The 72,089-nt window shown below is 45.3% G+C and overlaps 2 protein-coding genes across 3 annotated transcripts; one reads left to right on the top strand and one right to left on the bottom strand.

Annotated features, from left to right (window-relative positions):
- The first annotated feature begins 40,328 nt into the window (after positions 1–40,328).
- LOC125514220 (protein Brevis radix-like 2) lies at positions 40,329–46,566 on the top strand. 2 transcript variants are annotated; one of them, XM_048679508.2, is made up of 7 exons: positions 40,330–40,700; positions 41,131–41,271; positions 42,743–42,927; positions 44,894–45,339; positions 45,434–45,572; positions 45,667–46,085; positions 46,190–46,566. In XM_048679508.2, the coding sequence occupies exons 3-7, from the start codon at positions 42,823–42,825 to the stop codon at positions 46,266–46,268; spliced, it is 1,188 nt and encodes a 395-aa protein (XP_048535465.1). In that variant the 5' UTR covers positions 40,330–40,700; positions 41,131–41,271; positions 42,743–42,822; the 3' UTR covers positions 46,269–46,566. The 2 variants fall into 2 exon arrangements, with proteins under 2 accessions (XP_087384532.1, XP_048535465.1); XM_087528406.1 differs by lacking the exon at positions 41,131–41,271 and having other exon boundaries at positions 40,329–40,700.
- Positions 46,567–49,572: 3,006 nt separating this feature from the next.
- Positions 49,573–55,590, bottom strand: LOC125514218 (cyclin-dependent kinase F-4). The gene is made up of 17 exons (XM_048679507.2): positions 55,146–55,590; positions 53,769–54,013; positions 53,061–53,476; positions 52,886–52,964; positions 52,725–52,793; positions 52,551–52,640; positions 52,329–52,467; positions 52,020–52,122; positions 51,883–51,935; positions 51,735–51,801; positions 51,499–51,607; positions 51,022–51,087; positions 50,868–50,936; positions 50,718–50,784; positions 50,525–50,638; positions 50,328–50,438; positions 49,573–50,230 (listed from the first exon to the last, which is right to left on the bottom strand). Exons 3-17 carry the CDS (start codon positions 53,066–53,068, stop codon positions 49,992–49,994), a joined length of 1,383 nt encoding a protein of 460 aa, XP_048535464.1. The 5' UTR covers positions 53,069–53,476; positions 53,769–54,013; positions 55,146–55,590; the 3' UTR covers positions 49,573–49,991.
- Between the last annotated feature and the right edge of the window lie 16,499 nt (positions 55,591–72,089).

Genomic DNA, 72,089 nt, shown 5'->3' with positions numbered 1-72,089 from the left:
AATCGTGCAAAAATCCTTTGGAAGTCCACATACTGATAGGCAGAGAGCAGGCACCGAGTTGCTCCACACCCGACATGCACGACCAGACAAGTTATGGCTGTTGGGAAACGTTGCATGGAAAACAAAAAATTCTACGCACACGCAAGATCTATCCATTAAGATGCATAGAAACGAGAGGGGAGAGTGTGTCTACGTACCCTCGCAGACCGTAAGCGGAAGCATTTGTTAACGCGGTTGATGTAGTCGAACTTCTTCGTGCTCCAACCGATCGAGTACCGAACGTACCGCACCTTCGCGTTCAGCACACATTCAGCTTGGTGACATCCTCGCCTTCTTGATCCAGCAAGACAACGAAGTAGTGCATGAGTTCCTTCAGCATGACGACGTGATGAAGGTGGTGGTGAAGCTATCTCCGTAGGGCTTGACCTAAGCACTACAAAAATATGACTGAGGGACAAAACAGTGGAGGGGGGCGCCGCACACGGCTAAGAGATTGTCGTGGTTGTGTGTGGCACCTCCCTCCCATATATATAGGTGGGGGAGAGGGGAGAGGCCAAGGGGCACCCCAAGTAGGTCCGAATCCTATTTGGGGTCTTTCCCTAGCCGCGCCCCCCTTACCATATTTGCCGGAGGGGAAAGGAATGGGGGAGACCGACTCCCCTCTTTCCTTCTCTCCCCAAGGGTTGCGGCCTTAGGAGGGCGCGCCACCCCCTTGTGGGCTAGTGTGTTCGCCCTTTGGCCCATATGGCCCATTAACCTCCCGGGGTGTCCAGAACCCCTTCCGGTGACCCGATTTCTACCCGGTACATCCCGAAACTCTTCTGGTGTCCAAATATCATCGTCCTATATATATATCAATCTTTACCTTTGGACCATTCCGGAGCTCCTCGTCATGTTAGTGATCACATCCGGGACTCTGAACAACATTCAATCACCAAATCATATAACTCATGTAACACTTTATCGTCAGCGAACATTAAGCGTGCAGACCCTACGGGTTCGAGAACTATGTAGACATGACCGAGTCTCCTCTCCGGTCAATAACCAATAGAGGAATCTGGATGCCCATATTGGCTCCTGCATATTCTACGAAGATCTTTATCGGTCGAACCTTATGAAAACATACGTAATTCCCTTTGTCCATCGGTATGTTACTTGCCCGAGATTCGATCGTCGGTATCTTAATACCTAGTTCAATCTCGTTACCGGCAAGTCTCTTTACTCGTTCCGTAATACATCATCTTGCAAATGGCTCCTTAGTTACTTTGCATGCAAGTATTCTTGTGATGTGTATTACCGAGAGGGCCCAGAGATACCTCTCCAATACTCAGAGTGACAAATCCTAATCTCAATCTATGCGAACTCAACAAACACCTTCGGAGATACCTATAGAGCATCTTTATGATCACCCAGCTACGTTGTGACGTTTGATAGCATACAAGGTATTCCTCCAGTATCCAGAAGTTGCATAATCTCATAGTCGAAGGAATATGTATTTGTCATCAAGAAAGCAATGGCAATAAACTGAACGATCAATATGCTAAGCTAACGGATGGGTCTTTTCCATCACATCATTATCCTAATGATGTGATCCCGTTATCAAATAACAACACATGTCTATGGTTAGGAAACCTTAACCATCTTTGATCAACGAGCTAGTCTAGTAGAGGCTTACTAGGGACACGGTATTTGTTTATGTATTCACACATGTATTTAAGTTTCCGATCAATACAATTCTAGCATGAATAATAAACCTTTATTGTGAATAAAGAAATATAAAATAACAACTTTTTTATTACCTCTAGGGCATATTTCCTTTAGTGGCGATGCAGACTCGGATAAAAGGAGCAATGCCATTGATGTTGACGCAATACGACACATGCCTAACGTCGGATGCCGGGGACTGCCGTTGAGCTGTTGGACGAAGTACAAGTAGCGAGGCTTGTATTGTTTCGGCCGGGACGACATGTGCATGGACGACGATTATGGAGGAGTCCCGCTTCCCAGGCCCTGCCTACCCCCTACACCCGCCCCTCTGCCTGTCCATCGCCCTTCTTTTTGAGCGGCGCCGCCTCCCTTGCCTTTTGTTTGAGGCACCGGGCTTACCATGTCGCAGTTGATCTTTTGGTCAGCCGCCTTCACCAGATCCTCCACCACCAGACAAATGTTCATACGGGTTCATGCGACGCAATAAAAAAAGGCGAAATTGAGGGGGGAGAGATAGGATGGTAGAGGAGATGGTTGACAAAAGGGATGTTTTACTGCGGGATCAGTGCGGCCAACTCCAAATACGCGGGATCCACCTCAGCTTTGGGTGGGCCAGGAGTGTCGGAGTCCTACGTGGTTGGTACCTGGACTCCCGCAAAGTCCCCCTGGTTTGAGGGGAAACGGACACCCGGACTGGTCCACTGACAAATGTGGGACATCGTTGTGTGGCTTGCAACGTCCGAACAGCTCGATCCAGACGCTTGCGGGAGGTTTGGGAGTCAGTGTTAGATATGCCCTAATAGAGGCTACATGTTGGTGATCTAACGCCTTATGTGGTGCCACGTGGACCTGGCATGCGGGCTTGATCCTTCGAAATGTTGATGTGACTTTATCTGTCAAAAAATATAATTTTGGTGTTTGCGTACGATAAAATGTTTGATAAAAATTTGGATACATCAAAATGTGGCGGTAACTTTAAATTCACCGTGAACCCTAATTTTGAAGCCCTTCCTTTACACTGAGGTGATCACTTTTGGATTTGGTTTATGAGTTTGATCGGGTCAATGATTCCACAAGCTCTCTCATTTAATTGAGGTGTTTAGTTTTGGATTTGTTTCACAATCTTGACTCGGTCAATGATTTCTCAGATTAATCAACATCAACCGAGCTATGAAAACACATCAGTCCCCCGCACCCTATCACCATCTAGAAAAAGAAGCGTCGTCATGTGACATTATAGCACCCCTATAGTATGTGTGGTCACAAAAATATTCGTCACGTAAATATGAGTTGATTAGATAACGCGGAATCACACTATCAAGAAAGCCCACAAAACACCACATTATGAAAAAGAAAACACTGTCCATCATCATCCCCACGCGTCAAACCAAATAACATCTTTTATGAAATCCCAATAACACCAACTAAAGGAAGTAATATATGTTTGAGTACAAAGTGGAAGTCATTTTAATTAGCTAAGGGCATCTCCAACACCGATCCTCAAACCGCCCGCACGGCCGCAACCGTCCGAACCGCGTGATCCGCACGTGTTGTGCCGTCCATCCGGGTGGTCCGGACGTGCTTTCTGCCCAAAGTGGAGACAAAGTGGGGGGGTGCGGGAGTCCGGACAGTAGCCACATAGGACTCCGACACCTAATGCCAACTAAATCCCCCTCCCCCTTTCCGCCTTACTTTGCATCCGCACCCTCCACCTTCGCCCCCACCGTTGTACCTCTCCGGCGCCACAGAGGCATTGCCGGAAGTCCACAACTAGCACTGATGCACCGGCTCACCTTTACGATGGCGTTGTCCACCCTGAAGCCGTATGTACCCACCTACAGTTCGTCCCCGTGTCGACGACCTCCATGGCGGACACCATGCCCGGAAGGTGTTCGATCAAATTCCATTTAGCTTAATTTTGGATACCACGTCGTTCTTTCAGAGTATGAAGGATGGTGGGGTACTCGACCATGGAGGATGAGCTGTTGTGCGATGCGTGGTTGGCCGTGTATGCGGATTTCATAGGCAGGAACAAAGGGGGACCTTCTGGCGGCAAGCTCATTGCGCTCTACGACATGCACATCATGCAAGAACGCAATGTTAGGTCGTTATCATATCTTCGGTACACTATCTAGACCAGTGTCACCAAATTTTGCCACGTGGTTGGTCAGCTGGAGGCAAGGTGGTCATTGCACGCGGTAGACGAGGAGATCGTTCTTCTTCCTCAACTTGTTTAAATTATTCTTTCACTCAAGGTTGGTCTACACATTATGTAGTCCGCACGTGGTGCCATGATGTATCACAGAATAGAGGGACGACCATTTATATACATACATTGTTGGATGAAGCTGAAGGGGCAGTTTGTGTGTAACGAAATAATTTGTTGATGTATAATTTATTGAAAATCCGATTAATCTCGTCGAATTTGAGACATTTTTGTACTAGATTTATTTGCATGCTATGTATGGATGATTTGTATTATTTTCTATTTGAACTTGAATATTGGCCGGTCTGCGTGAATTTTGCCCGGTTGGTTCAAATGTGGCTTGAAATGTATGCGAGCAATATTGATTGACGGTTTTCGACATCAGTGTTCGTGGACTGGTTTCCGTGTTCACGGATAACAGATGGCGGAGCAAATTTGAGGTTGAGCGTCGGAGATGTCCTTATGTCGCCAATACCGTTTCAATACATGGCGCTTTCCGCAGGCTTCACCCGGCAGCGTCAAGTTACGATGCCGCCCTGGCCTCGATCCCATGGTAACCTCCTCTTTTTCCTCGTTCTCAAGAAACTATCATTCAGCCACTGCTAAATTCACCGCTTTAACCTTTAGCTTTTGTGCTCAGGCCTAACGTTACGTTAGCAAACGCCTCCTTTTGCAAAGCCTCCCGAGAAACTATGCGTAGGTCGATCGGGCTTAATCGAGTACTGCCGTATTGGCAAAGGCACCATTTTTATGCCCCGTTTGAGCTGTGAGTGACAAGGAAGCAGTTAAAAAGGAGACACCATGGGCCGCGTAATCATGTGGGACGGCTGCCGGATAATGGAATCGAATGAATGTGTTTGTGAAGTTTAAGCTTTAGTTCTTCAGATCGTGGCCTCTAGGTGCTTGCTGTGGATTTTGCCAATGGCAAGAGAATCCAGAAGGATTATTGGAATCGTACTACGCTGTGCTTCGTGTTAGTACACTTATTAATGAAACCGAATTCATATTGCAATACTTTTCTGACTGAAAACAAGCTAGACAAGCTTAGGCATTTATTTGAAATTCAAAAGTCCTTGACTCTGATAAAAAGCAAGACCCTTCAAACGTACAGTACTGAACTTGTCTGTTCTGCCTTCGAGAGCCTGGATTCTCCAAGTGCATGCGAGAAGGCGGCCATAGGTGTCACATAGCACGTACCTGAGGCTGCCGCAGCATGCGTTTATAGCTGCGAATCAATTTATGTTTGGATGGTTAGAAGGCAGTGATAATTCTCAACCCATCGAAATTCAAGTCCTAAACTTGACATTGTTGCTCTCATTTTTTTGGATTTATTTTATATCTTCTGATGATGTGTGTTCTGTGAGAAAAGATGTTCCTGTTGATTATGAAGACATCTATGGCGATTCGTCAATTTTAAAATGATGCGCCGTCACAATCTATCGGAGATGCTCATACATGTAGGGTGTGTGTGCTTATGTATAAGCGTCCGTGTCTATACTGTGTTCAGAAAAAAAAAACATGCGTCCACAACCGATTTTTTTCGCGAATAAGCAAGGTGCGTATCATTCCATTGATAGATAGGGAGCAAGAATCCGATAAGGGTACAAGGGTAGCAACATCTCAGCGTACACTTAGTAGGCGCGGAGAGGAGCTACGAGAGCAGAAAAAAGGGTGCTCAGCCCATAGCTAAGTTGATGACTAGCTGAACTGTGTCGAAATTGCTGATGCAATGACTCCTTCTATATTTTTGGTTTTTTTGTGTGGGGAGCATGCTTATACTTCCTCTGCATGTAATATAAGATGGATGTAATAACATCTTATAGTATGGAACAGAGTGGGTATTTCATAACTCAAATTAGGCCCTGTTTGGAATCTCTCCACTCCGCTCAACTCCACGGAGCTGCGGAGCTCGGTTTGAGCTGCTCCGTAAAAAGCTGCAGCAGCCTGCTCCGCTCCGGGAGCTGAGTCGCGGGAGCGGAGAGAAACTGGACAGGCCCTTAATTTACATGTGTTAGTGGGAATTTTTTTATTTGGAAGTTGTGTTGCCTCTACATTAGACCTTCTTTTGTGGGTAGTAATATAGTATCACATTTTTTTGCGATTCAATTTCAGTTACAGAAATATCTTATATTAAGTTGTGAAGGTTGTATTATGCATATGATAATAGTTTGCCCGTAATGTGAGTATCATATGTCGCATGATGCATGCCAAGTACTTTCGTTGAGGTGACACAATTAAATGGGGAAATAGAGGATCTGTATCATATTAAATGTTTTCAGCAAAAAATATTAAATGTTGTAATACTCCATCCAATCCATATTATTTGTCGGTCAAACGGATATATCTAGCACTGAAATACGTCTAGATACATCCGTCTGAGTGACATGTAATATGGATCGGAGGGGGTACACTATGTTATAATAATAAATGATGTCATCTAAGATACTAACTTGTGATACTATGCACTGTGGAAATATTATCATACAACCTTAGTGTATGATACTCTCCATTGCAGGCAGCCTTAGCGTATGATACTATCTTTATAGTGCCTTAATATTTTGGATGGTCTCATTTGTTGTTTTACATGATTCATATTAGTACATCATTCAGTATGATCCAGTATCGTGTTATGATATTAATATCCTCTCTTTTCTCATTAAGTATTGGGACAACTCAGATATATGACTAACTGGCATTGGATGTGGTTGCATGATACTTGTCATGGTACCGCCACTACGGGAGGTCTTAACCAAGCTAAGAGGAATAGTTCATGACTTGGTCTTGGGATAAGAAACAAAGATGCAATATTGTACCCATCAGGTCAACTGTAAAAAACAAATAATTACCCCGTCTTGACATCAAAATATTTGAAGGTTAAAGAAACATTGTCCTACAAAGTAGATGGTTTTTCATGATTCTTACTATGGATATTGTATATCAAGCCCTTTGTGGACAAGTACCTAGACTCGAAAATCCTCTCTCGGATCCATTGGAACCGGGAGATTCTACTCTAAGTTGCTCCAACGATGGTGAAGAAAACTTTCTTTTGCTTCGGATCCTTCTCTGCAATTCATGTACCAGAATCTTAAATATAATATCCTTAACTTTGTTTACTTGGAGTGTCTCTATTCTCTTTTAAGTTCCCATGGGTTTCTGTTGTGTTTTACCTGTAGCTTGTCCCAACCTACTTAGGTCAAAGGACATTGTTTGGATACTTCGATATTAAGGACAATCTAAGATTCACTTATGTAAGCATATGTGGCTGGATAATGCCACTCTTTGAGGACAATATCATGTCTTGTACCACATGTTCATAACAAAGTGTTACAATTACCCAAGTGTGTACTTGTCCCTGCCTAACGAGTCATTCTAGCGGAATTTGATTTGACCTTGTACTGCAACATGGTATGCCCTACTAGAGTGGTTGGCACTAGTCCAATTATCGCTAGGGCGCAACGAATTCCACTGGATGCTACATTGAAATGAAAGCTTTTTTGTTGACTCTACATAAGTTTCCCTTGTCCACTCCGACGTTCCCATCAACAATAATACAAGTCGAGAAATTTAAGGTACGTACTACTGTAAATGAAAAAAGAACCCATGGTGCTTCGGTTAGCTTCAAGTGCAACCGGTAATCGCAATTTTCAATATAGATGTGGAAATATTGAATGACACGCAACAAAGGAGTAATTAAGTACGCATTCTCTCATCATCATTTTGCCATTGATAAAACCTTCTCTGCACGTTTAGTGTTTAATTATCTGAAGATTTTAGAAATATGAATACATGTAAATAAAAATATATAGGTAATATGTATTGCTAATAAAACTGTGCAAGTATTGTCATGGTATTTTTCTGATACCATCGGAGGATATCACATGCATCAGAGAACCAGATGGTGCACCCGATGACGATTTACCCAAATTCAGGCCCTCGTATCAAGGTAAACCCTAATTTCTTCTTGTCTATATTGATGATCTATCCTCATATGAGAATTAGGATTTGTGTCTTTAAGAGATGATCGTAAGATCATATTGGAATTTTTGCCTCACGTGTTTCTTGGTGCCTATTGGGGGGTGTCTGATCGTTCCTTATATAGGTGACTGAGTGATGAGTCCAACATCTTACCCACTTTACCTTATGTTTTGTATCATAATTATAGCATTGTCCGGATTTTATCATGTTCGTGCAATGTCTTTTTTGTCTGCTTCCACTAGGATCTCAACCATGGGAAGTTTTCAGGCATTAGGGGGAAATCCCAAGAATACTGGGTGAACATTGTGTTAATTTGTGTGATAGAAACCTACCATAAGAAGCGGTGAATAAACGGAAAGGAACTAGCTGCACAGGGGAGTCCAGTGAGCAAGACGACGTCTGGTACAAGCATGAGTGCTCGTACCATCTACCACCAACTCCCCCTGGTCGAATATATTACCCTCGTGCCATCGGATCGGGGGTATTACATAAAAAGAGATCATGAATTCCACCAGAACAAAGAAACCTAACCCGCGGAAGGGATCCGAAGGGGGACGGCAAGAAGGGCTCTGCCACGCCATCACCTTATTCAAGGAGACTCTAACAACAACCATTTTCATCGCTGTCCCGACTTCCATCTCTTTGTAATATCGAACCCTAGTGGATTATAGCATGTATTACTTTGATCTATCATTCATGACTACCATAATAATCCATAAGATGTTTGTTGTTTCCATGTGTGAGTAACTCCCTAGTTCTCAAGGATGTGGCGGAACCCTAAATTGAACGTGGGTGGGATACGAAATTCTCATTTGCATGTTTGAGTTAATGACCTTCAAAAAATGTTGTGTAAGGGTGCCCACTGAACATTTTTGCTGGTAGGGCCAAGAAGTGTATTACTGTCCTTGTAAAGGTGGGGATGTGGGGGTAAAGAGGTGACAGTAATACCCTCTCTTTCTTATGTTGCAATTGATAGGGAATGACAAAGAGCCGACCATTGATTACGTCCATGGAGTGACCCTTTATTATCATTGTCGTAACTTGAATGTGGGAAGGAACGATAGTGGTGTATGTGATACGATAATAGCACATATTACATTCGATGCACACTAGTAGGGAATATAGACTCCTTGAGAACGTCTTAGCCCAACTGTTGATTCATCTCCATTCTTTCTCTTACTCATTTACTTTATTTGCACACTTTTAGTTTTAGTCACCTTTCATTTGTAATATTACAAGCTTCTGGATCTGCTTTGCTTCAGGCCTCAACTAACTTGTAGGCACATTTTTTAGGTCTATACAAGAGAAAAACTCCATTTCATGATCTACACTTATTTTGAAAAAAGGTACAACTAAACCCTCTACACTTGAAGTCTATCATGCCTTTTTGGCACCGTTGCCGGGGAGGTAAGCGCTTTTGGTCTTTGTTTTAAGTTTTGATTTATTCATTGTGTAGTAAATTATTTTGTAGGTCTTAAGCAACCATGATTAAGTATGCACATGTGTATCAACTCACCGCGACTAAAGTCTCTGGAGCGCCTATCAAGGATACTTCCATATCTGTAGGGCTGAGACTCAATGGTGAAATTATGAAATCAACCCAAGTTTTCTCAATTTGCTGCAGATTAAACAATTTATAGGGGACGGTAAGGAGGTGAAGGAAATATGCCCTAGAGGCAATAATAAAGTTATTATTTATTTCCTTATATCATGATAAATGTTTATTATTCATGCTAGAATTGTATTAACCGGAAACATAATACATGTGTGAATACATAGACAAACAGAGTGTCACTAGTATGCCTCTACTTGACTAGCTTGTTAATCAAAGATGGTTATGTTTCCTAACCATGGACAAAGAGTTGTTATTTGATTAACGGGATCACATCATTAGGTGAATGATCTGATTGACATGACCCATTCCATTAGCTTAGCACCCGATCGTTTAGTATGTTGCTATTGCTTTCTTCATGACTTATACATGTTCCTATGACTATGAGATTATGCAACTCCCGTTTGCCGGAGGAACACTTTGTGTGCTACCAAACGTCACAACGTAAATGGGTGATTATAAAGGTGCTCTACAGGTGTCTCCAAAGGTACATGTTGGGTTGGCGTATTTCGAGATTAGGATTTGTCACTCCGATTGTCGGAGAGGTATCTCTGGGCCCTCTCGGCAATACACATCACATAAGCCTTGCAAGCAATGAAACTAATGAGTTAGTTGCGAGATGATGTATTACAGAACGAGTAAAGAGACTTGCCGGTAACGAGATTGAACTAGGTATTGGGATACCAACGATCGAATCTCGGGCAAGTAACATACCGATGACAAAGGGAACAACGTATGTTGTTATGCGGTCTGACCGATAAAGATCTTCGTAGAATATGTAGGAGCCAATATGAGCATCCAGGTTCCGCTATTGGTTATTGACCGGAGACGTGTCTCGGTCATGTCTACATTGTTCTCGAACCCGTAAGGTCCACACGCTTAAGGTTTCGATGACAGTTATATTATGAGTTTATGAGTTTTGATGTACCGAAGTTAGTTCGGAGTCCCGGATGTGATCACGGACATGACGAGGAGTCTCGAAATGGTCGAGACATAAAGATTGATATTTTGGACGGCTATATTCGGACACCGGAAGTGTTCCGGGTGGTTTCGGAGAAAACCGGAGAGCCGGAGGGTTACCGGAACCCCCCCGGGAGAAGTAATGGGCCTTATGGGCTTTAGTGGAGAGAGAGAGGGGCAGCCAGGGTGGGTCGCGCGCCTCCTCCCCCCCTTGGTCCGAATTGGACTAGGAGAGGGGGGCGGCGCCCCCCTTTCCCTCTCCCTCCTACTTCCTTCCCCCTCCTAGTAGGAGTCCTACTCCTACTAGGAGGAGGACTCCTCCTTGGCGCGCGCGCCTATAGGGCCGGCCGGCCTCCTCCCCTTGCTCCTTTATATACAGGGGCAGGGGGCACCCCTAGACACAAGTTGATCCACGTGATCATACTCTTAGCCGTGGGCGGTGCCCCCTTCCACCATAGTCCTCGATAATATTGTAGCGGTGCTTAGGCGAAGCCCTGCGACAGTAGTGCATCAAGATCGTCACCACGCCGTCGTGCTGACGGAACTCTTCCCCGAAACTTTGCTGGATCGGAGTCCGGGGATCGTCATCGAGCTGAACGTGTGCTAAAACTCGGAGGTGCCGTAGTTTCGGTGCTTGATCGGTCGGGCCGTGAAGACGTACGACTACATCAACCAAACGCTTCCATTGTCGATCTACAAGGGTACGTAGATCACACTCTCCCCTCTTGTTGCTATGCATCACCATGATCTTGCGTGTGCGTAGGAATTTTTTTGAAATTACTACGTTCCCCAACAGTGGTATCAGAGCCTAGGTTTTATATGTTGATGTTATATGCACGAGTAGAACACAACTGAGTTGTGGGCGATATAAGTCATACTGCTTACCAGCATGTCATACTTTGGTTCGGCGGTATTGTTGGACGAAGCGGCCTGGACCGACATTACGCGTACGCTTACGCGAGACCGGTTCTCCCGACGTGCTTTGCACATAGGTGGCTTGCGGGTGACAATTTCTCCAACTTTAGTTGAACCGAGTGTGGTTACGCCCGGTCCTTGCGAAGGTTAAAACAGCACCAACTTGACAAACTATCGTTGTGGTTTTGATGCGTAGGTAAGATTGGTTCTTGCTTAAAGCCCGTAGCAGCCACATAAAACTTGCAACAACAAAGTAGAGGACGTCTAACTTGTTTTTGCAGGGCATATTGTGATGTGATATGGTCAAGACATGATGCTAAATTTTATTGTATGAGATGGTCATGTTTTGTAACCGAGTTATCGGCAACCAGCAGGAGCCATATGGTTGTCGCTTTATTGTATGCAATGCAATCGCTCTGTAATGCTTTACTTTATCACTAAGCGGTAGTGATAGTCATAGAAGCATAAGATTGGCGAGACGACAACGATGCTACGATGGAGATCAAGGTGTCGCGCCGGTGATGATGGTGATCACGACGGTGCTTCAAGGATGGAGATCACAAGCACAAGATGATGGCCATATCATATCACTTATATTGATTGCATGTGATGTTTATCTTTTATGCATCTTATCTTGCTTTGATTGACGGTAGCATTATAAGATGATCTCTCACTAAATTTCAAGATAAAAGTGTTATCCCTGAGTATGCACCATTGCCAAAGTTCGTCGTGCCCAGACACCACGTGATGATCGGGTGTGATAAGCTCTACGTCCATCTACAACGGGTGCAAGCCAGTTTTGCACACGCAGAATACTCAGGTTAAACTTGGCGAGCCTAGCATATGCAGATATGGCCTCGGAACACTGAGATCGAAAGATCGAGCATGAATCATATAGTAGATATGATCAACATAGCGATGTTCACCATTGAAAACTACTCCATTTCACGTGATGATCGGTTATGGTTTAGTTGATTTGGATCACGTGATCACTTAGATGATTAGAGGGATGTCTATCTAAGTGGGAGTTCTTGAGTAATATGATTAATTGAACTTAAATTTATCATGAACTTAGTACCTTGCTTGTTTATGCTTGATTGTAGATAGATGGCTCGTGCTGTTGTTCCGTTGAATTTTAATGCGTTCCTTGAGAAAGCAAAGTTGAAAGATGATGGTAGCAATTACACGGACTAGGTCCGTAACTTGAGGATTATCCTCATTGCTGCACAGAAGAATTACATCCTGGAAGCACCGCTGGGTGCCAGGCCTGCTGCTGGAGCAACACCAGATGTTATGAACGTCTGGCAGAGCAAAGCTGATGACTACTCGATAGTTCAGTGTGCCATGCTTTACGGCTTAGAATCGGGACTTCAACGACGTTTTGAACGTCATGGAGCATATGAGATGTTCCAGGAGTTGAAGTTAATATTTCAAGCAAATGCCCGGATTGAGAGATATGAAGTCTCCAATAAGTTCTATAGCTGCAAGATGGGGGAGAACAGTTCTGTCAGTGAGCATATACTCAAAATGTCTGGGTATAATGATCACTTGATTCAGATGGGAGTTAATCTTCCAGATGATTGCGTCATTGACAGAATTCTCCAATCACTGCCACCAAGCTACAAGAGCTTTGTGATGAACTATAATACGCAAGGGATGAATAAGACTATTCACGAGCTCTTCGCAATGCTGAAAGCTGCGGAGGTAGAAATCAAGAAGGAGCATCAAGTGTTGATGGTCAACAAGACCACTATTTTCAAGAAAAGGGCAAAGGGAAGAAGAAGGGGAACTTCAAGAAGAAAAGCAAGCAAGTTGCTGATCAGGAGAAGAAACCCAAGTCTGGACCTAAGCCTGAAACTAAGTGCTTCTACTGCAAGCAGACTGGTCACTGGAAGCGGAACTGCCCCAAGTATTTGGCGGATAAGAAGGATGGCAAGGTGAACAAAGGTATATGTGATATACATGTTATTGATGTGTACCTTACTAGAGCTCGCAGTAGCACCTGGGTATTTGATACTGGTTCTGTTGCTAATATTTGCAACTCGAAACAGGGACTATGGATTAAGCGAACACTGGCAAAGGACGAGGTGACGATGCGCGTGGGAAATGGTTCTAAAGTCGATGTGATCGCGGTCGGCACGCTACCTCTACATCTACCTTCGGGATTAGTATTAGACCTAAATAATTGTTATTTGGTGCCAGCGTTGAGCATGAACATTATATCTGGATCTTGTTTAATGCGAGACGGTTATTCATTTAAATCAGAGAATAATGGTTGTTCTATTTATATGAGTAATATCTTTTATGGTCATGCACCTTTGAAGGGTGGTCTATTTTTGATGAATCTCGATAGTAGTAACACACATATTCATAATGTTGAAGCCAAAAGATGCAGAGTTGATAATGATAGTGCAACTTATTTGTGGCACTGCCGTTTAGGTCATATCGGTGTAAAGCGCATGAAGAAACTCCATACCGATGGACTTTTGGAACCTCTTGATTATGAATCACTTGGTACTTGCGAACCGTGCCTTATGGGCAAGATGACTAAAACACCGTTCTCCGGTACAATGGAGAGAGCAACAGATTTGTTGGAAGTCATACATACAGATGTATGTGGTCCGATGAATGTTGAGGCTCGTGGCGGATATCGTTATTTTCTCACCTTCACAGATGATTTAAGCAGATATGGGTATATCTACTTAATGAAGCATAAGTCTGAAACATTTGAAAAGTTCAAAGAATTTCAGAGTGAAGTTGAAAATCATTGTAACAAGAAAATAAAGTTTCTGCGATCTGATCGTGGAGGAGAATATTTAAGTTACAAGTTTGGTCTACATCTGAAACAATGCGGAATAGTTTCGCAACTCACGCCACCCGGAACACCTCAGCGTAATGGTGTGTCCGAACGTCGTAATCGTACTTTACTTGATATGGTGCGATCTATGATGTCTCTTACAAATTTACCGCTATCATTTTGGGGTTATGCTTTAGAGACGGCCGCATTCACGTTAAATAGGGCACCATCAAAATCCGTTGAGACGACACCTTATGAACTATGGTTTGGCAAGAAACCAAAGTTGTCGTTTCTTAAAGTTTGGGGCTGCGATGCTTATGTGAAAAAGCTTCAACCTGATAAGCTCGAACCCAAATCGGAGAAATGTGTCTTCATAGGATACCCAAAGGAGACTGTTGGGTACACCTTCTATCACAGATTCGAAGGCAAGACATTCGTTGCTAAGAATGGATCCTTTCTAGAGAAGGAGTTTCTCTCGAAAGAAGTGAGTGGGAGGAAAGTAGAACTTGACGAGGTAACTGTACCTGCTCCCTTATTGGAAAGTAGCGCATCACAGAAAACTTTTCCTGTCACACCTACACCAGTTAGTGAGGAAGCTAATGATGATGATCATGAAACTTCAGAACAAGATACTACTGAACCTCGTAGATCAACCAGAGTGAGATCCGCGCCAAAGTGGTACGGTAATCCTGTTCTGGAAGTCATGCTACTAGATCATGATGAACCTACGAACTATGAAGAAGCGATGGTGAGCCCAGATTCCGCAAAATGGCTTGAAGCCATGAAATCTGAGATGGGATCCATGTATGAGAACAAAGTATGGACTTTGGTTGACTTGCTCGATGATCGGCAAGCAATTGAGAATAAATGGATCTTCAAGAAGAATACTGACACTGACGGTAATATTACTGTCTACAAAGCTCGACTTGTCGCAAAAGGTTTTCGACAAGTTCAAGGGATTGACTACGATGAGACCTTCTCACCCGTAGCGATGCTTAAGTCTGTCCGAATCATGTTAGCAATCGCCGCATTTTATGATTATGAAATTTGGCAGATGGATGTCAAAACTGCATTCCTGAATGGATTTCTGGAAGAAGAGTTGTATATGATGCAACCAGAAGGTTTTGTCGATCCAAAGGGAGCTAACAAAGTGTGCAAGCTCCAGCGATCCATTTATGGACTGGTGCAAGCCTCTCGGAGTTGGAATAAACGCTTTGATAGTGTGATCAAAGCATTTGGTTTTATACAGACTTTTGGAGAAGCCTGTATTTACAAGAAAGTGAGTGGGAGCTCTGTAGCATTTCTGATATTATATGTGGATGACATATTAATAATTGGAAATGACATAGAATTTCTGGATAGCATAAAGGGATACTTGAATAAGAGTTTTTCAATGAAAGACCTCGGTGAAGCTGCTTACATATTAGGCATTAAGATCTATAGAGATAGATCAAGACGCTTAATTGGACTTTCACAAAGCACATACCTTGACAAAATTTTGAAGAAGTTCAAAATGGATCAAGCAAAGAAAGAGTTCTTGCCTGTGTTACAAGGTGTGAAGTTGAGTAAGACTCAATGTCCGACCACTGCAGAAGATAGAGAGAAAATGAAAGATGTTCCCTATGCTTCAGCCATAGGCTCTATCATGTATGCAATGCTGTGTACCAAACCTGATGTGTGCCTTGCTATAAGTCTAGCAGGGAGGTACCAAAGTGATCCAGGAGTGGATCACTGGACAGCGGTCAAGAACATCCTGAAATACCTGAAAAGGACTAAGGATATGTTTCTCATATATGGAGGTGACAAAGAGCTCATCGTAAAAGGTTACATTGATGCAAGCTTTGACACTGATCCGGACGATTCTAAATCGCAAACCGGATACGTGTTTACATTAAACGGTGGAGCTGTCAGTTGGTGCAGTTCTAAACAAAGCGTTGTAGCGGGATCTACATGTGAAGCGGAGTACATAGCTGCTTCGGAAGCAGCAAATGAAGGAGTCTGGATGAAGGAGTTCATATCCGATCTAGGTGTCATACCTAGTACATCGGGTCCAATGAAAATCTTTTGTGACAATACTGGTGCAATTGCCTTGGCAAAGGAATCCAGATTTCACAAGAGAACCAAGCACATCAAGAGACGCTTCAATTCCATCCGGGATCTAGTCCAGGTGGGAGACATAGAGATTTGCAAGATACATACGGATCTGAATGTTGCAGACCCGTTGACTAAGCCTCTTCCATGAGCAAAACATGATCAGCACCAAATCTCCATGGGTGTTAGAATCATTACTATGTAATCTAGATTATTGACTCTAGTGCAAGTGGGAGACTGAAGGAAATATGCCCTAGAGGCAATAATAAAGTTATTATTTATTTCCTTATATCATGATAAATGTTTATTATTCATGCTAGAATTGTATTAACCGGAAACATAATACATGTGTGAATACATAGACAAACAGAGTGTCACTAGTATGCCTCTACTTGACTAGCTCGTTAATCAAAGATGGTTATGTTTCCTAACCATGGACAAAGAGTTGTTATTTGATTAACGGGATCACATCATTAGGTGAATGATATGATTGACATGACCCATTCCATTAGCTTAGCACCCGATCGTTTGGTATGTTGCTATTGCTTTCTTCATGACTTATACATGTTCCTATGACTATGAGATTATGCAACTCCCGTTTGCCGGAGGAACACTTTGTGTGATACCAAACGTCACAACGTAAATGGGTGATTATAAAGGTGCTCTACAGGTGTCTCCAAAGGTACATGTTGGGTTGGCGTATTTCGAGATTAGGATTTGTCACTCCGATTGTCGGAGAGGTATCTCTGGGCCCTCTCGGTAATACACATCACATAAGCCTTGCAAGCAATGCAACTAATGAGTTAGTTGCGAGATGATGTATTACAGAACGAGTAAAGAGACTTGCCGGTAATGAGATTGAACTAGGTATTGGGATACCGACGATCAAATCTCGGGCAAGTAACATACCGATGACAAAGGGAACAACGTATGTTGTTATGCGGTCTGACCGATAAAGATCTTTGTAGAATATGTAGGAGCCAATATGAGCATCCAGGTTCCGCTATTGGTTATTGACCGGAGACGTGTCTCGGTCATGTCTACATTGTTCTCGAACCCGTAGGGTCCGCACGCTTAAGGTTTCGATGACAGTTATATTATGAGTTTATGAGTTTTGATGTACCGAAGTTAGTTCGGAGTCCCGGATGTGATCACGGACATGACGAGGAGTCTCGAAATGGTCGAGACATAAAGATTGATATATTGGACGGCTATATTCGGACACCGGAAGTGTTCCGGGTGGTTTCGGAGAAAACCGGAGAGCCGGAGGGTTACCGGAACCCCCCCGGGAGAAGTAATGGGCCTTATGGGCTTTAGTGGAGAGAGAGATGGGCAGCCAGGGTGGGCCGCGCGCCTCCTCCCCCCTTGGTCCGAATTGGACTAGGAGAGGGGGGGCGGCGCCCCCCTTTCCCTCTCCCTCCCACTTCCTTCCCCCTCCTAGTAGGAGTCCTACTCCTACTAGGAGGAGGACTCCTCCTTGGCGCGCGCCTATAGGGCCGGCCGGCCTCCTCCCCTTGCTCCTTTATATACGGGGGAAAGGGGCACCCCTAGACACAAGTTGATCCACGTGATCATACTCTTAGCCGTGTGCAGTGCCCCCTTCCACCATAGTCCTCGATAATATTGTAGCGGTGCTTAGGCGAAGCCCTGCGACAGTAGTGCATCAAGATCGTCACCACGCCGTCGTGCTGACGGAACTCTTCCCCGACACTTTGCTGGATCGGAGTCCGGGGATCATCATCGAGCTGAACGTGTGCTAAAGGTGCCGTAGTTTCGGTGCTTGATCGGTCGGGCCGTGAAGACGTACGACTACATCAACCAAACGCTTCCGTTGTCGATCTACAAGGGTACGTAGATCACACTCTCCCCTCTCGTTGCTATGCATCACCATGATCTTGCGTGTGCGTAGGAAATTTTTTGAAATTACTACGTTCCCTAACAGGAGGACCCATCATGCTTCTTATATATTGATTGTGATGGGGTACAAAGTACAAATTGATCTACCTCGAGATTGTATGAGTTTTTCTAAGCTCTAAACCATGCGAATGTGAATGTGTGTGTCCCTAAGGACTAAACCCCGTGATTTATATAGATGTCGGGGGTACCTAGTGTTGGGTAACGCAGTAATTTCAAAAAAAATCCTACACACACGCAAGATCATGGTGATGCATAGCAACGAGAGGGGAGAGTATTGTCTACGTACCCTCGTAGACCGTAAGCGGAAGCGTTATGACAATGCAGTTGATGTAGTCGTACGTCTTCACGATCGACCGATCTAGCACCGAAGGTACGGCACCTCCGCGATCAGCACACGTTCAGCTCGGTGACGTCCCGCGAACTCACGATCCAGTAGAGCTTCGAGGGAGACTTTCGTCAGCACGACGGCATGATGACGGTGATGATGTTGCTACCAGAACAGGGATTCGCCTAAGCACCGCTATGATATTACCGAGGTGGATTATGGTGGAGGGGGGCACCGCACACGGCTAAAGGATCAATGATCAACTTGTATGTCTATGGGGTGCCCCCCTCCCCCGTATATAAATGAGTGGAGGAGGGGAGGGGCCGACCCTCTCTATGGTGCGCCCTAGGGGAGTCCTACTCCCACCTGGAGTAGGATTCCCCCCTTCCATGTAGTAGGAGTAGGAGAGAAGGAAGGGGAGGAGAGGAGAAAGGAAAGGGGGCCGGGCCCCTCCAAATTGGGATTGGGCTAGGGGGGCGCGCCTCCCTCCTTTTCCTTCACTCTCCTCTTTTCCACTAAGGCACAATAAGGCCCATATACTCCCCGGGGGGTTCCGGTAACCTCCCGGTACTCCGGAAAATGCCCGAACTCATCCGGAACCATTCCGATGTCCAAACATAGGCTTCCAATATATAGATATTTACGTGTCGACCATTTCGAGACTCCTATTCATGTCCGTGATCAAATCCGGGACTCCGAACTACCTTTGGTACATCAAAACACATAAACTCATAATACCAATCGTCACCGAACGTTAAGCGTGCGGACCGTACGGGTTTGAGAACTATGTAGACATGATCGAGACACGTCTCCGGTCAATAACCAATAGCGGAACCTGGATTCTCATATTGGTTCCTACATATTCTACGAAGATCTTTATCGGTCAAACCGCATAACGATGTAACATCCCAAAATTCTAAATTTTGAAATGTTATATTAAATAAGTAATTATGATTGTTTGTTTGTTTGTTGTGTGATGATTGTGTGAAACTGAGTGGAAACTAAAACTTTTTGAATGTTGAATGAGAGGGAATAAAAGGACTTTCCCAAAACTTTCATCTTGCATTTTGATCTCGAAGAATTCAAATTCATTTCATCACAAGACCCTAGAGTGAAGATAATATGACTTATTCCATTAGTGGAAATGAAAAGGGGTTTGAAAATGATTTGAATTTCATTTGAAATATTTTAAATTTAGAAACTTTAAGCAACTCAATGAGTTCATGAGGGAAGATAAAATGACTTCTTCATATTTGAAGAAAGAGAGTTGGAAGTTTCAAAGAAATAAATTGGAAGTCACTTTGAAGTTATTTGAAACTCATTTTTCCATTTGAAATTGTTTAAAATTCCAAATTCAAAACCAATTGGGAGTTATTTGAGTTTCTTTTCAAAATATTTTTCTCCTAAAATTAAATAAATGGAAATAAGGGTAAAATAATTCCCTTCGATGGAAAATTAGGATAAAATAAATTTGAAATCATTTTGCTATTTAAAAAATGATTTTTGTTGATTTTAAATGCAACAGTAGAACTGTTTGACTTTTACGAATTTTTTTGGAATTTATTTGAACTTGGAAAATAGTTCATCTTATTCTTGGTATTTTTCTAAGCATTTTGATATATAATATGCCTATGTAAATTTTATTTATTTTCGTCTGTTGTAATTTGTTTTCATTCTGTAAAAAAAGAAAAAAACACAGGCGCACCACCTGGACCGAAACCCTGTTCGGCCCAGAGGCAAACGAGCCGGCCCGCTCCGCCTTTCGGCCCACGGCCTGCCCCGCGCCCAAGCGCCCTTCGCGCCGATCGACCGCCCACGCCTCTCGCTCGATCGCCCCACCCACACCCGCTGACTGGTGGGCCCCGCCTCCCAGCTCGTGCCCAACCTCCCGCCACGCCGCACGGGACAAGCCGCGAGCGCGCCCGCCCGCAACCGCCGGCGAAGCCCGCGGATGAGGCTTATCCGCTGGTCCCCGATGCCCTGCCTGCGCCTATAAATGCCCCGCGACCCCCTCTGTCGATCCCGCCGGCTCACACTTCCCCACGCCGCTCCTATCTGTCGCCATCATCGAGTGCATCTCGCCGGAGCCGAGCTCCTCACCAGACGAATTCGTCGCCGGTGAGCCCTTTCGATCCCTATCTCCATGCTCATTCGGACCCCCGTGCTCCTCCGCGTCTTTTTGACGTTTTCCTTGTGGCGTACGTCGCCCGAAGAAGCCGCCCCGACGACGCGTGCCCTCGCCGGAGCACCGGAGCCGCCGCTTCCCTCCGCCCCGTCCGGTGCACGCCGATGCCAGCCGTCACCACCATCCGGTCGCCCACACTGCGCCGCATCTCCTTGTCCCCTCCGCTGTCGCCGAAGCCCGCCGGAGCCGCCACCCCGTTTGACCCGAGCCGCTGCCACCGTCGTTGACATTGCCTCCGGCAGCCATCGACCCACGGTGAGCCACCGCCCACCCTCGCCCGTTCGATCTACCATGGACGGCCTAGATTAGATCAGGTTAGTGTTTTTTTTGTTTTGTTGAACCGGTACACGGTAAACCCGGTTTTTATTTTAAAAACCACCGGCTGGTTTTTGTTAGTTAGTCGCGCGTTAGCGTTTTTATTAAATGCCGGCCATTCGCCGTATAGCTTCTGCAGCGAACGCTGCCCAGCCACCCGCAAGAAGCCACGTGGACGAGGACCTGCTCGCAATTTTTTTTCTTTTTTGTTTATTCCCTAGAAATTGCAGTTTAGCCCCTAGACTTCTTTTGGTTGTATCTTTTTAACTGTAACTCCAAATTTGATGAAACCAGCGGCAAATTCTTCGTCGTGATTAGATTTATCCAGTAGCATCATGTTTGTAAACTTTTTCCAAATTCAAATTTGAACTTTATTCGGATTTGAATTCAATCTCCAACTGGCCATATCTCCTAAACCGTAGCTCCGATTGATGTGATTCTTTTTGCACCGTGTCACCGTTGCCAAACCCTATCACTTGGACCTATCTCACGATATTTTTCACACATTAGGATCTGTCCATGGTAGTTTTACTATTATGCCATGTATGCACTTTAGTACACATCACATCTTTGCACCCTATGTCACATGTTGTTTTGCACCTAGGATATTTCCATGCTAGTTAAGTGTGTTGAATGTTCATTTGGTTTTCCAAGACTTTTGCTTTGCATGTTCTTCTTGGTTCTCTGAAATGATTTCTTATGTGAGTGCAATGGTTGACTTTATAGATTTTCAACGGAGAGTGACGAATAGTTCTATTAAGTAAATTTCTGAGAGCGATATTATCTTCATCAACTATTACCAGGCAAGTTCACATTTGACCATTCTTCCAATTACCTATGTTTTATATTATGCACTTAGTCCTCTTGTGGTAGGATTGCATGGTAGGATTTATTGATGCCAGATACACAGAGGCTTGACCGTTTGAGGTCGGGTCACTACAGAGATGGTATCAGAGCACATGTTGACTGTAGGACGTGACCCTAGAAACTGGAAAGCCCTTAGCAAAGGATTTCTCTTAAACTTTATTTTTCAAAAAGGTCCTTTACCTCTCTTCTTTTCTGAGCTTTATCAAATCTTTCCTTTTACCTCAAATAGTTAGACAATACCCCGTTCCCTTTGGACCACACGGAGGATGAACTGTAGCCACTCCGAGAACGACAAGATATCAGACTTCACCATACACTAGAAGAACTGAAGCTACAACTGTTGAATCCTCTGAAGAATTGAAGAATTTGAAGACACTGACATATTCCAAGATTTATATGAACTTTAGAGGACCAAACCCCTGTTGTATACTCACATTAGATGCGATGTTTGTGAGCTGTCATTGTTTGATTATTTCCTGACAGCCATAAATAAAACTTATTTTCAAAATTATATTGTGTGTATTGCGTGTATCTCTCTATCCCTCTTATCTCATCCCAAAACCCTTGGACCCAATAGTTGATGAATGAAGATGGACTTGTATTCTCTGGACCGATCACTCAGTTGGAGGCAGAGCTATGGATTCAAAGCATGGAGAATCACTTCAAGAGCAATTTGGTTGCAAGGAAGTATGAGGTTCAATACGCTCTTCAGTACTTTACAAAAAGTGCTGCAACCTGGTGGAAAATGCATCAGGCCATACAAGGATGTAACGGAGCAAAAACTTGGGAGGAATTCAAAATGACTCTACTGAGATCTCGTCTTATTCAAAAGCCCTATGGCAATAAAATGAAGAAACCTTGTGCATGCAAGATTTGTGGTGAGATAGGACATACCCATGAAGAACACAAGGATGGATGCCCTCATTGTGAAGGAAATCACCAAGGTGAAGAATGTCCAACTAGGAAGGTTACTTGTTTCTTGTGTGAAGGAACTACGCACTACCCTGCCCAGTGTCATGTTTATCCCAAGGTACAAGAAATTACCAAGCAGCAGAAGGAAGCAGTGAAAGAAGCCCTCGGGGAAAGTTTAAAAGAACTTGTGATGAAGGAAGATGTTAACGACCCTGATGGAGAAAGCCTAAACAGATTTTTACTCCAATGCTTGCTATTCATGTGGAGAAGAAGGACATTTTCATAGTATTGCACGAAGGAAAGCCAAGAGTATCTGGGAAACTTCCCGACGGAAGAAGTGGAGTTTGATCGACAAGAGATAGAGGAATTGATCGGAACGAAGAAGTCGAGGAAGAGAAAGAGCATGTATCCCCAGAATAACCCAATTTCTGCAGAAAAGGGCCTGAGTCAAATCACTTGTTACAGGTGCAAGGATTTAGGTCATTACGCTAGCAAATGCCCAACAAGGAAGCCAAGAACCCAAGGAGCCAAGATAACCACCAGGAAGCCCCTGGATTTGTCTGAAGTCATTCGTTTATGCTGCAAAGGAGTAGGACATTTTGCCAGAGAATGTTCAGACCCGAGGAGAGCTTGAGCAGAGTAGTTGAGATCTTGATATTGGAATAAAGCATGTAATAAAGTTGGAACACACTTGTATTTTCGTTGGGGATGTTGAGTTGAGTTATGAAATAGAAATTGTAATAGCTCATGAAGCAATAAAAGTTGATGTGGTTGGAATCTCATGTGAAATGTTATGAGTTGTTGTTGATTGGGAGTGCCTCTCTCATTATCTCACCCAGACTTAAACCTTGAACCCATGGACAGGCTGACCCAAACATTTCCCAAAAAATAACCACATTTCACCCGAGGAAATACATACATTATACTGAGTACCCCTTCTATCTTATGCCTGCAGATGACAACCCTTTACAAGTCTTTTCTCAAGGGCCCCGAAACGATCATGAACCTGACCAGTGATCAGGATTACCCAAAAATCCTGAAGGACATGATGAAGCATATTCATTTTGAAGGAGATGCAGTCTACAAGGGTTATCCTTTCATGGAGAATGGAGTTGAACTTTGGTACGTGGAGGTACACCTCCACCGTGTGAAGGGAGTTTTCCCAAAGACTATGGGACAATACTTTTTCATTTCTCGAGTACCACGAGCAACATTCTTTGACTCTGTTCGTGAAGCTGCTATGGAAGCCATACATCATATTGGAGAAACACTAGAAGCAAGAATCCGTCACACTCAGGAATACCTGAGAGAGGTCCATGCAGAGATGATGGAGGTGAAGCTCATGGCCACCACAATGAAGCAAAACATCGATGATTTGAAGGATCACATCGCACAATTTTAGTGGGACTGAAGTATCTTCAGGAAGGGCAAATGAATAAAGATGGAAGTAATGCTTGACCATACCAAACTATGTGGGTGGCAGCTTTTGTAATAGAGTACTTTTGAAATTTGGGTTTTGAGTAGTGGTTAAGGATGTAACAAAAGATTTGATATGAAGAGAATTATGGATGAACCAGTGCATTTTTTTTGGCGATACTTGTCTGTGTGAACACTAGACCATTGGAAAGGAAAATGTATTCCCTAGAGTGGAGTTTGGACAAATGAGTTGGAGTTTGGTTTTAGTTATGTTGGTTACCCCAAGAATATGAAGGAATGAAGTACTATTGGATTTAAAGGAGATATAATGTTGGAATATGGGACAATAGTAACTCCAAGGATGAGTTAAAGATATACAAGTGTTGAAGTGGGCCATAACCCACAGGACCCAGGATTTGATAAGGAAACAAGCACAATCTTGTTGAAGAAAATAATTCTGAAAGAAGCTATGATTTCATCATCATACGTTTCATAGGAGGTTACGTAAAACCTGAGAGTTGTGAAGAAGCGATAGAGATTTTGTTTGGCTTGCAGAACAAATGGATTTATCCGAACCCAGATCATGGAGAAGAGAAGTTCTGCAATGCTTGTGAGGATGCCAAAGTGTTAGAATACGTGATTCACTATCTGCGTATGTGGTAATGATTCAAGTACGGGATGGATTGGCCCCCATACCGAAGACTTCTATCATGAGCTATCATATGTTGATAGAAAATCAGAGAGACTTGAAATCCTTTGAAGAGTGTCGGCGCGATAAGCCATACAACCATAGAATGGTAGGACGATGGAACCCTTTACAAGCAATCGTTGCCAATCGTAGGTTCTACGGTGAGATTCCTTCCAGACCCATTTCCTGCAGAAGGAACCAGTAATTGTTGACCACCATGAGATTTACGATAGTTGTTTATCATTGGCGACAGACATGTCAGCTAAGAAGACCCAGTCTCGGAAGGATCATATTTTGATGCAAGGACTCCTGATTTTGAGGAAAAGGCCATGCCCTTACCAGAAGAGCAAAAGTGAAGGAGTTATCTCGGGGAATATGAGAAGACTGACACCGTCAACCCAATGGATGGGTACATGAGTTTTGTCGGAAGCGTAACCATGCTTCTAAGGGTGGTAGCACCCCATACCTTGTGTGGATGAATGGATTTTCAAGAAGACCCTCCAAACCTAACCTTCTTTTCTAGCCTCTCCGAATCTCGACGACGAGATTCATTTTAAGGGTGGTAGTTTGTAACATCCCAAAATTCTAAATTTTGGAATGTTATATTAAATAAGTAATTATGATTGTTTGTTTGTTTGTTGTGTGATGATTGTGTGAAACTAAGTGGAAATTGAAATTTTTTGAAAGTTGAATGAGAGGGAATAGAAGGACTTTCCCAAAACTTTCATCTTGCATTTTGATCTCGAAGAATTCAAATTCATTTCATCACAAGACCCTAGAGTGAAGATAATATGACTTATTCCATTAGTGGAAATGAAAAGGGGCTTGAAAATGATTTGAATTTCATTTGAAATATTTTAAATTTAGAAACTTTAAGCAACTCAATGAGTTCATGAGGGAAGATAAAATGACTTCTTCATATTTGAAGAAAGAGAGTTGGAAGTTTCAAAGAAATAAATTGGAAGTCACTTTGAAGTTATTTGAAACTCATTTTTCCATTTGAAGTTGTTTGAAATTCCAAATTCAAAACCAATTGGGAGTTACTTGAGTTTCTTTTCAAAATATTTTTCTCCTAAAAATAAATAAATGGAAATAAGGGTAAAATGATTCCCTTCAATGGAAAATTAGGATAAAATAAATTTGAAATCATTTTGCTATTTAAAAAATGATTTTTGTTGATTTTAAATGCAACAGTAGAACTGTTTGACTTTTATGAATTTTTTTGGAATTTATTTGAACTTGGAAAATAGTTCATCTTATTCTTGGTATTTTTCTGAGCATTTTGATATATAATATGCCTATGTAAATTTTATTTATTTTCGTCTGTTGTAATTTGTTTTCATTCTGTAAAAAAAGAAAAAAAAAACACAGGCGCACCACCTGGACCGAAACCCTGTTCGGCCCAGAGGCAAACGAGCCGGCCCGCTCCGCCTTTCGGCCCACGGCCTGCCCCGTGCCCAAGCGCCCTTCGCGCCGATCGACCGCCCACGCCTCTCGATCGCCCCGCCCACACCCGCTGACTGGTGGGCCCCGCCTCCCAGCTCGTCCCCAACCTCCCGCCGCGCCGCACGGGACAAGCCGCGAGCGCGCCCGCCTGCAACCGCCGGCGAAGCCCCGCGGATGAGGCTTATCCGCTGGTCCCCGATGCCCTGCCTGCGCCTATAAATGCCCCGCGACCCCCTCTGTCGATCCCGCCAGCTCACACTTCCCCATGCCGCTCCTATCTGTCGCCATCATCGAGTGCATCTCGCCAGAGCCGAGCTCCTCGCCGGACGAATTCGTCGCCGGTGAGCCCTTTCGATCCCTATCTCCATGCTCATTCGGACCCCCATGCTCCTCCGCGTCTTTTTGACGTTTTCCTTGTCGCCTAGGTCGCCCGAAGAAGCCGCCCCGACGACGCGTGCCCTCGCCGGAGCACTAGAGCCGCCGCTTCCCTCCGCCCCGTCCGGTGCACGCCGACGCCAGCCGTCACCACCATCCGGTCGCCCACACTGCGCTGCATCTCCTTGTCCCCTCCGCTGTCGTCGGAGCCCGCCGGAGCCGCCACCCCGTTTGACCCGAGCCGCTGCCACCGGCGTTGACATCGCCTCCGGCAGCCATCGACCCACGGTGAGCCACCGCCCACCCTCGCCCGTTTGATCTACCATGGACGGCCTAGATTAGATCAGGTTAGTGTTTTTTTTGTTTTGTTGAACCGGTACACGGTTAACCCGGTTTTTATTTTAAAAACCACCGGCCGGTTTTTGTTAGTTAGCCGCGCGTTAGCGTTTTTATTAAATGCCGGCCATTCGCCGTATAGCTTCTGCAGCGAACGCTGCCCAGCCACCCGCAAGAAGCCACGTGGCCGAGGACCTGCTCGCAATTTTTTTTCTTTTCTGTTTAGTCCCTAGAAATTGCAGTTTAGCCCCTGGACTTCTGATGGTTGTATCTTTTTAACCGTAACTCCAAATTCGATGAAACCACGGCAAATTCTTCGTCATGATTAGATTTATCCAGTAGCATCATGTTTGTAAACTTTTTCCAAATTCAAATTTGAACTTTATTCAGATTTGAATTCAAACTCCAACTGGCCATATCTCCTAAATCGTAGCTCCGATTGATGTGATTCTTTTTGCACCGTGTCACCGTTGCCAAACCCTATCACTTGGACCTATCTCACAATATTTTTCACACATTAGGATCTGTACATGGTAGTTTTACTATTATTCCATGTATGCACTTTAGTACAAATCACATCTTTGCACCCTATGTCACATGTTGTTTTGCACCTAGGATATTTCCATGCTAGTTAAGTGTGTTGAATGTTCATTTGGTTTTCCAAGACTTTTGCTTTGCATGTTCTTCTTGGTTCTCTGAAATGATTTCTTATGTGAGTGCAATGGTTGACTTTATAGATTTTCAACGGAGAGTGACGAATAGTTCTATTAAGTAAATTTCTGAGAGCGATATTATCTTCATCAACTATTACCAGGCAAGTTCACATTTGACCATTCTTCCAATTACCTATGTTTTATATTATGCACTTAGTCCTCTTGTGGTAGGATTGCATGGTAGGATTTATTGATGCCAGATGGCTATGCTGTTACCTAGTAGTTCATTGAGGTAGGTTTGAACCATGTACCTTTGTCACCACCGCGTAAGTTTAATTTTGCCTTGCCAATGTAGACGTGGATTGGGAAGTGTTCATTGTGAGAGATGAGTGACAAAGTAGTAAGTAGAACCAAGATAACTTAATGAACTACCTGGGCGGTATTTGGTTTGGATGGTGGTGAAGTACAGTGGGACCATGCATGGGAAATCCATGGTGGTGCACCACTAGTGGTCCGTCCGCCCAGGCTCAAAGAGATCAATCGTATTCTCATGTCTAGAAGCTTACTTGTGCAGCCACAAGCCAATATGGGCTCTGGCTTAGTTGAGTAGTTAGTGTGACCCCTTCCGGGATGGGCTAGCAGGTGTAGAATGAGTAGGTGTACCGGCCTATCCGTGGGTTAAGGGGGAATACTTTCGAAAGACTATGTCTCGGTCATCCTGTTCTCAAACGCCAGGCAGTGCGAGAACTTCAAGGGAGGCGATCGAGTCTTGTGGGGAAAAGTGCGCAAACCTCTGCAGAGTGTTAAAACCTAATCGAGTAGCCGTGTCCCCGGTTACGGACAACTTGAGCATCTAGTAGTGGAAATGCTGAGAGATCTCATCACTCTTAATTAAAAAGTGGGGTTTTAAATGAAACTTTGGGAATGGATTGTGTTGGGTTTGCCAACTCATCCTATGCTATAGAGTAGTGGTAGAATAATATCTTTTATTCTAGGGAAAAACTAGCTTTATGCAAAAACTAAACTTAGAGCTTTCCACCGGCCAAATTGCATGTACGAATAGGTTCATTATTCTTATGTTGTGACTTGCCAGTACATTCAATGTACTGACCTACAGGGCTGCAACGTCTTATGTTGCAGGAATTTTCTGTGACGAGTAAAAGTTATGTTGTAGGGTTACGGTCTACACTCAACTTGCCGTTGGCGTTGATGGACTCCACACCCTTGTGTTTGTTTTTGCTGAGACTTATGAGGTATATATCAGTTTTACGTTATGTATACATGTGATTGCACTTTGATATATACATTGATGTACTGTGTGTGCCAGCATACCGATCCAGGGATGGCACGGATACACAGAGGCTTGACCGTTTGAGGTCGGGTCGCTACAAACGATATACGTTGTTCCCTTTGTCATCGGTATGTTACTTGTCCGAGATTCGATCGTCGGTATTTCAATACCTAGTTCAATCTCGTTACTGGCAAGTATATTTTACTTGTTCCGTAATGCATCATCCCGTAACTAACTCATTAGTCACAATGCTTAGAAGGCTTATAGTGATGTGCATTACCGAGAGGGCCCAGAGATACCTCTCTGACAATCGGAGTGACAAATCATAATATTGATCCATGCCAACTCAACAAACACCATTGGAGACACATGTAGAGCACCTTTATAATCACCCAGTTACGTTGTGACGTTTGGTAGCACACAAAGTGTTCCTCCAGTATTCGGGAGTTGCATGATCTCATAGTCATAGGAACATGTATAATTATGGAGAAAGCAATAGCAACAAACTAAACGATCATCGTGCTAAGCTAACGGATGGGTCAAGTAAATCACATCATTCTCTAATGATGTGATCCCGTTAATTAATTGACAACTCATGTCTATGGTCAGGAAACATAACCATCATTGATTCAACGAGCTAGTCAAGTAGAGGCGAACTAGTGACACTCTGTTTGTCTATGTATTCACACATGTACTAAGTTTCCGATTAATACAATTCTAGCATGAATAATAAACAATTATCATGATATAAGGAAATATAAATAACAACTTTATTATTGCCTCTAGGGCATATTTTCTTCAGTCTCCCACTTGCACTAGAGTTAATAATCTAGATTACATTGTAATGATTCTAACACCCATGGAGTCTTGGTGCTGATCATGTTTTGCTCGTGAGAGAGGCTTAGTCAACGGGTCTGCAACATTCAGATCCGTATGTATCTTGCAAATCTTTGTCTCCCTCCTTGACTTGATCGCGTATGGAATTGAAGCGTCTCTTGATGTGCTTGGTTCTCTTGTGAAATCTGGATTCCTTTGCCAAGGCAATTGCACCAGTATTGTCACAAAAGATTTTCATTGGACCCGATGCACTAGGTATGACACCTAGATCGGATATGAACTCCTTCATCCAGACTCCTTCATTTGCTGCTTCCGAAGCAGCTATGTATTCCGCTTCACATGTAGATCCTGCCCCGACGCTCTGCTTGGAACTGCACCAACTGATAGCTCCACCATTTAATAAGAACACGTATCCGGTTTGTGACTTAGAGTCATCCGGATCCGTGTCAAAGCTTGCATCGACGTAACCTTTTATGACGAGCTCTTTGTCACCTCCATATACGAGAAACAAATCCTTAGTACTTTTCAGGTATTTCAGGATGTTCTTGACCGCTGTCCAGTGATCCACTCCTAGATTACTTTGGTACCTCCCTGCTAAACTTATAGCAAGGCACACATCAGGTCTGGTACACAGCATTGCATACATGATAGAGCCTATGGCTGAAGCATAGGGAACACCTTTCATTTTCTCTCTATCTTCTGTAGTGGTCGAGCATTGAGTCTGACTCAACTTGACACCTTGTAATACAGGCAAGAACCTTTTCTTCGCCTGATCCATTTTGAACTTCTTCAAAACTTTATCAAAGTATGTGCTTTGTGAAAGTCCAATTAAGCGTCTCGATCTATCTCTATAGACCTTGATGCCCAATATATAAGCAGCTTCACCGAGGTCTTTCATTGAAAAATTCTTATTCAATTATCCTTTTATGCTATTCAGAAATTCACTATCATTTCCGATCAACAATATGTCATCTACATATAAAATCAGAAATACTACGGAGCTCCCACTCACTTTCTTGTAAATACAGACTTCTCCAAAAGTCTGTATAAAACCATATGCTTTGATCACACTATCAAAGCGTATATTCCAACTCCGAGAGGCTTGCACTAGTCCATAAATGGATCGTTGGAGCTTGCACACTTTGTTAGCACTTTTTGGATCGACAAAACCTTCTGGTTGCATCATATACAACTCTTCTTTAAGGTATCCATTAAGGAATGCAGTTTTGACATCCATTTGCCAAATTTCATTATCATAAAATGCGGCAATTGCTAACATGATTCGGACGGACTTAAGCATCGCTACGGGTGAGAAGGTCTCATCGTAGTCAACTCCTTGAACTTGTCAAAAACCTTTTGCAACAAGTCGAGCTTTGTAGATAGTAACATTACCGTCAGCGTCAGTCTTCTTCTTGAAGATCCATTTATTCTCTATGGCCTACCGATCATAGGGCAAGTCAACCAAAGTCCATACTTTGTTCTCATACATGGATCCCATCTCAGATTTCATGGCCTCAAGCCATTTTGCGGAATTTGGGCTCATCATCGCTTCCTCATAGTTCATAGGTTCATCATCATCAAGTAACATGACTTCCAGAATAGGATTACCGTCCCACTCTGGTGCGAATCTTACTCTGGTTGACCTACGAGGTCCGGTAGTAACTTGATCAGAAGTTTCATGATAGTCATCATTAGCTTCCTCACTTACTGGTATAGGAATCACTGGAACTGATTTCGGTGATGAACTACTTTCCAATAAGGGAGAAGGTACAATTACCTCATCAAGTTCTACTTTCCTCCCACTCACTTCTTTCAAGAGAAACTCCTTCTCTAGAAAGGATCCATTCTTAGCAACGAATATCTTGCCTTCGGATCTGTGATAGAAGGTGTACCCCAACAGTCTTCTTTGGGTATCCTATGAAGACACATTTCTCCTATTTGGGTTCGAGCTTATCAGGTTGAAGCTTTTTCACATAAGCATCGCAGCCCCAAACTTTAATAAACGACAACTTGGGTTTCTTGCCAAACCACAGTTCATAAGGTGTCGTCTCGACGGATTTAGATGGTGCCCTATTTAACGTGAATGTAGCTATCTCTAAAGCATAACCCCAAAACGATAGCGGTAAATCAGTGAGAGACATCATAGATCGCACCATATCTAATAAAGTTCGATTACGACGTTCGGACGCACCATTACGTTGTGTTGTTCCAGGTGGCGTTAGTTGCGAAACTATTCCGCATTGTTTCAAATGAAGTCCAAAATCATAACTCAAATATTCACCTCCATGATCAGATCGTAGAAACTTGATTTTCTTGTTACGATGATTTTCCACTTCACTTTGAAATTCTTTGAACTTTTCAAATGTTTCAGACTTATGTTTCATTAAGTAGATATACCCATATCTGCTCAAATCATCTGTGAAGGTGAGAAAATAACTCTGTTGCTCGCTCCATTGTTCCAGAGAACGGAGTTTTAGTCATCTTGCCCATGAGGCATGGTTCGCAAGTACCAAGTGATTCCAGAAGTCCATCAGAATGGAGTTTCTTCATGCGCTTTATACCAGTATGACCTAAAGGGCAGTGCCACAAATAAGTTGCACTATCATTATCAACTTTGCATCTTTTGGCTTCAATACTATGAACATGTGTATCACTACTAGATTTAGTAAAAATAGACCACTCATCAAGGGTGCATGACCATAAAAGATATTACTCATATAAATAGAACAACCATTATTCTTTGATTTAAATGAATAACTGTCTTGCATCAAACAAGATCCAGATATAATGTTCATCCTCAACGCTGGCACCAAATAACAATTATTTAGGTCTAAAATTAATCCCGAAGGTAGATGTAGAGGCAGCATGCTGACGGCGATCACATCGACTTTGGAACCATTTCCCACGCGCATCGTCACCTCGTCCTTAGCCAATCTTCGCTTAATCCGTAGCCCTGTTTCGAGTTGCAAATGTTAGCAACTGAACCAGTATCAAATACCCAGGCACTACCGTGAGCATTAGTAAGGTACACATCAATAACACGTATATCAAATATACTTTTTACTTTGCCATCCTTCTTCTCCGCCAAATACTTGGGGCAGTTCCGCTTCCAGTGATCAGTTCCTTTGCAGTAGGAGCACTCAGTCTCAGGCTTAGGTCCAGACTTGGGTTTCTTCACTTGAGCAGCAACTGGCTTGTTGTTCTTCTTGAAGTTCGCCTTCTTCCCTTTACCCTTTTTCTTGAAACTGGTGGTCTTGTTGACTATCAACACTTGATGCTCCTTCTTGATTTCTACCTCCGCAGTCTTTAGCATTGCGAAGAGCTCGGGAATTGTCTTATCCATATCTTGCATATTATAGTTCATCACGAAGCTCTTGTATCTTTGTGGTAGTGACTGAAGAACTCTGTCAATGACACTATCATCAGGAAGATTAACTCCCAGTTGAGTCAAGTGATTGTGGTACCCAGACATTATGAGTATATGTTCACTGACAGAACTATTCTCCTCCATATTGCAGCTGTAGAACTTATTGGAGACTTCATATCTCTCAATCCGGGCATTTTCTTGAAATATTAACTTCAATTTCTGGAATATCTCATATGCTCCATGACGTTCAAAACATCGTTGAAGTCCCGGTTCTAAGCCGTAAAGCATGGCACACTGAACTATCGAGTAGTCATCAGCTTTGCTCTGCCAGGTGTTCACAACATCCGGCGTTGCTCCTGCAACGGGTTTGTCACCTAGCGGTGCTTCCAGGACGTAATTCTTCTGTGCAGCAATGAGGATAATCCTCAAGTTACGGACCCAGTCTGTGTAGTTGATACCATCATCTTTCAACTTAGCTTTCTCTAGGAACGCATTAAAATTCAACGGAACAATAGCACGGGCCATCTATCTACAACAACGTAGACATGCAAAATACTATCAGGTACTAAGTTCATGATAAATTAAAGTTCAATTAATCAAATTACTTAAGAACTCCCACTTAGATAGATATCCCTCTAATCATCTAAGTGATCACGTGATCCATATCAACTAAACCATGTCCGATCATCATGTGAGATGGAGTAGTTTTCAATGGTGAACATCACTATGTTGATCATATCTACTATATGATTCATGCTCGACCTTTCGGTCTCCAGTGTTCCGAGGCCATATCTGCATATGTTAGGCTCGTCAAGTTTAACCCGAGTATTCCGCGTGTGCAAAACTAGCTTGCACCCGTTGTATGTGAACGCAGAGCTTAATTATCACACCCGATCATCACATGGTGTCTCGGCACGACGAACTGTAGCAACGGTGCATACTCAGGGAGAACAGTTATATCTTGAAATTTAGTGAGAGATCATCTTATAATGCTACCACCGAACTAAGCAAAATAAGATGCATAAAGGATAAACATCACATGCAATCAATATAAGTGATATGATATGGCCATCATTATCTTGTGCCTTTGATCTCCATCTCCAAAGTACCGTCATGATCACCATCGTCACCGGCTTGACACCTTGATCTCCATCGAAGCATCGTTGTCGTCTCTCCAACTATTGCTTCTACGATTATCACTACCGCTTAGTGATAAAGTAAAGCAATTACATGGCGATTGCATTTCATACAATAAAGCGACAAACATATGGCTCCTGCCAGTTGCCGATAACTGTGTTACAAAACATGATCATCTCATACAATAAAATTTAGCATCACGTCTTGACCATATCACATCACAACATGCCCTGCAAAAACAAGTTAGACGTCCTCTACTTAGTTGTTACAAGTTTTACATGGCTGCTACGGGCTGAGCAAGAACCGTTCTTACCTACGCATCAAAAACCACAACGTGGTATAGTGATTGCTTTTTGATCTTCAGAAATAACCCTGTTCATTGAATCCGATTCAACTAAAGCTGGAGAAATAGACACCCACTAGCCACCTGTGTGCGAAGCACGTCGGTAGAACCAGTCTCGCGTAAGCGTACGCGTAATATCCGTCTGGGCCGCTTCATCTAACAATGCCGCTGAATCAAGAATCAACGAGTGACGGCAAGCAATATGTATATACCCACGCCCACAACTCCTTTGTGTTCTACTTGTGCATATAACATCTATGCATAGACCTGGCTCGGATGCCACTGTTGGGTAACACAGTAATTTCAAAAAAAAATCCTACGCACATGCAAGATCATGGTGATGCATAGAAACGAGAGGGGAGAATATTGTCTACGTACCCTCATAGACCGTAAGCGGAAGCGTTATGACAATGCGGTTGATGTAGTCGTACGTCTTCACGATCAATCGATCTAGCACTGAAGGTACGGCACCTCCGTGATCTGCACACGTTCAGCTCGGTGACCGCGAACTCACGATCTAGTAGATCTTCGAGGGAGAGTTTCGTCAGTACAACGGCATGATGACGGTGATGATGTTGCTACCGGAATAGGGCTTCGCCTAAGCACCGCTATGATATTACTGAGGTGGATTATGGTGGAGGGGGCACCGCACACGGCTAAAAGATCAATGATCAACTTGTACGTCTATGGGGTGCCCCCCTCCCCCGTATATAAAGGATTGGAGGAGGGGAGGGGTCGGCCCTCTCTATGGCGCGCCCTAGGGGAGTCCTACTCCCACCGGGAGTAGGATTCCCCCCTTCCATGTAGTAGGAGTAGGAGAGAAGGAAGGGGAGGAGAGGAGAAAGGAAAGGGGGGCCGGCCCCCTCCCAATTCGGATTGGGCTAGGGGACGCGCCTTCCTCCTTTTCCTTCCCTCTCCTCTTTTCCACTAAGGCCCAATAAGGCCCATATACTCCCCGGGGGGTTCCGGTAACCTCCCGGTACTCTGGAAAATGCCCAAACTCATCCAGAACCATTCCTATGTCCAAACATAGGCTTCCAATATATCGATCTTTACGTCTCGACCATTTCGAGACTCCTCATCATGTTTGTGATCAAATCCGGGACTCCGAACTACCTCCGGTACATCAAAACACATAAACTCATAATACCGATCGTCACCGAACGTTAAGCGTGCGGACCCTGCGGGTTCGAGAACTATGTAGACATGACCGAGACACGTCTTCGATCAATAACCAATAGCGGAACCTGGATGCTCATATTGGTTCCTACATATTCTATGAAGATCTTTATCGGTCAAACCGCATAATGATATACGTTGTTCCCTTTGTCATCGGTATGTTACTTGCCCGAGATTCAATCGTCGGTATCTCGATACCTAGTTCAATCTCGTTGCCGGCAATTCTCGTTTACTCGTTCTGTAATGCATCATCCCGTAACTAACTCATTGGTCACAATGCTTGCAAGGCTTATAGTGATGTGCATTACCGAGAGGGCCCAGAGATACCTCTCAGACAATCGGAGTGACAAATCATAATATTGATCCATGCCAACTCAACAAACACCATTGGAGACACATGTAGAGCACCTTTATAATCACCCAGTTACGTTGTGACGTTTGGTAGCACACAAAGTGTTCCTCCGGTATTCGGGAGTTGCATGATCTCATAGTCATAGGAACATGTATAATTATGGAGAAAGCAATAGCAACAAACTAAACGATCATCGTGCTAAGCTAACGGATGGGTCAAGTAAATCACATCATTCTCTAATGATGTGATCCCGTTAATTAATTGACAACTCATGTCTATGGTCAGGAAACATAACCATCATTGATTCAACGAGCTAGTCAAGTAGAGGCGAACTAGTGACACTCTGTTTTGTCTATGTATTCACACATGTACTAAGTTTCCGGTTAATACAATTCTAGCATTAATAATAAACATTTATCATGATATAAGGAAATATAAATAACAACTTTATTATTGCCTCTAGGGCATATTTCCTTCACCTAGGGTTTACAAATCGGCGGTTACAATCTTTAGAGATAAGCATGCCAGTTTAAGTACGCTTGAAATGAACGCCAAGTCTTCATGAGACCTTCGTCTCGATCATGTCGTGGGCCAAGGCTGACATGGCCATGCCAACAATCTTCAATGGGTCCTCGGCTCGGCCCATCACTGGCGGGCGGACGTGTCTTGCACCCCCTAATCTAGGACACCAACACCCGTACCGACATGTGCAGCTTTTTTATGAGATATGAGGGACATTTAAACTTGATGCTTTCGCCTATGCTGAATTGAAATTCAAATCATTTGGTTATACTCTAAACGCCAAGGCGAAATGATGTCAACTTATTCACCCCGCAGATACCTTCAACATCTAAAAAAAATTAAAACGGGGTAAAGGACGAGTAGAGCCCGATTATTGTTGTGTTAAAACCTTTTTCAAATATGGCGAAATAGATGATATGAGCGGAGATTTTCATCAACTTCAAGCAGTAAGTAGGATGAAGATCCTTGTCCTTGCTATCTACTGCTGGACGTGGCAACCTTGGTGTGAGGACGTATATCCTTTTCTTGAAGGTGTTTTTGTGGAAGCAGTGGGCTTAGTCATAGGTGTTAATTTCATATCTTGTAATGGTTCTATTGTAGTTGTCTATGTTTTATACTTGTTTATTGGTGACTTTGGCATCCGCCCTTACATCAACTTTAATAAAGATGGTTGTGTGCATCACAACAATGCAGAGATCAGGGGTTTTAACCTCCTTTTTCGATAAAAGAAAAAAACATAGCAAGAAGTAATCAACACCAGAAAGTATACTCAGCAAAGGATCTGAGGTAAAGTCCATAGATCAGAAAGCTAGGTTTGAGGGAGTTGATACAGATGATGTTGCTGATGAATATGATGATGGAGATAATGACCGGAGTGTCGGTGATGATGATGCCTTCGAATTCCCTCCCCTAGAGAGATGGATCTCCAGCAGAATTAGCCTACCGAAGGGCAAAAGTGCCCCGCCTCAAGTCTACGGCAGAAAAATCCCATACATTCCCTGAATAGTTTTTAGGTCAGATGAAAAATATAGGTTGAAGGGCGTCGGAAGGCGGTGGTCAGGGGCTCCACGTGGCTCGGGAGCATGTGGAGGCCATCTGGCCTCTTTCCGACCCATCTTATGGCTCCCGGCTTCTTTTCTTTCGAAATAATTTCTAAAAAATTCTTGGTATTTTTGGAGCTCCGGAAACTTGTTCTTTCTTCTTCTAGACTTTTGCTCTTGTTTTCGTGTTGTCCAATATTTTCTGGTAATTTTCATATTTGTGTGTTTCATGCAAATTGAATGGTAAAATACATTAGAATTGAGCAATAATGTGTAAAATATCGATAATAAACATGAAATTATAATAAAAAATAATGATGCAAAATGAGTGTATTAGTGGATATGTTGGTTTCATTTATAGTCTATTCTTCAACCAGGCATTGATAACAATGTGTATGTGCTTGCAACACACATGGAGAAAAGTTATTACCCAACATAAATGGAAACTAGAGGGTGACACACATGTTGTCGCGTTGTCCTGCCATCATGTGTTAGGCCTCCTTTTTTTATGCATGTGGTTATGATTGGTTGCTCCATTATGTATTTCATTTGAGTTGGACTAACCTTCAATTAGATTTGTGGGTTTTTTTGTTGGCTTCGCTCTTATCCGATGGAGGCAGTATCTGGTGTGCGAGGTGGACTGAGTTGTTTTGTGCATGGTTGTTTGTTCTTAGATTTAACACATAAACCAACATACTAGTGTCATGTTCACCTCGAAGTAGACCCAAACACAGCACACATAAGGGATTCACTCCACTAGAGGTGGGCCCACCAACGACTCCCAAAGCCCCGAACCGGGAGCTTAGTATTTTTTTTTACGGAAGGAAGCTTGGTATCTTAATAGATAGATATAGTATGCAGAGGGGGCCTCCATCCTCACAGACCTCATACTAGTTGTGTTTGATCATATATCTTACATCATCTTCATCTGTGTGCGTGTGACACTTGTGTGCATACTAACTTACTATGCCTCCTTTTTTGCGCGGGTTGTTATGGCCGATTGTTTCATTATGTGTTTCATACGAATTAGGCTAAATTTTAATTGGATTTGTGGTTTTTTTGGCTTTCCTCTTATACAATGGAGGCGGTATCTGATGTGTGAGGTGGACTGAGTTGTTTTGTGTGTATTTGTTTGTTCTTACATTTAACACATAAACTAACATCAGTGCATCACGTTCATCTCGATGTAGACCCAAACACAGCACACATCAGCGATTCACCCCTTACAAGTGGGCCCACAAACGACTCTGAAGACCCGACACACCAAAAGCTTGCATTCCTAGGGAGCTTAGTATCTTAGTAAAGAGATGTAATATGTAAACCAGCCCTACACCCTCGCAGGCATCGTACTAGCTGCATTTGGTCATATATTTTGCATCATTTCCGTCCATGCGATTGTCACGGTTGTGTGCATACTAACTTGTTAGGGCAACACCAACACAGTCCATTAAAACAAACACCATCGTCCGTGGACACGTGATACGTGGAGAAGAATAGGGTCGTACCAGTTTTTTTTTTGGAAAAATTTTGTTTTTGCTAATTTTCCTTATGCAACTCTAGATTTTTTTCATTTCACTTTTGTCACTCTTAGTTTTTGACAATTATCACAATTTTCATTCCCGTGCCAAAAGCAAAATTTTCAGAGTGGCAATTGTGCTATGTTTCAAAAACTAAGAGTGGCAAAATTGAAATAAAATTATTTTGCTTTTGACACGGAATGGCAATTGTGATAATTGTCAAAAGTAAAAAATGTCAAAAACTAGAATGGCATAAGGAAAATTGGCAAAATCTAGAGTGGCAAAAACATGCTCTTGTTATTATTCTATATTACTACATCTATAGTGGGAAGTAACATATGTGTGATAACATAGAGCACTTCATTTATTAGGCTATAAACACATCTTGCCTTGATATGTGATGTTACTCATGCTAGTAGTAACTAGCTATATTATCACTTTTATCTCTTTCTTTATCTATTGTATGCCACATCATCTATTTAACCTAAATACGTGTGATGTTACTATCTATATTATTTCTATTGTGCGTAGTTCATGTACAGTAGTACTCCCTCCGTTCTGATTTACTCGGCGTGAAATCAGAACGGAGGGAGTACTACTGAATACTACGGCGATCGATTTGACGTGATTTTCAGATTCCCCGACAATCAACAACCTGTCCCGTTTCCCAATGGCGCCAAGCTCAGGCTAAGCAAAGGGCGCGCCGGCCCGTCGGCTGGCCGGCAGATACGACACGGCCGCGCCGCCTCGGCGAGACCCCCAACCCGACCGCCGTGTAGCAGCACGGCCACGGCGGTCCGTCACGCGCCCCGCACCTGCGCAACTTTAGCACCAAACACGTCACGTAGGGCGCCATGCGTGGATAACGGGGCGGGGGGAGCACGGGCGGCCCACCCGAATCCGTCCCACGGTGCCGGCACGCCACGCATCCACGCGGGCGATACGGACGGCGCGGATCGCCTGAAAACCGACCGACCGACCTCGCCGGGGCGGGGCGGAGGCGAGGCCCCTATATAAATACTCGGGGAGGCACAGCGCTGGGTCGGCGTGCGCGTGCTCTGGCAGCGGCATTCGCTCGATTTCCAGGGCGGATCAGACGGCCGGGAGCGAATCCGGGGATCCCGTCCCACCCCCCGCCCCCACCAGCACCCTCTCTGCTTCCTCCCTCCTCCCTCTGCTCCCCTCTCGCGAAAACAATTAGAAAGAAAATAAACTCCCTCCTCGTCAGTTGCTCGAGAGGGCTGCGTCAGCCGAAAGCTCTGCCGCGCGGTGTCGTTTCCGCGGCGATCCTGCCCCTCCGCCGCCGGCCCGCCCGCCCGCGCGCGCCTACGAGGATCCGTCCGCAGTCTGCTCCACCGGGCATTTCACCAGAGGGGCAGAGCGGAGGCAGCGGCCAAGAAGAGGAAAGAAGAAGAAGGTACTCCCAAGTTCTTCTTTTTTTCCCTTTCCCGAGAAGATCTTGTTCGTCTTGGCTTCGCATTCCGGCTCTGTTTTTTCCTTCTTTTTCTAGGACATTTCGGTCTGCCTTCTCTCTTTTTACCGGGCGCCATCGAGTTCGTTGCGGCGTTGATCATTAAGATCTCCAGCCTCTCCTGGGTCCATCCATCCATTCGGGGGGCAATCCCATTGTTTCCCACTGTTGCCTTTTTCCCGTGGCGTGGACGCCCTCTCGCACCAATGAGTGCTCCTCCTCCTCCCCCTCCTCCGTTTCTTTACCGGGGGAGGCTCGTGGTGATTCGCACACCGAACCTTCGAGTTTAGTCGCACACTTGCCTCATCATCATCATCATCATCATACTAAGTGTAAGTGGAGTATAATCCGCTTCCTCCCCCTGTTCAATCTTCAGATCATTTCGGCGTCAGAGGCAGCAGTGAGATGACCACTCAAAAAAGGATGCAGCAGTGAGCGAGGGGGGGATACGGACGCCACCACTGTTGCCGCGTGGCCGGAAGCGCTGCTGCGATCGATCGGGACGTTTGCGGAACTGGTAAGTGTGCTGCCTTCATTTGGCATTATGCATATCCGTTCATGGCTCGTACTGTATATCAGCTTCTGCTTAGAAACGGCACGATAGCTGGTCTTAAATCTCTGCGTGGCACTGTTATCCTCATCTTCTCTGAGATGGCACGCTGTTACGTTAGCTAGCGGGGGTAGTGGCGATGTTGGATTTGTGATGTAGGTTTGCATTTCGATTTTTCTACTGGGGTCCACTGGCAGTGACCGAGAACCTCCTCGGGGCCCTGGGCCTTAAAGGGCCTCATGGGCCTATCCGGGCAATATGTGCATCCATCAGGTCCCTTGTTCGCCTCTCTCAAGCTAGCTGACAGAGGAGCGACAGGGATCGACATACGGAGAGGGCAGGCTGTAGTTGTTCTACCACTGTTAATTTATTGTTACTGTTTCTTTTTTTGCGAGAATCATTTCCAGCGATGATATACACTTACACAAGATCTACGCGGAACCTTCTCTGCGCACGCTGTACTTGCGGCAGTGTCCAGCAGCGCAGATAAATGAGGCCCGTCGTAGAACTTGAATGAACACTCTACCGAGTACCGAGCCCACCCCTCCGCTCTGGAAAGCCCGCCGATCCCACCGGTGGCGGGCTCGCAGCGCGCAGCATCCAGCATCGATCCGGTGTCACCCTATCACCATCATCACCCTATCACCGATCCATGCATGCAATCAACCTACCGGCCTTGCACCACCGGCCGCTGCTCTCTGTCAAATAGCCTGTGGTACGAAGCAGCCTCCTACGCTGCCGCATTGACTCGGTTCCTTGCTCCGTGGCGCCCCTACCGCGCAGGGCCTAGCGGGGCAGCTCCACGAGACAGACATGGCATAGCGACAGTGCCTGCAGCCAGAGCGGACATGGACGGACGGGGCTAGCTAGCTGCAGCTCCTATGCCCGGGCGCCCACCCCGGCGCGTGCACACATGCATGGGGCCCGTCGCGCGCGCGTGCGCTCTCCCGATAGGCACTGCGGGTGCCCGCCCGCGCCCGTACGGCGATGGCTGTGGGCTGTGGCTGCCCGCGCGCGCGCGACGTGCGGTTGCTGTCCGTCCGCGTGCGCGCGTTTAAGGAGGCCCCAAAGGCTGCGGCAGAGGCCAGAGCGGCATGCATTAGGCCTAGGGTGGCCGGCGCGCGCACGTCGCCGGCACTGACTGACTGACTCACCAGGAATTTATGCCGGCCGCGCGCTCTCTCGCCCAAACGTGCATGGCCCTGCTCATGTGCTTCTCGTACGGGCCCGGTGCCACGTAGTACAAGCTCGATGCAGAAATATTCATTCATTTCATCCGAGAAGAGACAGACCCTTTACACATGCCGCCGGCGGCTGCACCGGAGCTTCTTAACCACTCATAGTACCTTTCATTTGCATTTTCCTTTGCGTGAAGCTTGGTGTCACTCAAGATAAGCATCAACTGACCAACAATCGTTTATATATACCTGCTATGCAGTGTGATCCAGTCTACCTAGGCAGAGCAGGGGAGAAGCAGGCGATCGAGTGGCCGGCGGGGCGTGAAAGGGAGAAGCGAAGATGCTGGCATGCATCGCCTGCTCGACCAAGGACGGTGGGGAGGACGGCTCCCGTGCTGTCGGCGCACCCAACGGCAGGGACGCCGGCAAGTCCCTCACCTCACAGGTATGTATGTACTCCGTCGTGCAGTAGTGGCTAGTACTACGTACCTGCATCTTTACCTACTCACTTAGTGTTCTGCTGCTGCATCCCAACAAATAAACTCGGTATCCCGAGGAAGAACAGCTATAAGCTAAGCTAGCGCCCACCATGGCTTCTGCTTTTTCTGCTCGTGCAGAGAGTACCACGTACGTACTACATGCATTGATCAGTCGATTTGAATGCGCTCTGCAACTACTCGCCGCCACCATGCATGTCGTCCCTGACATTTGAAAAAGAACACGAGGGAGCACAGCAATACACTACACATAGGAGTACTACACAGTACACAGCATTCCAGTCTAGTTTTTTTCAAATGAAAAGCGGGAGAACGGCGTCCAAGTGGGAGCTAGTAGTACATGATGGATGGCAGTGTCCTCACATTTCCAAACATTCTTGGGTCACAAAGTCGGTCAAGGCCCAGGGGAATATAAGCGCCTGCTTTTCCTAGATCGATCCCCGCACCGGAACGCCCAGGCTTGGGTTGGGGCGCTGTGCGCAAGGATGGGATTTGTTCTCGTCTCTTTTGTTCCCCGCATTCCCCTCTCCGCCTTTCGCACTTGGTACCGTTGCTTGTTCGTCCGTCCGTCCTCTTTGCTCCGAAGAAAGGTATGGCGAAGCACACATGATGGGAGATGCTAATGGGGCCTTTCCATCCTGGAAAGCCGCTCTTTGGTTGATTTAACCCTTGGCTTTACTCTTCCAAGCCAATACTATAATACTCTCTCTATCTTTTCTTTTATAATACGAGTTCCAAATGTGTGTGTTGCTGCTCACGCAAGGAATAAAGGTGGGCCGTAGCCCGTAGTAGCATCACTCATTCCGTGGTCCTTCCATGGGCCTGGTCGCAAGGCTAGGCTTCAGAGTTAGGCCCGGCCCGGGCCTCTTTCTCCCTGCACCATCCATCCATCATCCTCTCTGCGTTATCATGCCACCCCTCGAGTGTTTACCACTGTCCTTTCCTTACACCTTGGCTTCCTGCACGCTTTGGCTTTTGCAATCAGTTAAAGTACAAACGTTAGGCAACACACGGCATGCATTATGGGAGCCTCCCCGCTGGCTGATCATGATCGGTGCCGCTTTGTCTTGGAGTAGTAGTACGCAAGTGCTTATTTGTTCCTTGCTTCAGACCAAAGATGTCCTCGCTGGACTAATTAGGGCACGGTGGTGCGCTTGGCCTTTGGTTCCTTTGTGCTTTCTAGGCTTCTGCTAGGCGAAAATGTGCTGCGTGGTTAGTTTCCTACTACCACTAGTTACAACAACGGCATCTATCATTAAACACCCGCTGTTATGATTGAAGCTTTGCTTAAAGACTGATGAATTATCGCGCAGTAGGCACGATCTTGATGCTTGATCTCGGGAACAAGATTAGGGCACATTCTAGACCTAAAAGTGATCATGATGATTCCTCCCTGTGGCTCTTGGGTTGGGCGGAGCCGTTCATTATGGACGTGTGTGGGGGGAAATATCAAGCGCTCCCGATGCTTAGGTGATACCATGCCCCAAATGTGGTAGTGGTGGTGTCTAGAGAGCGAGAGAGAGAGAGAGAGAGAGAGAGAGATTTTCTCATAAAAAAGAAAGAAAGTACTAACCGTGATGGATGGCATCACACTAGAGCGAGACGTTTGATTGCGAGGCGAAATATATTCGCGACACTGATGTACTTGGTGATATTGTTTGAAGAAATGTGTGTCTGAATATTCAGCTACACCCCGGCAAGCTAACACGGCGTTCCTTTCGTCCGTTCTTTTGTTGGGTCCTAATCGAGTAGAATTAACAATTAATTAATTATAACACGTTCCCTTCTCTAGTACTATATGCTGCTACTAATTCGAGTCACAATTGATATTTTGTCTTCTCTGCTATGAGTATATTACATTACATTAACTGGTGATCTGGCTGACTGACGGAGCTCCTGCAAATGTGCTTCCAGCTCAAGGACATGGTGCTCAAGTTCTCCGGCTCCGGCAAGCACTACAAGGCCACCGGGAGCCCATCTTTCAGGGGCAACCGCTTCCACCGCTCCAGCCGGCTGGCCGCGTACCCGGGCATCATCGACGACTCGGGCTTCACGTCCGACGGGGCCGGCGAGGCGTACAGCTACACGAGAACAACGTCGAGCGCGGGCGCCCCGTCAACAACGTGGGACATGCCCAAGATCAACCATGGCTTCCAGCCGCACGCGAGGAACCCGAGCGCGAGCTGGATACCGAGCATCGGGGAGGAGGCCGAGGACGACGAAGACGATGAGGAGGCCGTCGTCCTGGAGGAAGACCGCGTGCCGAGGGAGTGGACCGCGCAGGTGGAGCCCGGCGTGCACATCACTTTCGTCTCCATCCCCGGCGGCGCCGGCAACGACCTCAAGCGCATCCGCTTCAGGTTTGTGCCGATCGATCGATGCTTCGATGCCGGTATCGTGAGCAGAGACTGAGTGATAGTGATGAACTGATGAAGCAACATAAAAAAAATGCAGCCGGGAGATGTTCAACAAGTGGGAGGCGCAGCGGTGGTGGGGCGAGAACTACGACCGCGTGGTGGAGCTGTACAACGTGCAGACGTTCCGGCAGCAGGGCCTCTCGACGCCGTCGTCCTCCATCGACGACGCCATGCAGGTCAGTCGCCGGCCGCCATATATTTCCACGTCGTCCTCTCGTTTCATCCGTGTCCTGATCATGATTTGAAACCGTGGGTTTGCATTGCAAGCAGAGAGAATCATTCTACTCCCGCGCCGGCTCGACGAGGGAGAGCCCGGTGGTGCTGCCGCCGCCGTCCGCGACGGCGGCGAGCAGGGAGCGGCCCATCACCCGGACCACGTCATACAAGGCGGCGTGCCACCCGTCCACGGCCGTGCCGGACCCGTCGGACCACGTGTGGGCGCACCACTTCAACATGCTCAACTCGGCCGCGGGGGCGGGCGCGTCGTCGATGCCGTCGAGCGCCGGCGCCCCGGCGCCCTACGACCCGTCGCGCGCCACGACGTCGTCGCTGGACGAGGCGTCCGTGTCGGTGAGCAACGCGAGCGACCTGGAGGCGGCGGAGTGGGTGGAGCAGGACGAGCCCGGCGTGCACATCACCATCCGCGAGCTCGGCGACGGCACCCGCGAGCTCCGCCGCGTCCGCTTCAGGCACGCCCACCGCTGGCCGACCATCACCTTTGCTGCTGCCGAATCTCGCGCGCTCACGTGAACTCGACTAACCCGACCGATGGTGTGCGTGTGTGTGGTTGCAGCCGGGAGCGGTTCGGCGAGGAGCGGGCCAAGGTGTGGTGGGAGCAGAACCGGGACCGGATACACACGCAGTATCTGTAGCGACGAGCGACCGAGGCACACTGAACTGAAGCAGCCAGCTAACACGTACGTACGTCAGGTGACTCGGGTCCAGGGGGGCCTCGTAGGTTAGAGTGATGGTGATGGTGTGATACTTATACTGTACTAAAGCTAGTGCTGCCGTTAGTTCATTCGTCTTGAGAGGCGGCAGGTTGATGGTTCAGGCTGCTGCGCCTTGCGTAAAATGTGTTTACCGGACAGTTACCGGTTCTTCCTTTTTTTGGATCGGTTTGTATCTTGCTGAACAGTGTGATTCGTTTGTTTCTTTGTTCTTTTTTTACCTGCTTTGTGTGAACTTTGATCTGTTTAAATCTCACATGAACTTCACAACGGTAAGAAACAGGCAAAATATATATCACCCTGGGTGAGGAATAATTATTCTTCACCCCCTCTCTATTTAGGCATCAATGAATCGTATTTTTAGGTTTCGTAAATTGTGTCTTATTTCATACGTAAAAAGAGAACGTAAGAAAATATATACTCGTCGTAAAAAATATTTTATGTTACGTAAAATTACGAATGTAAAAACATAGTGTAAAACATACATAAAATACGATATTTATGGTCTTATAACCTTTTTCTGTTTTCTTATACCAAATTTTACGTAGTGAATCAATATGAATGTAAATATTTGTATTCCAAACGTAATTTATTTATGAAGTGATCGAAAGTTTACCTCGAGTGAAGAATAAGTTATTCTGCACCTTGGATGATGAATAGTAATATTGGTAGAAATGTGGCATGGACATTGAGTTTCTAGTCTCGAGCTCACATGCTCACATATGAACAGTAAAAGCTGAAGGGGGAAATAACAAAAAAATCTAAAATCTGAAACAAAAATTAATATAAACATTGATTGACTGTTTCAGCTGCGTGCAAGAATTTGTGATGTAATGGCATTTGTGGAGGTCTGGGCTATTAAAACAGAATCTATACTTCAAAAAGATTTCGTATCATTTTCAAGCACTAATTTTATTTTTTCCCACACATCCACGAATGTGATTTCATAACAAAAATTCACATGCAATTCAAACATTCATCAGTGTTTATCTAAAAACATAGTTTTTTTTAGATTTTCAGTAATATTTTTTTTGGATTTTACTGTTTATCCGGGTGCATGTGAGCCCGAGACTAGAAAGTAAAAACACACTTTCATTGAGCCTTTCCTTCTCCCTCTGTCCTTTTTTCCTACTCCAACCACCCCTTCATTAGCCACTCGTCTCCCTAACTTGCCTCTAGTTGCGGCGACACTTTACCTAATCCGAGCGGGCGATCAAGCACGAAAAGCAAACCCCCCTCCTCCATGTCAATGCTCCGCCTATCTCTGGCTAGTGCTTTATCCTGGCTCGGCCTCGGGGCGGAGCTTTCCTCCTTTTCTTCTCCCAAATAATTAACTTACACCAATTATCATTTTTTTCAAAACAAAGGCATAAGTTTTGCCTCATCTATTAATTAAGAGCAAAATAGAGTTTGTGTTATAGGCGACCAGCCTTAGAAGATAAAATGATTACTCTCCAGGCATTATTGACCCTAATTTTTTGGCAGACGGTGATGACTATTTTTTTCGGGTAAACAAAACTTGTACTCAATTACCAGGTCCTTACAATCCTCCAGGACAATCTTCACAATATCCTCAGGTCCTGACCCAACCGAGGTCATGGTCCGACCTTCTAATCTAGCAAAGCTGGCATGCCTATCACTCGCTTTATTCTGACAGCGAGGGACATAAGTAATACAAGAATGCCTAAGGTTTAACAGAAATTTAATTTCACCAACTAAAGAAGCATAAACTGAACGATCCACTACACCACTGGATAGCATCTCCACCGCCACCCTCGAATCCATCTCGATTTCAATGAGAAGATCAGATCGTTGAATTGCAAAAGACACCCCTTCCATGCAATAGTGGCATCAACATTCGGCAATATCATCCCAGCTCCCGCACCACCTTCCGATGAGTAAGAACCATCCATACTAAGCTTGACCCAACCTTGTTGAGGCAATTTCCATGAAGTTTCAGTAACGGGGGCTTGCACTTGTGGTATGGCTCTTTGTTCAAAATTAATGTTGTGCTTTCCCTTTGCCAGGTCCATATGGGGGTTTATTTTGATGCAGAACAAAATATTCATATGTTCCTGTAAGAACCGCATCGAGACAACCATAGGTGGGGCAGGTTTGAAGTGAATAATTTCGTTCCGGACATACCAGCTTCTCCAAAAGATTAGCATCACCATACTTCTCTGAGTATCAGTTAGAGGAGCTAGGACCTGCAGTAGCCATTCCTTCCCAATGGGTTTCAACGATTCAAGTGGTAGTACAGACCACAATTCAGCCATGGCCAAGTACAAATCTCGCCCAAACTGGCACCTCACAAATCTACAGACGGTGATGACTCAAAGCTTGGCCTCATTCTTTATCATGTTGAGCAAAATAGACGGAGGGGCACTCTTGTGATGGAAGACACGGGAATTCCTTTCGTTTCAAATTGTCCAATACACAAGCATTGTAAGAGATGCCATGGGTGTCAACCCGGAGAGGTTGATCCACCAATTCATAAGAAGGTATCAAAAGTCCCAAGATGAAGCCAGACAAAGACAAGGCTTCAAAATCAAAGCATGATGCCTCCCTTCCGCAAAGCAGACAAGGGCCGCAATTTGGCCATCCACGCTTGGCCAAGCGGTCGGCCGTCCAAACCCTTAATTGAATAGGCCACATGAAAAACTTGACCTTGGGAGGGCCAAGCTTCCAAACCGTGTGCTCCATAGAGGATAAGATGATCACCAAGAATTGCACTTTATTTGCAGAGGTCGTCATGTAATGATCATCATTTGTATGCTTCCCAACAATGCCATCCTCAGTGAGGTCATCAAGGTGGAAATATGGATAAGCATCCAAAGGTCAATGAACTCAACGATATGAACCCAGGAGAAATCATAGGAGAGCTTAATTTTATAAATCCAAGCATTTTCGCATTTTCCTTGAGCGCCTCGCTCACCTTCCAATTTTTCATGAATGAGGGGTGCAATATCCTTCAGCTTGCACCAATTATCCATTTGATAGTGGAACCCCGATCCATTTTTTCGGATCGAATGGACTAAAAGTTGGCTTACAGCCTTTCAATTTTCAGGCAAACTCACCAATAGCAAATGCAAATGCAAAACAAAACAAAAAACTTCAAACCAAAGAGACCCTAAAAGCTTTGAAAATGTAAGGGAGATATATTGTCACGGCGCAACAAAAAATATGAATGGACTTCCCAACAAATTTAAAATTTGACCAGGCAGGATACACTAACGTGTTCTATTAAATCTCGCAAACTGTACAAGCGAAGCCAAATTATCCTCTTCATTGGAGGGTTTGTCGACTGTTAGATTGCACATGAACAGGACAACGGTCTGCGATATGAACGATTGAGAAAACTAGTTCACAAACCAAACCAAGACCACACATGTTTTGTTCATACACGGGACAAACTCGGGGCATGGGCAAATCCACACCCCAGTACAGGGAAAGGTCAGCAGGCTCGAGCACATTCACAACACATTCTCTACCGTGGCACCTGAACCAAGCAAGCAGGGGGAGGAAACTACCGCAAGGACCATGAACAGGCAAAACACACGGTTGGCGCCGAGGCGAACCTGGTTTTCGCTCTGTAGCCTACATGCCTCGCTGCTGCAGCTGATCGGTTCTTCACTCTATACTCCTTTAGCTCACCAACTTTCTTGTCAATCTCTTTGCCGGAGGGATTTCGTCGGATTTCCCGAGGAAGTCTGACTTGAGATGCCCAGCCTTCAACAGCGGGACAGGGGGCTTCACGGCCGTGCGTGTTCGAGAGGTCACAGACATATGAGCAAGCTTTTCGGTGATAGTCGAAACCTTCTGAACCGTTGCCCGGCCAGTTTCAGGTAAACTGCGTGAATGCCTTAATATCGGGTTCGCGTTCCCTGTGGTTCCAGTGAAAGAAAGAAAAAAGATCTTCATGATCAGACCACAAGCTTTGGGATGGAAATTTCGCAAAGCAGCTTTATATAGGAAACTTGCCTGGGCTATTCCTTGCCGGTACTCGACTAGTAGTTTGTTTGGTGTTACTCTCAGTGGGCCGTGCACTCTTCTGTGGTGCCTGGCGATCCAATTGAAGTTTTCTTTGCACACCTGGAAGATGGATAAACAGATTTACAATTTAGACGGCAATGCTAGTTAATTATGAGTACTTCAAGAAAAGAGATAATATATATTACCGATCTTAGATAAGCTGCTCGGTTTTATAGATATGTTGGCAGCAGGTTTGCTTGTGGAGAGAGCTCCAGTGGAGTATCTCCGAGCAATGTGTCCTGAAAGTCCTCTTGCTCCAACTGAAACAAATGGACCAATCATAGTAAAACAAGGGCTTTAGGAACGAACAGGCTATGGGGCAAAAGTGTGTATACTAACCACCCGGAGGAGTTTTAGGAGGGCCTGCAGCTTTTGGCCGGACAGAAGCTGGAACATATGTACAATCCTAATGGTTGGATGACAAGAAGAAAACCGATTAGTCTCCAGAGCAAAGAAAAAGCAACAAAACAATCGGAAAAATAGTTTTACCTTAAAGAAGGCATGTTGGAGAACTTCCGCAGCTTTTGGTCTCTTGCAAGGATCCCATGAGCACAGAGACTACAAGATGTAGAAGGAAAAGGAAAATTAGGAAACCCAATGAGTTCGGGAATGTCATCTAGGACAAAAAATTTGAAGGACTTACGGATATAAGGTCAACTGCCTCACTACTGGCTGATTTCATTACCTCCGACAGTTGACTGCCTCTGATCTGCATATACAAAGAACCACTGAGCAAGTATTCATGTGCATTCATAGTGCATGAGATCACACATAATCTAGGTTAAAGTCATGAATCAAGTTAGAACAAGATGTTGACTCGTGTCTTGTTTCAAACCTAACATGGAGTTGCACTCCATAAACCATGCATAACATTTAAAAAGGTGTGAAGGCTACACAATATGCAAAGTGAAGCAGCCCTGATATTCTCAAGAAAACAGGACCCATAAGATTAACATGAGGGCATAAAATGCATGACGACGAAGGAAATAACACAGCTCACAGATGCTAGTAACTTACAGATAACGCAAATAACAGGTATTAATTCTACTGCTTACACAAGAATTGCTGACCTGGAGAATCACAGCAATAGTACTATAGACAAGGAAACATGAATATTGACCTGTGGGAACTGATACTTCATCGCCTCTGCAAGAGACAATCCCTGGGGCCATGTTTGCTCATCTGGGCAACCAATAACGTTGCAAATCTTGAGAATCTCATCTGCTTCACTATACAGTGAAATAAGAAACAAGTGATCAAAGACGGTAACTACGAGGGGAAAAGAACAGACACAATCATACGAAGTATGCAGAGAGTGCCAGTCACAATAGCAGAAGATATGGTAAACCATATTACCTTGTGCCAGGGAAAAGAGGATGGAGTGTCAACAGCTCGGCCATTATGGCACCCATTGCCCACATATCTACCAAGTTATGAAGAAGGTCCATTTATTAGTTGCTAGCATGTGTAGGCAAGCACAAAGTAGACAGTAGTAGGTTCTTACCAACTGCAGAATCATAAGCAGATGACTGGAGCAATACTTCAGGTGCTCGGTACCTAAGACATTGAAACACATGGGGTTCAAGAAAAAGTATATCATTGTTGTTCTCTGTGTGGTGGGGCCATGGGAGCGGCACTAACCAGCGTGTTGACACATATTCTGTGTATGGTGGTGCAGATGAAATTTCTCTTGCTAGACCAAAGTCTGCTAGCTTTAGGACATCTTTGCTAACCAGCAGATTCTCTGGAATGGTATAGCAATATAGTTAATAAAACAATAAAATATGAATGAATGAAAAAAATGCATCAGTTGATCTGCAAAATTGGAACACCTATAGCTGCTAGAAGGCTTTAACAACAACTCACAATACACTAATGTCAGACTTCCATTTAATTTGGCTGGTAGAAAAATACAGGGCAGGGGGTAGATGAGTACATAAGAAATCCTACCTGGTTTGAGGTCACGATGAAAGTATCCCCTCTGGTGCATATAGGCAAGAGCCTGGAAAATCTGAAAGCACCAATTACGGACATCTGACTCCGCGAAAGGCTTTACTCTGTCTTTCATAAGTTGGTAGAGATTGCACTCCTAAATGAAACAATGGACAATATTCAACAAAAGCATGATATGGGGTAGTTATAAACTTTGTTATCAATCACGTGCTTAAGTACCATGTATTCCATTATGAAGTATAATATATCATTTTCCCTTATGACCTCCTTGAGCTTCACTATGTTAGGGTGATTCATGCGCCGCAAAGACTTCAATAAAGAAGACATGTTATTTGAAGGTAAGTAATATGCTAGAGAACATCAGAGAGACGAGTACATGACTGGCTAAAGTACCTTTACTTCACGTAAACTCATACATTCCTCGAAAGAATAATATTTTCTTTTCATTTTCTTAACGGCCACCTACATTGGATTAATATGAAACATTGACGTCAACTTCATTGTTTCACAGTTCAGGTAAAGATAGCAAGAGTGATATATCATAGGATACGTACAACTTCACCATTTTGTTTATTTATAGCGCGCCATACGCTCCCGAATGTCCCATCACCAACTTCCTTAATCAACTTGAATCTGCAAAGATAAGGCGCTCTAAGAAAAATGCAAACCCGAAACAGGAATTCAATACAACAGTTATCCAGAGGAGAGAAAAAATACAAAAAGGGTTACCTATCCATTTTTCCGGTAATTTTGTTGCCTGATAGAAGCTTTTTCCTTTGGACAACCAGGTATCAAGAAGCCTTTTCCTTTGGGACAACCAGGTATCAAGAAGCCTTTTTCCTTTGGGACAACCAGGTATCAAGAAAAATCAACAACAAGCACAGAGAAGTGTTTCAAAGTCTAAGCGACCAATATCTTGTCTATCAGTTCGCACAAACAGATGTATGATCCGTCAATTGAACAGTGGGCCTCCACTGGTTTGTGCTGTCTTGGATTTGGTCCCCTCACGAAGATCCCACAGCAACCATAGTAGAGTTCCAGAATATAGCAAGGATGAGCCTTGACCTCAGATGATATACAGCAAGCAAATGGCAACTAACTAGGGAGTGACAGATGGAGACTGAATGCAGTAAAGATGGTTGACCCTGCATATATTAAGAGAAAAGAAATTCAGAATGTTTCAAGAGATATGGTTGATTTAGTTTTCACATGCTAATACATGCAGGAAAGAACAGTTTGAACTCCCAATAGTAGAATTTAATTATTCTACGAGCACATCATTGGCCAGTTTACATGATCAGCATCTACTACTGGATTTGACTACAATAAGAAGTTACTCTGGAGATGATGCGCTGATAAACAGAGAATAAACAAAATGAGATGATAAAAACTTAGCCAATAGAACAAAAGAAAGGAAAAACAAAGCAGGTATTTTACATGTAGATGTGGAGCATAGACTGGAGTATCGCTTCAGGATCGCCTCAGCCTGCTGTCGTTGAGCATAGAACCACTATGTGCAGTTCACCAGAGAGAAGAGTTGGGTGTTCCCACGAGCTAAAACACGCCAATCAAAAGTTTCTTCTGAAACAAATAGCTTGCATTGAAGGTGATATGCCCCGAAGACCACTTTTCCCATGTCTTTGATGAACACTTTAAGCTCCCAAGATCACTGCTGGTGCAATCTGACACAATTTATTTGAATCAGAATGATGTGGTCGATTATAAAACTTTTTGCGCTCGATGACATGGTATAGTGTATGCCAAAGGAACAAGAATCATTTCCATGAAGCATGAACATTGATGCGACGTAGAACCATTTGGATTATATATAACGCAGTCAACTGACGATCTCTATCAGAAACCAACACAAATTTAGCAACATTTCCGAATCTAGTTTAAAGAATCCATTTTAATATCCCTTTTAATATACTAAGATACATGGAGGTCTGTACACAGCAAAATTTTGAATTGAATCATTTTAAGTGGATAATAATTTGCGGCTCACGTGTTGCTAGAACCAACATTAATGCACAAAACGAAACATAGTTCCCAGGGAAATATCAGAATCAGGTATAGCACTCGTTTACCTAAATCACATAATACTAGGCATACATTAATACCAGGGTAGAAGTGTATAACATTGGTGGAGCTGGACATTGCAAACAGTATCGGTACTATCAATGATGCTATTCATCAATCGCAATAACGACCCGGCATCTCAATTGGCGTGGTGATCGAGCTATACCGTTGCTTGAAACATCAAAATTCGAAAATAATGTTGCTATCCCATTACTGGCTGAAACGGATTTATCGTAGCAAAATCCATACATATAGAAACATCTCCGAACTCAAAATATCGCCTCAGGTTGGAATTAGTGGGAAAACGCCTGCATTGCTACCTCGTTTTTCTGAGCTTCTCTCTCAAACTTCTGCATTGCCACCTCAATCACAATTTACATTGCAAGCACAGAAAACATAGATTTTTCTCATCTATAGGAAGAAAAAAGGCGCCTTTTAACGGGAGAAAAGGAACCTTTCCGCGCAAAAATCTAAATCAGCCAACCAAAGGAAGATGAAAAATCCAAACAGAAAAGCATCCCGGCATAATCCTGAAAATAAGCTATCGCGGCACGGCCAGGCACAAACCTATACATGGATTCGCATTGGAGCGAATGCCCGGTGGGCGCTCAGATCCGGCGGCTGGGACACAGATCCGGGGCAAATCGCCTGGAGCAAGCAAAGCGAGGAGGGAGAGAGAGGGAAGGAGCGCGACGCGAGAAAGGCGGGGGCAATGGAGCGGAATCGATGCCATACCTTACCTTAGCAGGCGGGCAAAGGAGCATAGGGGTGGTGGTGGTGGTGGTGGTGGTGGCTCCCCACGTGCCGCGTGTCGGCGCGGCCCACCTCAGCCCAGCCCCGCGCGGCGCGGCGCAAAGGAGGAGGCCGGTGGGGCGCGGCGCCGGTGATTGTGTCCCCGTGGCGGCGGCGGGCGGCGGCGGCGTGGAACGGCGCGGGCGGGCGGGGGGAAGAAAGAAGGGGGGGAAATGAGCCGCGGCCTGCCTCCCACCGCACCCTCCCCTGGCTTTCTACCCGCGACGCGCCCCGTTACTTTTTATAACCGTGGCCAGCAGCGCCCGTCCCCGGCACCGCACCGCGTCGCCTCGCCCCTCGCGCTCCGCCGGCCTCCCCTCCCCTAACCTTTTTTTAACCTCTCTGCGCCCGGCTGACGAAGCCCTTTTCGTTCGGGCTTGCGTTTGCCCCAGCGGAGGGGAAGCAAAAGTATTTCCTGCCTTTTCACCCGCCCGCTACCAGCCCATCTTTCCCCGTCCTCGGATTGATTGCCATTGACGCTTTGGGGTGAGGTGAGGTGGGGTGGGGTGAAATGATGGGGAGATCGTAACCGTGTGGACTTCCCTCGCCACGGCCCGCCCGACGTTGATCGGCGGTGGTTACCGGATGCAGCGGGACGGCGACGGACGGGCGCGATGCTCCTCCACATGTCAGTCAGTGCCAGCTTGGCACATTCAGCATCCCAAGTTTTTTTTTTTTTGAGAAACTTCAGCATTCGTTCCAAGGAACAGTTCTTCACCTGGACGATTTCTTATCCCCGCTGTAAATGGTCCCGATCTGCCCACCACCACCATCACCTGCGAGGCACCACCAAAGCCAAAAAGGCTACTAGCAAAGGCGGTCCGGCCATTCGGGTAATCACGGGCAACAGCGCACGGCGTTCGGCCATCGGCCACCAGCGCTGTCTCTACATTCCGTGCCACTGACAGCATCATGGGGGGGTGGTCTGGTCCCCGGCCCCTCCCTCGCTCGCTCGCTCTACCCACCACGGCGCCGAGTGGTGCGAGTGTTTATGGCGTTTGGATTGGACCCGACGCAAGCTAGCGGCCGCTCTCCACTCCATTCTCTTCTCTCCGGTTGTTGGCCGGTCACATGGACGTGATGCTGATCGGCGTGGTGTGACCCTAATCTGTTTTATTCCGGAGGGCATGCTTATGGGATTCCGGACGCATGCATGGTCCGTTTCAAGTGGTGTTTTATCATTGGGTTGGTTCCCGGCGTTTTTGTGTTTTGTTCTTTTATGTGGAGCTGGTGGTACAATGATTAATTTCTTCGATTATTTGAGCACCGGAAGCGGTGAAATGACAAAAATGTTTGTTCAAAGACTGTAGTCAGGCATCCACAGCCTCTTTTTATTTTTGAGAAACCACTGCCTCTTCTCCTATGAGTGGAGATATTTTTGGCCCACATTTCGTTGGAGCGGACCTAGATCATCTGGCTGTCGACTAGAGCGGATTTATTAAAAAATGCGTAACTCATTTTCCGAAACTTAGTGAGTATAGCATTTTTTTTTAAGTTTTGTAGAACTCACAGATAAAAATTGATGTGCTTATTAAGTGGGTGTAAACTCGTGTCTGTCAATTTTTGGCATATAAAATAAAATAGGTGGTCTGTGTTACAAGCAAAAATCATAAAGTGGATTTCTTTTGAAAAATATACATAACTTGTATTGCAGAAATTCACTCAAATCAAAATTTTGATTTAATGCAGATCGCACGTGAACATATTTTATTGCAAATACGGGGACATAATGAGAGAGATTTGAATTGTCGCCAATGTGGTAAGGGAGAATGAGAGAGAGATCTGAAGAAGGATGGAGACCGCGAAAGAGATTGGCAACCTCATTTCTTCCATTTTTGTGTTGGTAGGCAAAGTGTGTTTTTTAGGCTATTTTCTATAGGAGATCACTCACACATTAGGTGTAATAACTTGTAATGGTTCCCCAATGGCAATCTTCTAGACACGGTGTTTTTGGGTAACTCATCGGCAATATGAAAAGGTATTGAGTACATACTTGAACTTGTTAAGAAAGGTATAATTTGAAGAGTGGGGGATGGCTCTTCCACTCGAACATGGAGAGATCCCTGGATCCCTAGGGGAGCGTCTTTCAGGCCAGTGACACCTAAACAGAACTGCGGCTTTGATTGGGTCTCGGATTTTGATGCTTGGGATGTTCATCTCGTCTTCAGGACCACTTCTAGCCCATGGATGTGCGTGAAATTGTAAAAATCCACACTTCACCCAAACAGCATGAGGGTTTTTTTCTATGGTTCCCAAAGAAGTGTGGGCACTTTTCTATCAGGAGTGCATATCAACTCACGACAGGTCCTAATGATGATTTATTCGCGGCGGGCCTTGAGCTCGAGCCCAGAAGGGGATCGGATCATTTGGAACTTAACCTGGCGATCAAAGGTTCCCCAAAAGAGGAAGATCATGCTTTGGAGCGCAATGTCGGGTGCTCTTGCTATCACGACCTGCAAGGCTTCTCGGTACTTGTCCACACGTTCGACCTACACCTTGTGTGGTGTAGAGGACAAGGGAATCTGCCATGCATTGATTTCTTGTGACCACGCCAAGTGTATTTGGGTAAGGATGAAGACTAGACGGCAACTACCTGCCGATGACCAACTAGTTGAGACAGGACTGGCTACTTAACGTTTTGTGTGGTTGTTCAGAGGATGTTCGCGACCGCGTTATTATCTAATATGACGAATTTGGCAGCTGCACAATGACCTAGTTCATGGCAAGGAGGCACCCTCATTGATATTATGGTGGAGTTCCTTGATAGCTACATAAATCCATCGTTCATGCTGGGAGGTACACAATTGAGGAGATAGTTAAAGGAAAGATGCCAGTTGTGGAAGACGGGGTACAGCCAAAGGTGAGGATTCCAACCCCTGCACATCGCCGGCCGCCACCTCCGGTCGATCAAGTCACGTTATCTGTTGATGGTTCATTGTCTTTGGACGACGGTAAGGCGGTTGTAGGCATGATTCTTCACTATCATGACGGTTCGGTGATCTTTGCGACATACTGGTTCATGTTCAATTGTAATGAAGCTTTCGAGGCGGAGATACATGCACTGATGCAAGGGATGGCTCTTGCCATTCAACATAGTAATCTCCTAGTCATTGTTCAATCAGATTCCATAGAGGCTCTTTCTATCCCGTCGGGTAGTGGTTTTGTCTGCTTGGCCTATGGACACCTAGCTACCAAGATCAAAGCATTGATGGACGATGGGGAGTTTATTCCACGGAAGCTCGGTAGAGATCAAAATAGAGTGGCCGATTGGTTGGCGAATTATAGTTGTAGTGAGTGCACCACTGTTGTGAGGTTGTACCAAGGGGTCCCCTGTATCGAGGTACTTCTGCATCTCGACTGTAACTCTATAATTATGGAATAAAACTCCTTTTCACCCCCAAAATAAACTTATATTATGGAACAGGGGGTAGCAAAATAAATAAATAATCTTTTATAAGGGCATCTCAAAGTGGACCCTCAAACGCCCGCATCCGCCTAGACCCCACGGTCCGGACATGTTTTACCATCCAACGCGGGCCAGTGTTGGTCTGTCGACCGGTCCGGACGCACTTTTTCCCGCAAAGTGGAAGCAAACTGGGGGGCTTTGCGGGAGTCCGAACAATAGCCATGTAGGACTCCGACGCCCCCAGACCACTCAAATCCCCCTATTAGTGCCAGTCTCTTCCACTTCGCCCCTACTCCCCCTTAATTTGCATCCGCGCCCTCCTCCTCCAACGCCACATCTGTACCTCTTTGGGTGCCACCCAGACATTGTTGGATGTCCGCAACCACCACCCACGGGCCAGCTTAACTTGTAGTACGGCGCCGCCCACCCAGGATGCATTCGCAGCCAGGTACCCTACGCCCCCTTGTCGGCGATGTCCATGGCTGACACCATGCCCGACAGGTGTTTGGTCACATGTCATTGAGCAATTTTTGAACTTGATGTCATTTTTTAGAGTACGAAGGATGGCGGGGTGCTCGAGTATGGAGGATGATTGTTGTGTAATGTGTGGTTGGTCATATCCGCGAATTTTGTAGGCAAGAGCAGAAAGGGGCTCTTCTGGCAGTGGGTGCAAGTTCGTTTCACGCTCAATAAGCACCATGCACATCATCCATGAATGCAATGTGAAGTCAAGTTTGTAAAGTGGTTGATCGGCTAGAGGCAATGTGGCCATTGCGCGCGATAGTCGTTGAGATCTTAAGTTTTGCTTCTTCTTGCCCAACTTGTTGATTGATTCATTTATTCACTCAATGTTGCTCTATATATCGTGTAGCCTATACACGCTGTCGTGATTGTTGAAATATATTGCCCACCTCCCTCCATCAGTTCGGACTTTTGTATGAGTTGGCTGGAGCATGAATTCAATATGGTATCCGAGCCAAGAGGTCTTGAGTTCAAGACCCTGCCAACGCAGTATTAAATAAAACGATTCTGCGGCCTACATCGATCCCACGTGTAAGGACTAAAATAGCCTAGACGTGAGGGGGAGTGTTGAAATATATTGCTCACCTCCCTCCATCTGTTCGGACTTTTGGATGAGTTGGCTGGAGCATAAATTCAATAGTGATGTATCACGGGAAAGAGGACAGGTCATTCATGGACATACATTGTTGGATGAAACTCAAAGGGCATTATGTGTGGGATGACATGATCCATTGATGAAAAATTTGTTGAACATTCGGTTAATCTAGTTGAATTTGAACTATTTTGTGTTGAACTTAAACTACCGTTGTACTAGACTAGTTTGCATTCTATGTATGGATGATTTGTGATATTTTCTATCTAAACTTTGATGAACTCCGTCGTATTTGATGAATTTTGTCCAGTTAGTTAAAATGCAATTTGAAATATGTGTGGATAGCATTGGATGGCCGGCTCCCGCAGCTACTTCTGTGGACTGATCCCCTGCCCGAGGACGGATGCGGTGCCTAAGGGCATCTCCAAGGCAACCCGCAAATTTCCTCCCGCATCCGTCCGCAGATACGGAGGAACCAGTCTGCGGACACGGATGTGGGAGGCCGACATCCAACGCTAGCCGCATACATCCGACCAACAATTCAAACCAACCTCACGAAATTCGATCATACCGGACGGATTTCATTCAAGTTCGGACATAATTTACATAAAAAGATCAATATTTCGACCGTTCAACTAAAAGAATAGAAAAAACCTAAACCTATACCGGACAACCACCTCGTATGTGTGGCCGCCCTGCCCTTTCATCGGTGCCATCGTCGCCGTCCCTCCAGTTGCGGTACGACGCCGAAGGGCTGCGACAGCCTTGTCTGGCGGATGCCTGCCGCTCGCGGAGGAGCCGCTCCGCCTCCCACTACGCCGTGCGGACTGCCGTTGTGGCCACTGCCGACGTGGCCTTCGGAGCCTTGGTGGCGACCTTGCCACTAAGCGGCCACTCCTCGCCGATCTTCGCGAGTTCGCTGTCAAGGCAGCGGCGACGCCTGGCAACCGTCTCTGTGGTGGTCACAGAGAGGTCAAGCGCCCACGTGGCAGTGAGGTCGGGGTCGTTTCGAACTCATTCTAGCGTCACGTCGCTCTTGGTGAATGCGGAGCAACGATTGGCATTGCGTCGTCGTACCGCTCCTGCTGCCGAGTCGTGCGCTCCGCCTCAAACACGACGACCCCCCGGGCCCGAGGGGTCGCTGAGGTAGTGAGGAGGCGGCCCAGCGCCTTCTTGATCGCGGGCGACAACTCCTCCTTGACGGCGAGGCAGTGGCGGCGCGGCGGCGACAACGACGCGTCGATGCGGCCATACTAGTTGCGTGGCGGAGATGCAGGCTCCTTCTTTACGCAGAGTCTGATCTAGACGCCGTGGTGGTGCGGGGGTGAGGCTGGCTCCTCCTTCACACGATGTCTGATCTGGACGTTGCGGTTGTGCCGACTCGGTCTTGTCGCGGTGGCGGGCAGGGAGGCCGGCTCCTCCTTCACACGGGCGGCGACAACCCCATGTTGCGGAGTGACCACTCCTTGATTATCTCGATCTGACGGAAGAAATATTCGTCCGTTAGAGCGGCCTCCTTGAGGAGTCCACGCAGCTGCTACGGTGGCTCATGCGTCTGCCGCGGCGGCGCCTGGTCCTCCTCGTCCCCGGTGGAGATGATGATCTCCTCCTGGGCGGAGGAGCCGGCCGCCGTGGATGTCGACGGGCCCGAAGAGCGTCTGCGGCGGTGCCAAGAACCGCCGGAGGACTTCCGCCTACTCCGCTTGCTGGTGCGGAGCACCACGACTTCGACATCGCCGAAGCTTGGGTCAAGAGGGGGGAGGGGGGAGGGCACGGAGACGGGGGAGGGGAGAGGGCCGATGCTCGGGGAGGAGGTGGTGCATGCCTGTGGATCTCCGGCGCATTGTTTGAATAGCCGCGACGAGGCCCATGCGAATGGGGTCCGCTTCAATGCGGCGCAGCGGACGGAGTTGGTTCCTCAAGAACTTGCGTCCGCATTGAAGCGGCGGCCGTCGAGAGGTCGCGCCGGTTAGCGCCGCCCTCCATCCTCCCCGGTCATATCATGGCATCAATGTCGGCCTCCGCGTGCTCTGGGCCGACATGAATACGACGCGTTAAGCGGCGCCTGCATCGGAAGAAAAGCGCGGGAGGGGCGGGTGAGGGTTTTTTGGTCGGCCAGGATGGTCAGAAGCGTGCGTGGGATTGGTCTGGACTCTTGCACACATCTCCCACGTTTGTCTCCGGTTTATAGGAGAAATCGCGTCCCGACCTTCCTGTGGAACGATACACGACCGCGTTGGATGGCTTCGGCGATTCGGACAACGCAGATCGAAAAGTTTCTGGAGGTTTATGGGTCCGCTTGAAGATGCCATTAAATCCAAACCTATGATTTAATTCCAGGTGGCGAGCCTCCAACGAATCGTCGGTTCTTGGCATCTCTGTGTTTTCTCGTCGTCGTGCACCAAGATCTCTCTTTCTTCATTTTTGTGCGAAGAGTGCTCCAAGATCTCTATGTGTGCAAGAGCAGTACGGATACGTATGGAGGTTGTGGTTTGCTTTTGACTCGTGATGAAGTGCGGTCGATCCGATCCGTGTCGTATTGGACGGCATGTTACGGCGTGGATCTATCCATAAACTCTACTACTGTTGAACCACGTGCTGCTAGATCGATCCGGTTACAGCCGCAGGGTCTCGAGGGCAATTGCACGCATCGTGTGCACATGCATGGCCTGTGCCATCCACTGCTTGTTCGCTCTTGCAGCAGCCAGAGTAGTGAACTGCTAGTGGTGAGTGCTTAACCAAGCACGTGCGGGCACAAGGTGCACATCTTCCCATGTGCACACGACAAGTTGATTAGGATAACTTCAACGCGGATCACTAAATCCCCAGCAAACGATCCGACCAACGTTCCAAACATTTTTGGGTCATCAAATTATCTGGACCTGTTCAAACGTCCGAAATCTTTTGAAGAAGCATCAAACCAGGAGGAAGTTTGTGGACGTTTGGTCGTTCGCCACACAGGACCTGACAGCATAGACACACAAAAAACTCACCCGGAGCCGTGTTTGAATTGTAATATTTCTATTCGAATTATTGTTGCATTGAAGTATTTATACTTTCATTATGAAGAATCGTGCTATTTATCATTGGGCATTATGAACATGTGATGATTACGGTTGGATGGCGGGACACAGACACGTCTAGACGTGTGTACAAACATTTAGTGTCGTTTGTCTGGTGATCCAAGTTAGAGTTGTGCTTATGCATTGGGTTATATCTGCAGGGGCGCACCTTGGTTCTTTTTCCAATAAACAAAATGGAAAGCCATTACTGCCATCCTTGTTGCTATCCGTCTGCATTTCGTGAGTGCAAGCTACATTAGGGCATCTTCAACGGCGACCTATAAATTTTCTCTCGCATCCATCCATGAATAAGGGGGGACCAGTCCGCGGACCAGGATGTGGGACGCCGCCATCCAACGCTAGCCACATACATTTTTTTACTATGTACTGCAAGGCAACAGCCTCACAACTCTTTATTCAAATAAAAACAGAAAGCCGCATACATTTCAACCTCTTTTTCAACAAACTGAATGAAATTCATGCAAACTCGGTTGGATTTCATATAAACATGACGGATTTCATACAATCCGGACGAAAACGGTTACATTTTGAACATATTTTCAACAAAAAGTGAAACCGGGCTAGTCTACGGCCGGCGCGGCGGGTCTCCAACGCCGTCCTCATGACCGTCAGCGGAAAGTCCCGGAGGTATATGCTTCAGCACAAAGGACGACTCGCTTCCCCGCCGCTCATCGGAGTGGAAACTGCCGCCTGATGCTTTAGCCGGAGGGGAAGGGTCCCTCCGCAGCACGGATCAAAGTTGGTTCTTGGATAAGGGGATGATGGTGGCCGATGAGAGGGCAAGATACCTACTGTGTATGTCGGCGGTGCCTCAAAGGTGTCCTTCCTGGGACCCAAGCGGCGACAGCCTCCTGTGTTCTATTTCACCTCGATGATGGCGACGGGCATGGACGTGCAGGCCGCCACCTTGTCGCCATCTGCGTAGCCGGCTTCTTTCTCTGCGTGCATGGCGCGGCTACGTGCATGTTGACGGCGGATGGCACGGTCGCAGGCACTGTAGGTGTGGTACGACGTGTCAACGTCGACCGCAGCGATGATGCCCGTGTCGTCGTGCTCCCTGCCATGCCGGGATGGAGCAACTCGCCACTCCTACGCGATCTGGCGTGGAGCTGCGAGCTGCTGAACCACACGCCGGCTTGGGCCGGCAACTTGCTCTGTCGGGCTAGGCGAGGGAGGTGGAGCAAGGAGCTGCCTCGCTCGTATCCGGCGGGCTCGACGGGCCACCCAGCCGGCTTTTATGTCGAAGCCCCGCTCTTCCGGCTCGTCGGATGCGATCGAAAGATTGGATAAAATGGTGGAAGAATGAGATAGGGAGTGGCAAAGTGGTGTGATTCTTGCCCGACGCCTGGCCTCGTTTAAATAGAGGATGAACGAGAGGAGTTTGCCCGGCGTTGTGTTTAATGCCGGCCAGCTCGTGAACGAACATGTGGCCAGAGTAGGTTTCTCGGCTTCCACGCAGGTTTAATGTAGACCTTTGAATGCGGCGGAGAGGTGTGTTTCAGTCGGGCGTGCAGCGGGTGGCGCAACGCTTCAACGACGAAGGCAGTCAAAGGTCGTGTCCGCTCTGAGCCGCCTTCAATGTGGAGCGGCGCGCTCTACAGTGGCATATGGATGCGGGCAGCTGGGAGACGGGCGGGAAGCGCACGCGCCGAGGGGGGAGGGATGTTTGGTGGGCCAATGATGTCATAAGCTGTCATGACAGCGATGCAGACTCCCACAAATCTCCTCGCGTTTGTCTCTAGTTTGCAAAAGAAAACGTGTTTGAACTGTGTTGCAGACCGATACATGACTGCGTTGGATAGCTTCCGTGGTTGGGACGGTACGGTACAAGCGGATGCGGAAAGTTTAAGAGTCGCGTTGGAGATACCCTCACGCCAGTGGAGCTTGGAGGGTCCTTCATGCAGCGTTGCAAGGAAAGGCGATCCCTTCGCCTAGCTCGGCAAGTATGCAACGTCCAACGTCGCACGGTAAGCAAAGCATATACAGCTGTACTAGCTTGTAGTAACTCACGATCGACTGGAGAGGAACTCAAACAAAAAAAAAAGACTGGAGAGGAACCGAGAGGTACACGGGAGGCTCCGGGACACGATCGCAGGGCCGGCGGCGCCTGCAGATTCTGGTTGTGCTGACCTCGCCCGATCGCCCGTCTCCATCCACGGCCGGAACGGGATGGAGACAGTACTGTCGTATCTGCCCGCGCTTCGTTTTCCCCGCCGCGCCGCTAGCTGCTCACCACGCGGCGTACGCGAGCGACTTGACTGAGACGGCCCGCGGAGATCGGTCAATTGCCACTGTCGGCTGGGCGCTGCTATTTTTCTTTTAACATGAAAAGTCTTTTATTCAATTAGAAGCACCTTGCAGTGAGGAGCGTGACCTGGAAAGAGCATCTCTACCAAGGCAAAGACTTTTCTTTTTTGAGACAAACCAAGGCAAAGACAAGTTCTGAAGAAAGGCAACCACGTAACAGCTAAGGTCTATTCAGAATTTTGAGAGCCGAGAGCAAGCAGCAAACGCAAGAGCGACGCGTCACTGACAGCGTCATCTACATGGGCCGCGCAAGTGAGAAAGCTTGTCAAGGCAAGCCGGCACTTCAAAATATGCTCATGGATTAAAACAATCGTGCATTCAAAAAAATGTTCACGATTTTTAAAATATTGGCAAATTCAGAAATGCCCAGGGCTTCAAAAAATAGTCATCAATCAAAAAAAGTTCACGAATTTAAAACATATTCATAAATTAAAGAAAACGTATTCATGAAATATTCACTAATTCCACAAAAAAAATCATGAATTCGAATTTTTTTCAAGAGTTCAAGTTTCTCTGAGTTAAAAAATGAATGCCAATTCAAAAAATATTATTGAATTTTAAAAATACTGGTGAATTAAAAAATATTCACTATTAAAGGAAAACTCACCAATTTTAAAAGTATTCATGAATTCTAAAAAATATTGATGAATTAAAAAATGTCATAAATTCAAAAGATCATGAATTCAAAAAAATTGTGTATTGAAAAAATGTTTGTTAATTTGAGAATATTCATGTATTTTAAAAAAGTTCATCAATTGAAAAATATTAAAAAGTCTGAAAAAAGTTAAACCCTTACAAAATAATTTTTTTAAATGTTCCTGAATTTTGAAAATGAAAAAGAAAAAAAAAGAGAACAGAAAAAGAGGAAGCAAAGAAGAAGAAGAAAAGAAACAAAAAAAATTACTCCCTCCATACACACATATAGGGTCTAATACGTTTTTTGAGGTAGCCTTTCACGAATAATAAAATTATTAGTATATGAGATGTATGACATAAAAATTACTCCATCCCAAAATAAGTGTTTTAACCTAATGCAACTTTGTACTAAAGCTAGTACCAAGTTGAGACACTTATTTTGAGACGAAGGGAGTATATCATTAGAAACTTCTTTCACATATGAATTCAATGGTATGCTTTGTGTAGCATGCACGTCATATATTTTTGTGCTAACCCATGGTCAATGGTAACCTTAAAAAATGTATTATACCATATATATATATATATATATGGATGGAACGAGTACAAAAAAAAAGGAAAAGACCAAAGTTAACCTCCTAAAGAAAATCAAAAGAATCCCCAATAGCATGAGCTACTTGGCCGGCCCACTTCCAGCACCGTGTGGGTGATTCGCCCGTAGGTGGAACAAGAGTCGCCGTGGGCTGATTCATAAAAATATAAAGTGATCCCAAGGGCATATGGCGAAATCACTAATTAAGGAGTACTCATTGCAAAGAACACTTTACTTTTCCAGGTCGCGACAAGTGGCGCACATGCAGCACGCCACTTGTCGCAACCTGGGAGTTTTTCCTTCGTAGATCCGTTTATTCAAAATGTTTTATCTCTTAAACCGTGCGTTCAAATCTTGAACCGTTTTCATCATTGGATTCCTCGCGTCCAGATCTTCAAAAGTAGATCCCATGTTGATAGGTTTTGACGAATTTTTTTTTCACGAAAAAACCGGGCGAAAAAACCGAACCGGGAGCACGATTTTTTTCCCTTTCCGAAAGAGGCACGCCCGTGCCTCTCGCGAAATCACAACCGTGCCTCTCGTGGAAGCAAAACCGTGACTCTCGTGGAAGGAAAAAAATAGAAAACACATTTTTTTCCGTTTTCGAGAGGCACGACCGTGACTCTCGCGAAAGCACAACCGTGCCTCTCGCGGAAGCAAAAACGTGACTCTCGTGAAAGAAAAAAAACAGAAAACCCGTATTTTTCCCTTTCCGAGAGGCACGGCCGTGACTTTCGCGTAAGCACAACCATGCCTCTCGCGGAAGCAAAACCGTGACTCTCACGAAAGAAAAAAAAAACAGAAAACACGTTTTGTTTTTCCCTTATCGAGAGGCACGACTGTGACTCTCACAAAAACACAACCGTGCCTCTCGCGGAAGAAAAACCGTGACTCTCGCAAAAGAAAAAAAAACAAAAACGCGTTTTTTTCGTTTCCAAAAGGCACGGCCGTGACTCTCGATAAAGCACAACCGTGCCTCTCGCGGAAGAAAAACCGTGACTTTTGCGAAAGAGAGAAAAAAAAGAAAACGCGTTTTTTCGTGCAAATTTTTTTTTCTGAATTTTTTTGATCGAAAAGCTAAGAAAGACCGGAGGAAAACCAAAACGTCGAAAAAACCGGGAAAAAACCCGTTTAAAAAGCCGAAAACGCGTATGGAAAAATAAAAAAAACAAAATCCGAAGGGAGCGTCCAGAGCGCGACACGTGGCGAATGGCTGAGAGCGCGCCAAGTGGCGCTGATCGTTGCGAGGCTCCCGAAGGAGCGCTCGTTAACTAGTTGCTCCCGGCATATGGTCAGCTGGGCTCATGCTGAGCAAGCCATAAACATAAGGGGGACACACCTGTGCAGATTCTGAATCGGAAGCCGCCCCCTAGGGATTTAACTAAGATAAACATGGATGCCTTTTTCCACGCCAACTTAGGCCAGGGAGGTGGGGTGTCATCGCCATGGATGCAGACGGTTATGTACCTATTGCAGTGACTGATGACCCACAAGTATAAGGGATCAATCGTAGTCCTTTCGATAAATAAGAGTGTCGAACCCAACGAGGAGCAGAGGAAAATTACAAGTGGTTTTCAACAAGGTATTTTTTGCAAGCACTGAAATTGTCGGTAACAGGTAGTTTGATAACAAGATAATTTATAATGAGCAAGTAACGGTGACGGTAAATAAAGTGCAGCAAGGTAGCCCAATCCTTTTGTGGCAAAGGACAGGCCAAAACGGTCACTTATAATAGGCAAAACGTTCTTGAGGGTACATGGGAATTTCATCTAGTCACTTTCATCATGTTGGTTTGATTCGTATTCGCTACTTTGATAATTTGATATGTGGGTGGACCGGTGCTTGGGTGATGTTCTTACTTGAACAAACCTCTCACTTATAATTAACCCCCTCGTAAGCATCCGCAACTACGAGAAAAGTATTATGATAAAATCTAACCATAGCATTAAACGTTTGGATCCAAATCGGCCCCTTACGAAGTAGCGCATAAACTAGGGTTTAAGATCTATCACTCTAACAACCCATCATCTAATAACTACTCCACAATGCATTTCCTTAGGCCAAAAGATGGTGAAGTGCCGTGTAGTCGACGTTCACATGACACCACTAAGGGAATCACAACATACATATCATCAAAATATCGAACACATATCAAGTTCACATGATTACTTGCGACAAGATTTCTCCCGTGACCTCAAGAACAAAAGTAACTACTCACAAATGATAATCATTCTCAAGATCGGAGGGGTATTAAATAGCATAATGGATCCGAACATATAATATTCCACCAAATAAACCATATAGTAATCAACTACAAGATGTAATCAACACTACTAGTCACCCACATGTACCAATCCGAGGTTCCGGCACAAAGATTGAACACAAGACATGAACCAGGGTTTGAGAGGAGATGGCATTGTTGAAGATGTTGATGGAGATTGGCCTCCCAAAGATGAGAGGGTTGTTGATGATGACGATGGCTTCGATTTCCTCCTCCGGAGGGAAGTTCCCCCGACGAAATCGCTCCGCCGGAGGGCAAAAGTGCTCCTGCCCAAGTTCCGCCTCGAGACGGCGGCGCTCCGTCCCGAAAGTCCTCCCTTATTTTTTTCCTAGGTAAAAATGACCTATATACCAGAACTTGGGCACCGGAGGTGGGCCGGGCTGAGCACAACCCACCAGGGCGCACCTGGGGGCCTGGCGCGCCCTGGTGTCTTGTGCTCACCAGGTGCTCCCCTCCGGTAGTTATTTGCTCCAGTATTTTTTATATATTCTAAAACAATTCTCCGTAAATTTTCAGCTCATTTGGAGATGTGCAGAATAGGTAACTCTGACATAGCATTTTTAGGTCCAGAATTCCACTTGCCGGCATTCTCCCTTTTTGTGTAAACCTCGCGTGTTATGAGAGAAAAGGCATTAGAATTAGTCCATAAAGTATTATTATGCAAAAAAACATTGTAAATAACAGTAGGAAAACATGATGCAAAATTGACGTAGCAACTCCCCCAAGCTTAGACCCCGCTTGTCCTCAAGCGAAAAATCGATATCGAAAAACATGCCCGCATGCTTAGAGAGAGAGAGAGAGAGAGTTGTCGATAAAAACAAAATACAGACATGGAAGCATCATGCTTATTATTATATCAACAACAAACTTTATCACATAACTTCATCATATAACTTCTCATGAACAAGTAACAATTCATCACAACATCGAAGTAAAAGCATAAACTCTACTGAAAACCAATAAACTTTGTTCTCAATCAACTTAGCAACTATAATTCATCGTCTTTTAAGGAAGGGTCTCGTATTGGAGCCTTTTCGCAAGTACACATACTCAACCATCATATAATCTTCTATGGTTGCTAACACTCACCTCATACACATGAGCAAAAAGTTTTAGCCGGACACATAGAAAGATAGGGGCATATAGTTTCGCCTCCCAACGTATTCACATCTAAGGTGATGTCAACAATAATAATTCATGCTCACTCATATCCAACTGGATATATGTGCCTAGATCTTTCCTCACCACATGATGCTTGCAAAAAGAGAAAATAAAAAGGAATAGGGAAGAGTACTTTGACTCTTGCATAAAAGTAAATACATAAAAGTAAAAATAGGCCCTTCGCAGAGGGAAGCAGAGGTTGGCATGCGCTTTTTGTTTGTATGCTCAACCTCTTAGTGCAAAAGGACGTCACGTTATATTGCCCCTTATGATAGCAACATTTATTATGCAGTCTGTTGCTTTTATTATTTTGCCATCACAAGTTTGTACAACGCTCAGTTTTCTCTTACACTAAATGATCCAACACATTTAGAAGCAATTTTTATTGCCTTATTGCACTGATGACAACTTACTTGAAGGATGTTACTCAATCCATAGGTAGGTATGGTGGACTCTCAAAACAAGATTTTGGGTTTAAGGGTTTTTGGATGCACAAGTAGTATCTATACTTAGTTTGGAATTTTTGGCTTGCAAAGATATTGGGCAAGCACCACATGTTAAAGGATCTATGACAATATAACTTCTATGTGAATATGAACAAACATAAATCATTACATTATCTTCCTTGTCCAACGTCAACAATTTTGGCATATAATATTTTGATGGGGGCATAATCATAAAAGATGTCCAAAATAGTGTATTTGCATGTGAATCTTCTCTTCACTTATTAATTCTTTCATGAATTGCATCATTGACCAATGCTATGTTTGTCAACTTTCAACAAATTTTACCACTTGTAGTTTTCTTTATGTGATGCCATTACTTACCATAAGATTAGCATATGATCTTTTCATTATTTCCTTTTATTTCGATTGAAGCATAAAGGTAACGAAAGCCAAACTCGAACTAAACTTTATTATATATCTCACACACGATTACATAGATAGATAGATCACTAAGTCAACACTCGAAAATATATTGAACTAAACTTTTATTCAACTAATTCAAAAGATAACTAAAGATCGAACTAAGATAGATAAAGGCAAAGAAGGTGGTGGTGATAGTGATATGATACCGGGGCACCTCCCCCAAGCTTGGCAGAAGCCAAGGGGAGTGCCCATACCATGTATTCAAGTCTCCTTTGGTGGTGAAGAAGGTGATGGTGGTGGTGATGAGGTAGTAGCGTCACACTTCAAGATCAAGAGGTACTCCAATCTACGAATGATGCTCTGGAGGGCGATGATTTGTTCTTGCAACAGAATATTTTCACGAGTGAGATATTTATTTTGAAAACGAACCATTTCAATGGTCCTAAAGGCTTCAATTTCAGTAGGGGTAAGATAATTGTAGTATGGTTGAAGGATATCCTCTTCTTCCTCTGCTAGCGCGGCCTGCCCTACTGCTGGGCCTGATTTCCTGTAGCTTCCTTGCTCTCGTCCTCCTTGATGGATTCCCTTGGTTCCTCTCTCTTCAGTTCTATCTTCATCAACCAAGCATCCTCTTCTACGTTGTTGGAGGACGGAGAAGACAGGATGCTAGCTCGATGGGTCTGACAGAAAAACAACAAGAAAGAAGAACAGAGGATTTCTCTATGATACGATGGTCAATACTTTCAGGGGTATATAAAGATTTTTTTATCTTGGAAACAAGAAAAAGAGAGGAAAACAGATCCAGGAAGGTTCCTGAGGTGGGCACAACCCATGTGGGCGCACCAGGAAAGGCAAGCGCGCCCTGGTGTCTTGTGCTATCCTCGGTTGCCTTCCTGGTTATTTCTTATTTGCCTAATTTTTGTAATATTCCAAAACTAACAGAAAATATTTTTGTTGATTTTTTGGAGTCCCTTTACTTACCGTATCACGTACCTCCTCTTTTTCACGGTTCTGGAGGGTTTCAGAGGGGTTCTTTTATGTGTTCTGATACGTCTCCAATGTATCTATATTTTTTTATTATTCCATCTTGTTATGTTATCATTCATGTATGTTTTACAATCATTTTATAGAGTCTTTATATCATTTTTTGGGACTAACCTATTGACATAGTGCCCAGTGTCAGTTGCTGTTTTTTTGCTTGTTTTTTACTTCACAGAATAACAGTACCAAACGGAGTCCAAACACAGCGAAACTTTTTGGAGATTTTTTCTGGACCAGAAGACACCTGTTGGGCCAAGAAGTACCAAAGGGGTGCCTCGAGGGGGGCACAACCCACCTGGGCACGCCCGGGGGCCCAGGCACGCCCCGGTGGGTTGTGTCCACCTCGGTGGCCTCCCACATCGCATCTTCGCCCTATAAATACCCAAATATTCTAGAA

The sequence above is a fragment of the Triticum urartu genome, chromosome 6A (genome assembly GCF_056163025.1).
Source record: "Triticum urartu cultivar PI428250 chromosome 6A, HENAU_Tu73, whole genome shotgun sequence".
NCBI classification, from domain to species: domain Eukaryota; kingdom Viridiplantae; phylum Streptophyta; class Magnoliopsida; order Poales; family Poaceae; genus Triticum; species Triticum urartu.
This window is presented reverse-complemented; position numbering and strand designations above follow the sequence as displayed.

Excerpts from the sequence above, each read along its gene's own strand:
- LOC125514220 (XM_087528406.1), top strand. The coding sequence starts at position 42,823 with ATGCTGGCATGCATCGCCTGCTCGACCAAGGACGGTGGGGAGGACGGC. Across the intron at positions 42,928-44,893 it reads GCAAGTCCCTCACCTCACAG|CTCAAGGACATGGTGCTCAA; the intron begins GTATGTATGTAC and ends ATGTGCTTCCAG. Across the intron at positions 45,573-45,666 it reads CCATCGACGACGCCATGCAG|AGAGAATCATTCTACTCCCG; the intron begins GTCAGTCGCCGG and ends CATTGCAAGCAG.
- LOC125514218 (XM_048679507.2), bottom strand. Across the intron at positions 52,641-52,724 it reads TGAGTTTACGTGAAGTAAAG|TCTTTGCGGCGCATGAATCA; the intron begins GTACTTTAGCCA and ends TCTTTATTGAAG. Across the intron at positions 51,802-51,882 it reads TGCTTATGATTCTGCAGTTG|ATATGTGGGCAATGGGTGCC; the intron begins GTAAGAACCTAC and ends ATAACTTGGTAG.